Source organism: Miscanthus floridulus, chromosome 7 (genome assembly GCF_019320115.1).
Source record: "Miscanthus floridulus cultivar M001 chromosome 7, ASM1932011v1, whole genome shotgun sequence".
NCBI classification, from domain to species: domain Eukaryota; kingdom Viridiplantae; phylum Streptophyta; class Magnoliopsida; order Poales; family Poaceae; genus Miscanthus; species Miscanthus floridulus.
In genome coordinates, this window is record NC_089586.1 from 74,766,419 (window position 1) to 74,838,507 (window position 72,089).

The 72,089-nt window shown below is 44.2% G+C and overlaps 1 long non-coding RNA gene across 1 annotated transcript; it reads right to left on the reverse strand.

Annotated features, from left to right (window-relative positions):
• Positions 1-17,158: 17,158 nt before the first annotated feature.
• LOC136463463 (uncharacterized) lies at positions 17,159-33,999 on the reverse strand. The gene is made up of 3 exons (XR_010761024.1): positions 33,972-33,999; positions 19,426-19,480; positions 17,159-17,588 (listed from the first exon to the last, which is right to left on the reverse strand). It is a non-coding gene; the product is annotated as an uncharacterized lncRNA (long non-coding RNA).
• Between the last annotated feature and the right edge of the window lie 38,090 nt (positions 34,000-72,089).

Below are 72,089 nucleotides of genomic sequence, written 5' to 3' on the forward strand. Positions count from 1 at the left end.
ATGGAGCTATCCCTGTTGACATGCATAGGATCAGTGGGACCCACATAAAGAAGAAGAAGGACCCGGCAATCCTGAAGGCCTTCTTCTCTCTCTCGTTCTTCTCTTTTCCTCCGCTGTAACACGTGCTTTCTCTTGGCCTATAAAAGGGAAAGCAGGGCGTCCCATGAAGGGAATCGTATGTACACATAGGAGTACTGGAGTGGCCTACACGTAAGGCCCATCCATTTCAACCAACCGGCACGGAAGATGTACGTACTCATATCGTCGTCCACGTATGGGGTACGGCCACGTGTGTGCATATGCGTACGCGTTGAATGGTCTGGGTGTACTAGCGGTAGGCCATGGCTAGAGCTAGGACAGTAGCGACCATAGTGCATGGTGGCCGTACACATACGCACGCGTACTCATAAGTAGGTTTGTACAGTACGGGTGTGTTTGGTTGTGCTTCGCCGACTAGAAAAATAAACCAGGCTATCTTAAGCCCGTCCAAATCAATACAATATGCAATTGTTTGGTTGTCATGTGTTAGCTATACCTGTATTGCTAAGTTCTTGTTTGTAAACCAGGCTATCTTAAGCCTGTCCAAATCAATACAATATGCAATTGTTTGGTTGTCATGTGTTAGCTATACCTGTATTGCTAAGTTCTTGTTTGGTTGGCTGATTTGCCTGAAACTCTTACCTCTTCTTTTGCTATGGTGACCTTATCTCCGTCAGAGCTTCATCTCTGTTCATCATCTTCGTCGTCGCTGGGCGGTGGCACGGTCAGAGGGATCTGAACCCTAACGTCGTGCAGATCTGGGACTCGCACGGGCGAGTTGCTCGGCGCCACGGCGGTATTAGTGCCCGAAAAAGCAAGCGGGGGGAGGAGAAGCGGCAGCGTGGACGAATTCATGCGGTGGTGGCGTGGGCCGCTGTGGCGGTGGCACTAGAGGCCGTGGGATTCGACCCATCCGATTTCGATTCGATTCGTCGCCTTCTGCCGAAGAGGAAAGGGGAAAACTCGCTGTCATCGCATCCCACCCATCCGATTTAGATTCGATTCGATTCGATTCGCCAGTGGTGCCCGCGGCGGAGGGGATGGTGAGCTCGATTTATTTTTATTTTTAACACTTTTTTTAAACTATTTTTAAAACTGACACCGTTTTTTTAAAAAACTATCACTTTTGGACGCATTAATTGGCATGGCATCCCACGGAAGAAAAGCCACGGTGATTTCACACTTAAAGTGCCCTGAATTCATGGCAGCTTCGATAGGAAGTTTCTCCATTTTCAGACTATCGACCAAGAATTCAAGGCAACCTCAGTCGTAATTTTCTCCATCTCGAGACGACCGAAAAATAGGAGATGTACTAAATCAAAAGTACTCACAAGGGTCTGACCGGCGCTGTCTGATCTGTACACAGTACGTCCCGTTCATTACGTGTGATCCGTGTGCCTCTGTACAGGCCAACCGGATTTGTCCGGTAGCCGGTAGCTCATCAGCACGTACGTACTCCCTCCCTCCGTTTGTGGTCACGATTAAAAAAAAATACGTGCAATATTTCTATCTCTAAATAAATTTATTAAAAAGTTAGATTCAAATATCTATCAATAATATTTATTATGTATCATAAATATTAATATTTTTTAATATATATTTAATCAAAGTTGTTTATAGAAGCGAAAGCTATACACATTCAGGGAGGGAGAGAGTACATACGTGCTCCATTTTAGCATAGTGGTGTCCAACTGTCCACTTCTTTCTCCACACAAGTGACACGTAGCTAGTACTAGCTGATTGTGCATGGTTGATATATCGAGCGGCTAGCGCCCCCTGCTGATTTTATATATCCCACAGCGTCCAGATTCTCTCCAGCTTTGTGCATTGTCCACTCAGATCGACTCCTTGTTTAGGTTAGGGTTAGGAATTAGTATCTGATACTGTAGCATTTTTGTTTGTATTTGATAATTATTGTTTAATTATGGTCTAACTAGGCTCAAAAGATTCGTCTCGTAATTTACAATTAAACTGTGTAATTAGTTATTTTTTTATCTACATTTAATACTCCATGCATGTGTTCAAAAATTTAATGTGATGAAGAGAGAGTGAAAAAACTTGCAATCTAAACCAGACTCAGCATGTGGCGTGCACAGGAATGCCTGTAGATGCATGCATCGGTTTGCACGAATCCCATCTTTTAATTCTTCTGTCACCGCAAGGCACTACTGTACCACGCGCGTACAAGTGCTGCGCAACCCGTACAATATGCACCGCATCGGGAATCGTATGTAGGCACGGAAGATGTACGTACTCATATCGTCGATCACGTACGGGGTACGGCCACGTGTGTGCATACAGCGTACGCGTTGAATGGTCCGGGTGTACTAGCGGTAGGCCACGGCTAGGGCTAGGACGGTAGCGACCACAGTGCATGGCGGCCATACACATACGCGCGTACTCATAAGTAGGTTTGTACACAGTGGCGGATGCATGATGAGAACAGGGGCTAAATAATAAAAATTTAGGGTTAGAGTTAGAAATTAATGGTGATTTGAGGCTGAGTAACTCTAGTCTAATGAAGAAATCAGGCTCACTAGGGGCTGTAGCCCCGACAGCCTCCTTTTGGATCCGCCCCTGTTTGTAGAGTACGGGGGTGATTGGTTGTGCTTCTCCGGCTAGCCTGGCTAGAAAATAAACCAGCTATCTCAAGCCCGTCCAAATCAATACAATATGCAATTTTTGGTTTTCATGTGTTAGCTAAGCCTGTATTGCTAAATTCTTGTTTGGTTGGCTGGTCTGCCTGAAACTCTTACCTCTTCTTTTGCTATGGTGACCTTATCTCCGTCAGAGCTTCATCTCTGTTCATCATCTTCGTCGTCGTCGGGCGGTGGCACGGTCAGAGGGATTTGAACCCTAGCATCGTGCGGATCTGGGAAACCGCACGGGCGAGCTGTTCGGTGCCACGACGGTATTAGTGCCCGAAAAAGCAAGCGGGGGGAGGAGAAGCGGCAGCGTGGACGAATTCACGCGGTGGTGGCGCGGGCCGCTATGGCGGTGGCGATGGAGGCTGCGGGATTCGACCCATCCGATTTCGATTCGATTTGCCGCCGCCTGCCGAAGAGGAAAGGGGAAAACCCACCGTTGTCGCATCCCACCCATCCGATTTTGATTCGATTCGCCAGTGGTGCCCGCGGCGGAGGGGATGGCGAGCTCCTTCTCCTTCCTCGCCATGCCCGGCCATGGCTCTCGCTTGAGGACCCCCGGCCGCGCGAGGAGGAGAGGGACAGAAGGAGGAAGGTGGCGCCGAGGCGGAGGTGAGGAGCTCGTCGGGGATGAAAACGGCGCCGGGGAAGTGAGGAGGCTCACCCGGGACGGGAGGTTAGGCAGCGCCGAGACGGAGGTGAGGAACTCGAGGTACGGGTCGCGGGAGGTGAGACGAGCGACGTGAGTGCTAAGCCAGGCCTAGCTCCATGAAAACGAGCGAATCAGGCGTTCTGCCAGTCTAGCCGTACAGATTGGGCTTGTGGAAGGCTGGCTAGTAGGCCTTACAGAACCAAACAGATCCGAGTTGCATTATATAGGCCTGGCTAGAGGCTAAATTAGAAAACCAAACACACCCTATATCTCTTGTACAGCTATATATACACACACACACTATCCCAGATCTGGACATCACTGTCGGTTCAAAAACCCACTTCACTGTCGGATTTTTGAACCGACAGTGGCATACCGATAGTTATGGGGGGTTGACATCACTATCGGTCCCTTAAAAACCGACACTGATCTATAGGAAATAGTGTCGGTTCCTAGCTCTGCCCGGCAGTGTCCAGTTGAACAACACCGTCGGTATGTAGTGCCAACCGACAGTGACGGTTGCTTTAAGAGTGTCAGTTCTTGGCTCAAGCCAGCAGTGTTGAGTAAGCCTACACTGTTGGTTCACAGATCAAACCGGTAGTGTTGTAGTAAATATCAGTGTCGGTTCATGGATCAAACCAGCAGTGTTCTTGTAACTATCAGTGTCGGTTCATGGTTCAAGCCGCCAGTGTTGAGCAATACAACACTTTCGGTTTGCTTCTAACCGGTAGTGATGATTACGACAACACTGCCGGTTTGTTGCTAACCAGCGGTGATGGTCCGTTCGTATTTATTATTTTATAATTTATTTTAATTTATATTTTTTCGTGGAATCGGGTTTCGCTTTATATACGCTACGTAGATGATAGGTCCATCAATATTAAACATTACAAATGTTACGATTATAATTCAAATGTTCTTATCTACATCTTGATCCCTCAAAATAAAAAAGAAATGTTCTTGGACTTCACACATGCTTTCTCGGACTTCTTACAATAATCTAGCGAGCCGCTCTGGACCATACTAGTCCTTCTACTTCACGGATTGTGCAATGAAAAATACTCCATCTTTTTCCAATACCTCGGCTAAGATGAATTTTGGCCAGCTCCGATTGTAGTGCGACGATCTCCATGCCTAGCAGCCATTCGTGCTTATATTTCTTGCGCTGTCGTTAAAAAAAGATGATATCCAAAGAGGAACAGTAAATTATTTTGTTGAATTATTAACAGACATAAATAAAATGGGGATTATACACACCAACTTATCGGCTTCTTCCGATTTCCCGCCGATGTAGCGAAGCATTGCCCACATTACATAAACCCGCAATTATTGTTTCCCACCAGCTGTGATAGGTACTTCCCCTCTATTTCGACAACCTTGAATGGGACCGACGTCCCACTAATTTAGACACTGAGCAACATTAAAAGGAGAAACATTAGAAAGCGGTATGTGTGATAGAAAATAATAGTTATTAGGATCGCTTACTAATTTAGCACTGCCACCAGTGCATCGAGATGATGAAATGGTTTTTTCTTCGAGTCCCACACCTCGAGCAGATTTTTAGCAAGATTAACACAAATGAAGACGAAATGGTTGCTGCAATCATAGAATCCTAATTATCGAATAATCTTAACAAAAAGAAGCATAAATTAAAGAGTTGAGAACACCATACTCCCAGTTGTAGGCTAGAAGTATGTGGGTTTTCTTCTTTATCGTGAATTCGTCGAAAACAACAATCAATCTCTGTTTTAGGTCTTCCATGTCAGATCCATAGAGGCCTAGACATGTCCTCTCATTGACTCACATGGTGTCTAAGAAGCCTATGTAATCCCATTTTCTTTTTAGAATGCAAAATTTTGTTATACACCTACATAAAATTATGGGAAGTGCTCAAAAGTTAACAATTTGTATCTCGAGAGAGTAGTTAATTGTAATATCGTGCGTGTAGGGTACTTACATAGTCCACAGTGTCAACATTTGAACATCGAGAGAGCATTTCTCGTATAGCTGGAACAAGCACTCCCACTCGACATCGAACTTCTCTTCTTTAGGATATTGGAAAACATGTGGCGAACGGATAACAACCTCAAAACCAAAGTCATCCGTCTCTGCTTGAGCCATGTAATATTCATGTAACTGGCGCATATATGTTGTCAGATTTTTATACTCATGATCGGGAACCAAAAGATTGGCCCTTTCATACTTCATTGCTGGTGTTCCCATCCCTTGTACATCATAATAGATGTTCGCGGCCTCTTCCATGGTTAAATCAGGGTTGTCTTCGACTAACTTCATAATGTTCCTTAAATCTTTATTGTGTATTTCTTCGTCTCTTATTGTAGTGTATTTATTCTATGTTTTCCTTTCAAATTCGGACTTCAACAAAAATAAAGGCAGTGAGACACATAGATTGAAGAAACTAACACAATCTTCCTTTGAGATATGTGCTGTAAATTTTTCTTTCATCAATGTGGTAACGCTGCCACTGAATGGCCTTTTTCTTTTCTGTTGGTCCACTTTGGGAGCATTAGTGACAGAATCCAAGGACCTTTTCTGCGACTGCAAGGATGTTCTTGATCTTGTTTTGGGCTGAGGTGGAGGAGGAGGATGACGACGAGAATTCTATTTTCCCGGCGCTGATGAAGATGGAGGAGGAGGAGGAGTCTCTTTTCTCGGGGCTGATGAAGATGGAGTCGGACGAGGAGGAATAGAAGGAGACCTCTGTCTTCTCGGGGGTGATGACTCCGGATGAGGTGGGGAGTGATCTCTGTTGGGAGATGGTGAGTGATCATCGTAGGTGGGCGAAGACTCAGAGTCGTCCTCATCATCAGAGGACAATTGATGGTCAAGCTTAATGAAGCGCTTGCGCCAGGCCACATGAGAGCCCTTATTTTGACCAAGTTTTGGCCTATCTTCTGTTACGAGGTACTCAATAGGTATCTTGTTATACTTCTTATCAAGTATTTTGTCAATGGTGACGTGAGAGTACCCCAGTGGAATTGGGCGGCCATTAATTGTCCCATCTCCCGCAGGCCTAGCCTGGCCGAGCGGCACCTTGTCCTTTGTCCATTCCTGATGGATGTACAACCTGACATTGACGGGTTCAGTGATGTCGTCCACCGGTTGAGGCACATTCGCCTCTTCTTCGTCGAGCAGGGTCGATCTGTAGCTGCTGCAACCCCTAAACTGTGGGCTAAAGGCACTAGAAGTAGGGTTTTGTGGTACTACTGACCCCTTGGACAACAAAATTTGCTCGACGCGCGCTTCAACGGTTGCCTTAATTCGTGCTTCCATTCTGTCTTCCATCTTTTTTAGTCTCCTCAAATACTCTGCCTCATGTTCCGCTCTACCCCTCGAGTGGCTCAGGTAAGTGTTAGATTCTTAGAGGAATGCTAGTTTCCAAGGAACAACACCAGTTCCTCTAGTGCGACCAAGGTGCTCCTTGGTTCCGAGTGCTTGGGTGAGCACGTCTTTCTCCCTATTAGAAGTGTGAGTCCCTTGCCTCACCTCCTCAGTTACCTGGGAGATCCTCTGGATGAGTTCGCTCATGGGTTGATTTGAGGAGCTAAAGCCCTCATCCTCGGCGTGCCGTACATTTCACCCATACAGTATAATACCGATGTGGGCTCCTAATCGGTGGTCTCAACCTGAATGCCTTCCTTAGCATGGTGATCCGTCTTTTAAAGTTCTGCTTCAAATTCTAGCATCTTTTTGGCATAGCCACGAGAGCCGAGATGAAGAGGATTCGTTGCTTTCTGTGAATTCTCCTTATTATTCCTGCTTAGTTCTAAGTACTCCTCGGATAACCTATGTTCCTTGAAAGCCTGCCAGAAGTCCTTCTGCTTGCAAAACTATCCACCATCAAAATCTAGCTCTTTATTTTGGAGGACAAAATTCTTGTACAATGTCCCCTTGAAATTCTTGAAGCATGTCCCCATGATTTTTTTGCTTTTTTCTTGACTAACTCCCTGTCATACTCGGCCGGGAAAGTGAAATACTCTAGGATCTTGACATCCCATATGTAATCCTTCTCGCTTTCAGGAACCCTCCACCGGTCATTATCTTTCCCAATCCACTTCTTGTACTTAATCGGGATGAAGTCCCTAACAAGTAACCCGAGGATAGTCTTGTGTTTGGTCAACGCTATAGGCGGTGAGAGTGGATCCCCAAATTCATCAAACTCAGTAATGTGCCAGTGTGCATTCCTACCAACAGGAATCTTTGACACGTCTTGCTTGGATCTGACCTTCCTGCTACCCGAACCCTCTGGCTCCTCGGCCGGCGGAGGCTCCTGCTAGAGACACCAAGTAAGCTATGACCCTCTCAATTGATTAGCGTGTGTGGCTATATAGTGACATGATACCAAAGTTACCTGGCCATCTCGGTCATTTTGACCTAGATCGAGCAGGCCGGATGGGGTCCATGGTTGCTCATTCTCACCGACCTGATTGACACCGTCACCGTTTGTCGGATCATGCGGCTCTCCCGTCCCAGCGATATTAGCCGCTTCTTGTTGCCGATCAGTTCTTCGGGGACGGGGTAACATGCGACGATGAGTCATGGCTGTGACACGATCATGGTTAGTTTTGGCCGCGGACAACTAATAATAGCATATGTTCATATATATATATATAATATTTAATGCAAAGTCTAATAATAAGTCCACATACAACAAAGTCAAATAATAGCATATGTTCACCTAGAATAAATTCATTGTTTGATTGACCACATACAACAAAGTCCACCTACTGTTCTATGAAACTAAGCCTACATCAACTTCCAAATAAGAAAAGCGATGACCATAGCCATAAATATAAGCATGACATCTTTTCAAGACCAAGGAGCAATTCTCCTAATCTTCACATCTCCGACGGGTGGCTTCTCTTCGATCTCCAGTGCCAGCGGATGGCCATAGTTTACATTCATTGGACCATAGTAGGCCTGTTGCCCATGGTTTGCAAGGTAGGCCGGATGACTATAGTAGGCCCTCAAAGCTTCAGCTTCTGTGTTGTATTTTTTGTGCAAATTACCAGGGTAGCGATTGACTTGAGCATAGCAATCTTCCCAGGTTTGATAAATCCCAGACATGTGACCAACATACACTATATACCATGCCATGGTTGCCTATACATTTAAGTAAATTAGGCATGTGGTAAGTGGTAATGGTAACTCATTGAACAAGAGTTATTATTCAAGTTATATGGCCAAACTAAATCTATTTAATGTTCTTTATCCTTGACATGATAAAAAAATAACCTCAATAATTGGACTGTCTATTATTCGGAGATCAATGTGGTTTAGTAATCATACTTGCTGCTGCTGCCGAGCCAATTTTAAAAGTTGTTTTTAACTTTTTTTTCTGGAACAAACATCTATAGATGCCTTTTTAAAGCATGCTATACATTCCATCAAAATCAATTGACACTCTACCTATAGTGATTATACCTATACACATTTGACAAGAATCCATCAATTGACACTCTACATATAGCTAAACCAAGGAGTAACAGCATGTAACTCAATCGAATAGGAATCGGCTACTATTGGGAAGACAACAACCGTGGGGCATTTCATCAAACACTTAGCGGGCAATGAGCCACGCACTCACCGTGGGGGTGGGAATGTAGCTGTCCGTGCACGCTCCTGAAGGCCTCGACGGTGCTCCAGTGTCTGGTGGTGGACAGCGTGGGGAGTGCTCCGGCGTGGGGCAGTGCACGGGCGTCGGCGTCAAAGAAGAGGAGCATGGGGCTAGGAACGGCGGCGCCGGTGGCGGTGGACGGTTGCTCCGGCGTGGGGTGGTGCACGGGCCTCGGCGTCGAAGAAGAGAAGCGCGGGGCTATGAATGGCGGTGCGGGGGGCGGTGGATGGGTGCTCCGGCTTGGGGTGGTGCACGGACGTCGGCGTCGAAGAAGAGGAGCGCGGGGCTGTGGCAGAACCTCCTAAGTTATAGGGCCCACATGCACCTGTCACTGTCCGACGACCTTTGACATTTATGCATATGTTTCCATTAACTTAAAAAGACTGTCGGGTGTCCTCGGGGAACCCCGAATCATCCACGATTTCCGAGCAGGATCACGTTACAGAGTCATTGCAGTATTACAACATTTATTCAAATATATGCATCAGAGTAAAAACAGCGGAAGTCTTACGATAACATAATTTACAAAACAGTGGTTTCAAACCTCACAACTAGGTTCGATGTTTATTACAAAACGAAATAGTGGAGTGGCATTATAATATAATACAAAACACACAAGGAGATTGCCCTGCCCAAGGGCCACACATTTACTTCTCAACGTCATCACAAGGTACAACTGTCATGCAGCACGATCCAAAACAGATCTGCTCATGAGGCTCACCTGCAACAAGGGTCAATGAACCCTGAGTACAAAAGTACTCAACAAGACTTAACCGAAATAAGAACTGATAACTCAGGAATGCAGGCTCAGGGATTCAAGGTATGGTTTTAGCAATAATCAAAGTTATTTTGCGTAAAAGCTCTTTGACAAAATTCTTTATTTCAACAATTTAAACTTCATAAAATCATATACAAAGATGACACGATCCGTAATGAGATCATGAAACTTCATATCCAACACCTTCATCAACCATTCTCAAGTTCCAGTTATTAATTCTACGATGATGAACAGTGAGTTGAGTCTCCATAACCGAGGAGCAACGATGATTCGAACCGATTATAAACCCAGCTGGGGATTCCAGACCACACGACATATGCAGGTCCCCAACTCACATATATCAACCTACCCTCGGATCCTCTAAAGCAAGAACGGGTCCGCGCCACCCGAGAATACAGCACACCTCAAATCCGGCCACATTCCAGCCACGAGGGTACACGCTATTCCCGCCATCTCTCCACTCCCAGTGCGCGAGTAGCCATTCTCGTAATAGAATCGCCAAGTTCAGGCTTACCGGAGTATGTGGTTAGTACTACAAATTCTCACCTCATGCAATTCAACAACGAACGTGCCTTAATCGACACAGGCGGAAAGAACCCGCTCACAAGACCTCCATGTCTGGTGGCTCACACTCACCGAGTCCGCCCGGTCTAGATTTATTACTCCACATTCCCATATCACATGTTAACATAAGTAACCAAGGTTCCATTTAAAACCTGCAGGTGGCAGGTAATCACCCGACTTTCATCGTTATACGCATAGCTAAGCAAAACTAGGCATATACGAGTTTAAAACTAGTAATATGGTAAATATGGAATAACAAGGGTGGTAATGCATCAATTAGGCTCTTATTTAACTCTTAATCACTTAATGCAGTAACGGAAAGCAAAAGCGAAATTTATTTGTAAAACACAAGGTAGGGTTGTATGCATCCGGGGCTTGCCTTCGTTGACGGAAAAGTCCGATTCCTACGATGTCACACAAGTATTCGATCCGACCTCAACAGACAGATCAACCTCCTCCGCAACTTGATTAACTACCACGTGTTCACCTTCGTTTACTACACGTAGTAACATTGCCATGTTTAACATGATGCGGAATATGAAACATGATGCTCGAAGATGGATGCAAAAATTAATAAATTGGATACAATTTTCCTTCGCAGTACAGTTACAAACCAAACTAACCAAACCATATTCGTAACTGATGTGACCATGCCAGCACCGATCACTTTGGTGAACTCTCCGACCACTACGGTGAACTATCCGACCACTACGGTGAACTATCCGACCACTACGGTGAACTATCCGACCACTACGGTGAACTATCCGACCACTACGATGAACTATCCGACCACTACACTAGCTGATACACCACTCCAATTCCATACTGGACCGAGCACAACGATGACCATGGCGGCACGATGGTACGACCACACTACACTGGTGACACAAGCACGATAGAGGTTAAACACTAAGCACAGAAGGGTTCAGCACCTCACCCCGAACATGACTGAGCAACAAGCAGGGTCGGAGGAGCAACGGAGATGCGTGACGACGACTACGGTGATCACGGCGGAGCAAAGATCGTCGGTGAGGGAGAACCGGCGACTGCAGTGATCAAAATGAGTAGACAACAACAGATTAAGTACTACAACATCGAAACGAAGCCATAAGTACACTGATTATAGACAACAGCTCACCGGAGGGCTCTGACCACAATGACACGCCCACGGCGATGAAGTTGCCGACCGCGAGGAAGAAAGACGTGGACTGCGGATTCTTGGCAATTTCCGGCGACCAATGTTAGCTGGCTGGATTCGCAAGGAAAAGACGGAACTAGGACGGCCTTTACCGAGATGGCAACGGCGGTGGTGAAAACAAAGGAAGAAGAAAAACGACGATGACGGCGTCTTGGTACTTATAGCACAGCGCAGAAGCTCAAGGAAGCCACGACGGAGCCGTTTCCGTGCCAGCGCGACATCAAGGACAGCCACGACGCGCCTGGAACGCCGAAGAAGGTCTGACGGCAATGTAGCTTAGACGGTGAATACTGTTCACAGAAATTACAAGTTTGCCATTCGTAAAAATTCACAAATTACTCAAAATTTTTCTAAACAACTTGAAAAACTCCAAAAACAAACTTTGTATAACTTGCCAAGCTCTACACTTTTGCTTTTGGGATCAACCCCAAAATATGCTTAGATTTTGAAATGGATTTTCAGGGTAGGATTTAAGTGCTGAAAATCGGGGTTTTCTCGAAAAATTCAAAATCCAAACAAACTTTGAACTTGAGCCAAACAATACAATTCAACACATACCACATGAATATAAACTTGTTTTAGTGTATGCATCTCAAAGTTTTTACCAAATGCCAATTGCCTTGCAATGCATATGATGATATGACAGTTTTAGTATTTTAAACACCCGGGGTGTTACAATCCTTCCCCCTAAAAGAAATCTTGCCCCGAGATTCAAAGCCATAGAGTAAGTAATGGAAAAGGAAATGTGTCGTGAGAACACATACCAAATCTGTCCATAAAACAGCTGAGGTCCCTATACAAAACACAACTTGTACAACCGAACTCAACTAACATTACTCTATTCTATATTGACGCTAGAAACTCTGGAAACTTTTCTAACAAGTAATCTTCTGATTCCCAGGTAGCTTCCTCTTCTGAATGTTGATTCCATTGTATTTTATAGAACTTGATTGTCCGTCTTCGAGTAACACGATCTTTCTGATCTAACACTCGGATAGGATATTTGGAATAAGTTAAATCCGGTTCTAGTTCCACTCCTTCAACTTCAACATTCTGTTCAGGCACTCGGAGACACTTCTTTAATTGAGAAACATGGAACACATCATGCACAGCTGTGAGATGTTCAGGTAATTTCAAGCGATATGCCACTTTTCCATACCTTTCCAAAATTTGATATGGTCCAATATATCGGGGTGCCAACTTTCCTTTAACACCAAAACGGTTAACTCCCTTCATTGGTGATACTTTCAGATATACAAAATCTCCTTTGTTGAATACCAATGGTCTCCGTCGTCTATCCGCATAACTCTTTTGGTGGGACTGAGCTATCTTCAGATTACTCTGTATTTGCCTAACCTTGTCTTCTGTTTCTTTCACAAGGTCAACTCCAAAGAACCTTCTCTCTCCTAGCTCAGACCAACTCAACGATGTTCTGCATCTACGACCATAGAGTGCTTCAAATGGAGCCATTCTAATGCTTTCTTGATAACTATTGTTGTATGAGAACTCAGCCAAAGGTAAGCACTCATCCCACTTATTGGAATAGTTAAGGACACAACACCTTAACATGTCTTCAAGTACTTGATTGACTCTTTCAGTCTGCCCATCAGTCTGCGGATGATAAGCTGTACTATACAGAAGTTTGGTACCTAACGAAGCATGTAAGTGTTTCCAAAAGCTGGAGACAAATTGTGTACCCCCATCTGACACTATAGTCTTGGGTACTCCATGGAGACTCATGATTCTTGCCAAATACATCTTAGCATATTGGATCGTAGGATATATGGTCTTGACTGGAAGAAAATGTGCTGACTTAGTGAGTCGATCTACAATAACCCATACTGAGTCAAATCCCTTTGATGTCTTGGGTAGACCAACAATAAAATCCATACTTATGTCCTCCCACTTCCAAGATGGAATAGGTAATGGTTGTAATTCACCAGCAGACCTCAAATGTATAGCTTTCACCTTTTGACATGTATCACACTTCGCTATATATCTAGCAATCTCTATTTTCATTTTAGTCCACCAGAATCTTTGCTTCAAATCATGGTACATCTTGTTGCTTCCCGGATGGATAGATAACCTAGTAGCATGTGCCTCATCTAGAATTGACTGCCGCAACTCAGGAACTTTTGGTACCACCAGGCGATCCTTGAACCATAACACATCTTCATCATCTATACTAAAACATTCTGCTTTTCCATCCCTGACTCTTTCCTTGATATGAGATATACCCTTGTTTTCCTTTTGAGCAGCAATAACTTGATCTCGAATAGTAGCTTCAACAATTATGTTGGTCAAACTTCCTTGTTGAATTACTTCTACATTCAACTTCTCCATTTCTTGGCATAAATTCAAACCCATTGTTCTCACTGTCAGACAATTGCAATAACTTATGCGACTAAGGGCATCTGCAACCACATTTGCTTTACCCGGGTGATAATGTACTTCCAAATCATAATCCTTAATCAGTTCTAACCATCTTCTTTGTCGCATGTTTAATTCTGACTGAGTGAAGATATACTTTAAGCTTTTGTGATCGGTGTAAATATGGCACGTATTACCAAGCAGGTAATGTCGCCAAATCTTTAGAGCATGAACCACAGCTGCTAACTCCAAATCATGAGTAGGATAGTGTTCTTCATGTTGCTTAAGTTGCCTGGACGCATAGGCAATGACTCGGCCTTCTTGCATCAACACACATCCAATACCAATACCTGAAGCATCGCAATAAATATCAAATGGCTTCTCGATGTCAGGTTGGGCTAACACTGGTGCAGTAGTCAACAGCCTTTTTAAAGTCTGGAAAGCCTCTTCACAATCTGATGACCAGACAAACTTGACTTGGTTCTTCAACAATTCAGTTATAGGTTTTGATACTTTAGAGAATTCTGGAATAAACCGACGGTAATACCCCGCCAATCCAAGAAAACTCCGAACTTGATGAACTGTGGTTGGCGGTTTCCAATCAAGCACATCCCTCACTTTGCCGGGATCAACTGCAACTCCTTTGGCTGACAAGACATGTCCAAGAAATTGCACTTCCCTAAGCCAAAAATCACACTTGCTGAACTTGGCATACAATTGATGTTCTCTCAAACGAGTTAGAACAATTCTAAGGTGTTTGGCATGTTCTGTCTTATTCTTGGAATATACTAGTATATCATCAATAAACACCACTACAAACTTGTCTAGCTCAGGCATGAATACTGAGTTCATCAGATACATGAAATGAGCGGGAGCATTTGTCAAACCAAAAGACATCACTAAGTATTCATATAATCCATATCTTGTGGTAAATGCCGTTTTGGGAATATCTTCAGGCTTTATCTTAATTTGGTGATACCCTGATCTCAAATCTATCTTGGAGAAAACTTTGGCTCCGGCCAATTGATCAAAAAGCAAATCTATCCGAGGTAATGGATACTTATTCTTGATGGTCACTTCATTCAACGGACGATAGTCAACACATAACCTTAGGGTCTCATCTTTCTTTTTCACAAAAATTGCCGGACATCCCCAAGGTGAAGAACTAGGTTGGATAAACCCTTTCTGAATCAATTCTTGTAACTGAGTCTTCAACTCGGCCAATTCCTTAGGTGGCATCCTATAAGCTCTCCGAGAAATCGGAGCTGTTCCAGGTTGTAACTCTATATTGAACTGTACATCCCTATCGGGTGGTAGACCGGGTAAATCTTCTGGAAACACATCTGGAAATTCACACACTACTGGAATATCTCTAATCTCTTTGACAGCAGTCGCACAAATCTTGCCCACTGATCTTCTTAGGGTTGGAAGTTGGATGAGAAGTTGAGAATTACTATCAGGCAAACTTACTCTTAAAGTCCTATTCAAAGCATCTATAACAGCCTTATGCTGATACATCCAATTCATTCCCAAGATTACATCTATATCCTGATCCTTAAGGATAATCATGGTAGTGGGAAAAATATGCCCACCCAGGTTTACGGGTACCTGGTATACCATTTCCTTAGTACACAGACGTCCCCCGGGCGACTGTATAAAGAAACTTTCCTTTGTTGCCCCAATTGAAATTTCATACTTCATAACAAATGTTCTATTGATGAATGAATGCGATGCGCCAGAATCAAAAAGTATAACTGCAGGGTGATTGGCGACAGGAAACATACCCATCATCACTGGCTCTCCTTCAGGAATTTCCCCGGCTTTAATATAGAAAACCCTTCCTGTCTTCCTCTCATCTTTGTTCTTCTGAGCATTCTGATTGTGGTTCTTGTTTGGTGCTTGACCCTGTTGTTGATTGGCAGGGGTCTTCTGATAATTTTGATTAGCCTGCCTAGGATATGGACATTCCCTGGAGAAATGACCAGTCCTTCCACAATTGTAACACGGATAGTTGTGACCCTGGGATGTTGGAACATTGCCACCAGAAGCATTGGTTGACTATGAGTTCGGATAGGTTATAGCAGGACGGACATTTGACTGTTGCCCGGCTTGGAACTGCGGCGGACGATAAGGAGGACGATAATGGTTTACGGGATGATAAATCACTCTCTGCCTCTTTTGGTTTCCACCAAAAGGTCCAGACGGCACATTCTTTTTCTTATTGAGCTCCTTATGCTGCCGATACTTTGCCTCTGAAGCAATTGCAATATTTACTGCCTCATGATAAGTGATATTCGTACAGGCTGTCATCATTGTCTGCAGTTTGGTATTCAGACCTCTCATGAACCATTTCTTTTTCTTGGCATCCGTATTGACATGTTCAGATGCATACTGCGACAGATGATTGAATCTTCCCACATACTGCATCACTGTTTGATCCCCTTGCCTCAAAGCAAGGAATTCATCTAGCTTCATAGCCATCACTCCTTCCGGGATATAATGGGCTCTGAAAGCAGTGCGAAATTCTGTCCAAGTTAACGAAATGCCTGCAGGTTGCATGGCCATCAGATTTGCATACCAAGCACCAGCTGCACCTCTAAGTTGCTGGGCAGCAAACACCGGTTTCTGAAACTCTGTGCAGTGAATAAGATCAAATTTCTGCTCCATGGTCCTAAGCCAGTCATCAGCCTCTAGTGGTTCATCTGCCTTGGTGAACACCGGGGGTTTTGTATCCGTGAAATCCACATAGGTAGCCTCATGCCTGTTATGATTGCGGCCACGGTTTCCATGCATCTGATTCTGATTACTTTGAGCCATCTCATGAAGCAAACGAGAATTTTCTACAGTCACATTGACTAATGCAGCGATAGCATCAGCCAGATTGGTCGGCATTGGTGGCGGGTTGGGGATATCATCATCATCTTGTGAAGTACCAGGAATATGCGATCCCCGCGTACGACGCATCTGTTCATAACAAACCAAATTTTATTCACAAGTCTTTATTCAAAGATCAAAGAGCTTACTACCCGCATTACATCGATGCCACTTATTTAAACATAAGAACACATCTAAACAAGACTACTAGCTTAACTAGATCTTCTATTACACAACTCTACTCTTTTCCGTGATTACTTCAAACTTCAGGCTCGGTATCCATTCCGGAATTGTTACCGCCTTCATCATCACTTTCATCTATCATTACTAATTCTTCAGGATCTTCTTCTTCTTCCTCTTCCGATTCGTTATCATCGGCAAGGATGACACCGGGGTCCATGGCATCAGCTTGAGGCTCATGATTCGGGTTTAGTAGATTGCTAAGCCTATGAACTTCCTCATGTAGATAGGTATTATGTTCTTCTAAATCTTCTACATAGAATTCTAGCTCATGAGTTCTAGCTCTAGCTACATCTTCCCTATGCCAAGCCTCATTTCGTCCCTCCACCGTACGAACTAACATGCTTTCGCAGTTCCTATGTGCGGTGGTGAGACGCCTCAATTGATCCTGTAATTCTCCTAACTGTATAGCATCCAAAGCCCTATCTCTAGTAGCTTGTGCTAATTCTGCAGAAATCCTCTGTATCTCTGCTTGGGGATCAGGCCTAGAACTGCTACTGCTAGCACCATCGTTTCTAGAGGCAAGTTGGTGACGAGGAACTCCTTTGGGTCCAGTGGACTTACGGGGCGTCATCTTGGCACGAGCCATACTGTAGGAAACCAATTTAATCCAAGTAAGACCATTTGATCAAAGTCTAAAGAGCAGCTATGATGGATTACATTACTCAAACCAGTCTCACTACTCAACTCTAGACTAATAGGTGAAGGAAGTAACGAGTGAATTAATAATGATGCATGAATCGTTCTTACGAACAAAAACATCAAAGTTTATAATGCACATAAACAACATTTATTTTTATATAGGGCATAGTAAGATTACTACTCCACCACACAAGACCCTTTTAATCAAATAAGGAATGGTGAGAAAGAAACAAGATAAGTCAGAAGCAATTTGGACCAAATTATCAAGTTAAATTTAGTCATCCAAATCCTTTTGAAGTTTTTGTAAAACAATACAACAAAAACCTTGTAACGATCGCTCTGATACCATTCTGTGGCAGAACCTCCTAAGTTATAGGGCCCACATGCACCTATCACTGTCTGACGACCTTTGACATTTATGCATATGTTTCCATTAACTTAAAAAGACTGTCGGGTGTCCTCGGGGAACCCCGAATCATCCACGATTTCCGAGCAGGATCACGTTACAGAGTCATTGCAGTATTACAACATTTATTCAAATATATGCATCAGAGTAAAAACAGCGGAAGTCTTACGATAACATAATTTACAAAACAGTGGTTTCAAACCTCACAACTAGGTTCGATGTTTATTACAAAACGAAATAGTGGAGTGGCATTATAATATAATACAAAACACACAAGGAGATTGCCCTGCCCAAGGGCCACACATTTACTTCTCAACGTCATCACAAGGTACAACTGTCATGCAGCACGATCCAAAACAGATCTGCTCATGAGGCTCACCTGCAACAAGGGTCAATGAACCCTGAGTACAAAAGTACTCAACAAGACTTAACCGAAATAAGAACTGATAACTCAGGAATGCAGGCTCAGGGATTCAAGGTATGGTTTTAGCAATAATCAAAGTTATTTTGCGTAAAAGCTCTTTGACAAAATTCTTTATTTCAACAATTTAAACTTCATAAAATCATATACAAAGATGACACAATCCGTAATGAGATCATGAAACTTCATATCCAACACCTTCATCAACCATTCTCAAGTTCCAGTTATTAATTCTACGATGATGAACAGTGAGTTGAGTCTCCATAACCGAGGAGCAACGACGATTCGAACCAATTATAAACCCAGCTGGGGATTCCAGACCACACGACATATGCAGGTCCCCGACTCACATATATCAACCTACCCTCGGATCCTCTAAAGCAAGAACGGGTCCGCGCCACCCGAGAATACAGCACACCTCAAATCCGGCCACATTCCAGCCACGAGGGTACACGCTATTCCCGCCATCTCTCCACTCCCAGTGCGCGAGTAGCCATTCTCGTAATAGAATCGCCAAGTTCAGGCTTACCGGAGTATGTGGTTAGTACTACAAATTCTCACCTCATGCAATTCAACAACGGACGTGCCTTAATCGACACAGGCGGAAAGAACCCGCTCACAAGACCTCCATGTCTGGTGGCTCACACTCACCGAGTCCGCCCGGTCTAGATTTATTACTCCACATTCCCATATCACATGTTAACATAAGTAACCAAGGTTCCATTTAAAACCTGCAGGTGGCAGGTAATCACCCGACTTTCATCGTTATACGCATAGCTAAGCAAAACTAGGCATATACAAGTTTAAAACTAGTAATATGGTAAATATGGAATAACAAGGGTGGTAATGCATCAATTAGGCTCTTATTTAACTCTTAATCACTTAATGCAGTAACGGAAAGCAAAAGCGAAATTTATTTGTAAAACACAAGGTAGGGTTGTATGCATCCGGGGCTTGCCTTCGTTGACGGAAAAGTCCGATTCCTGCGATGTCACACAAGTATTCGATCCGACCTCAACAGACAGATCAACCTCCTCCGCAACTTGATTAACTACCACGTGTTCACCTTTGTTTACTACACGTAGTAACATTGCCATGTTTAACATGATGCGGAATATGAAACATGATGCTCGAAGATGGATGCAAAAATTAATAAATTGGATACAATTTTCCTTCGCAGTACAGTTACAAACCAAACCAACCAAACCATATTCGTAACTGATGTGACCATGCCAGCACCGATCACTTTGGTGAACTCTCCGACCACTACGGTGAACTATCCGACCACTACGGTGAACTATCCGACCACTACGGTGAACTATCCGACCACTACGGTGAACTATCCGACCACTATGGTGAACTATCCGACCACTACGGTGAACTATCCAACCACTACGGTGAACTATCCGACCACTACGGTGAACTATCCGACCACTACGATGAACTATCTGACCACTACACTAGCTGATACACCACTCCAATTCCATACTAGACCGAGCACAACGATGACCATGGCGGCACGATGGTACGACCACACTACACTGGTGACACAAGCACGATAGAGGTTAAACACTAAGCACAGAAGGGTTCAGCACCTCACCCCGAACATGACTGAGCAACAAGCAGGGTCGGAGGAGCAACGGAGATGCGTGACGACGACTACGGTGATCACGGCGGAGCAAAGATCGTCGGTGAGGGAGAACCGGTGACTGCAGTGATCAAAATGAGTAGACAACAACAGATTAAGTACTACAACATCGAAACGAAGCCATAAGTACACTGATTACAGACAACAGCTCACCGGAGGGCTCTGACCACAATGACACGCCCACGGCGATGAAGTTGCCGACCGCGAGGAAGAAAGACGTGGACAGCGGATTCTTGGCAATTTCCGGTGACCAATGTTAGCTGGCTGGATTCGCAAGGAAAAGACGGAACTAGGACGGCCTTTACCGAGATGGCAACGGCGGTGGTGAAAACAAAGGAAGAAGAAAAACGACGATGACAGCGTCTTGGTACTTATAGCACTGCGCAGAAGCTCAAGGAAGCCACGACGGAGCCGTTTCCGTGCCAGCGCGACATCAAGGACAGCCACGACGCGCCTGGAACGCCGAAGAAGGTCTGACGGCAATGTAGCTTAGACGGTGAATACTGTTCACAGAAATTACAAGTTTGCCATTCGTAAAAATTCACAAATTACTCAAAATTTTTCTAAACAACTTGAAAAACTCCAAAAACAAACTTTGTATAACTTGCCAAGCTCTACACTTTTGCTTTTGGGATCAACCCCAAAATATGCTTAGATTTTGAAATGGATTTTCAGGGTAGGATTTAAATGCTGAAAATCGGGGTTTTCTCGAAAAATTCAAAATCCAAACAAACTTTGAACTTGAGCCAAACAATACAATTCAACACATACCACATGAATATAAACTTGTTTTAGTGTATGCATCTCAAAGTTTTTACCAAATGCCAAATGCCTTGCAATGCATATGATGATATGACAGTTTTAGTATTTTAAACACCCGGGGTGTTACAGGGGCTAGGAACGGTTGGCGTGGGGTTGAAATTTTTCAACCCACGGTGGGTTTTTAAACCAGACCTCATCACTGTTGGTTCTAATTAGAAACCGATAGTGATGGGGGTATATCACTGCCGGTTGTAAGTAGAAACCGACAGTGATGGGGTACATCACTGCCGGGCCATTCTTTAAATCGGCAGTGATTGTCGTGTAGCCGTTACAGCATAAGTAACTTATCTTTTCTATACTTTTCGAATACCTCCTACTGGCTCAACGGTTAAGACCCCACAACTCAGCCCCTAATACCCATGTTCAAATCCCGGACGGCCCATTTTTTTGTTTAATTTTATAATTTATTAAGCATATGTATTCCTATGTCGAAATGGCTTGAAATATTTTTTTGGTTAAGTGTCTGAACTCTGTAGTCCGAGACCCGAGCTCAAACCCGAGGGCTGGGATAAATTTTTTTTAATTTTTTATATATCACTGCTAGTTTTCAAAATAAACCGATAGTGATAACAAGTATCACTATCGGTTTCTTCTCATCACTGTCAGTTTTTTGAAACCGACAGTGATGTTTATATATATTAAAAAAAATTCTTTTATATATTGAATAAATAGAAGCATATGTATTCCTATGTCGAAATGGCTTGAAATTTTTTTGGCAAGCTTGTACATCGAAATAAAGATCCCACACAGGATCTTAGGTTTTTCTAATCATTTTTTTATTAATTATATTTTTCTGTGTGCTGAATGAGACAAAAGAGGGTGGATTTCATCTTGGACCCAATAGATTTTTTCATCTACCTCCACAAAATTCTTATCCCGAGGGCACATTAGAGCCTGTGTAAAAGTTTAGCACCATTCTAGATATTTTCGTGGGTAGACTTAGTTCAACCTATAATTAAACTGTCTCGTCGCGTGGAAATTCAATTAAACCTCAGAAAAGTAGCAAACCATCTCCGGAAAATCCCAAACTTGGTTTTTCGTTCACACGTGGCATGTGCAAGCCTGAGAATAATTTTGAGACCAATACGACACCGGAATGTACATTTCTAATTGCCCAACAAATGTTACACGAATTACATGTATGACAATAATTAAACACACAAAGCCGTACATATTAAAATTAGAACCTAATTAAACTACGACCTTGAAAACCTAGCTAAATAAACATTAATTACTATCAGAATCACTGTCGGGATCGATCGGGCCACGCACACTAACATGCCTCTATAGCCATATATGGTAGTTCATGTCACGGATTATGTATCCGCTTGTATCGATGAAGTCCAATGCCTGTATGAGTGCACTCTCTCGTGCCTCACAATACTAAAAGAATGGTCGACCATAGATGTAACCAACTGAACGACCACTGCCCCTTTAGTAATCCTTATGCAGTACTAGCGTCCTTCTATAGTGAGCTGGCCGAGGTTTCCATTGTAGAAGTCCCAATCGTACCCGACTTGCTCCGTAGCTTGGTCTAGAATGACCCACAAGCCACATGCAGCATAGGTAAGGTCTTGTAGCGCAATCTGCATGCAGAGAAAAAAAATTAGACAATGTTATTACAATAATAAACAACAAATAACCATGACTCAGGTATAAGTGACCATTTTACCATATCTGCATGGTTGTAGCTTACAAACCATTCGCTTCTTGCGGGACGGGGATATCACCAGCATTCAAAGCAAGTGCCTTGATGTGCGAGAAATCAGGCACATCATAGCAAATACGTCGAAGTGGCTCTAAACAGATGCGCACGACACTTAATTGGGCGCTTATCACGTCCGGGCTCTGTATTCTCATCCCGTGGATATGGTTCCGATGATTTGAACCCCTCACAGGGATGAAAAAAACTGAGTTCACATGTCCATAGCCGACCACTTACATTAGATGACGTGTTCTCGACGATGTCCGAGATAAAGAACTAGTTAAGTGCTATTCGCAGCCAATCTGTTGGGGATATAGTCTGCGACATATATGCATGCAACAATGATATTAAAATAATTACACTTATTTGTTAGCATCAAAAAACAAAAGATGTTGGAAAATATTTCATACAATAGTTGGAACAGGGAACCATGGAATGGCTACATGTGGCAGAACCTCCTAAGTTATAGGGCCCACATGCACCTGTCACTGTCCGACGACCTTTGACATTTATGCATATGTTTCCAATAACTTAAAAAGACTGTCGGGTGTCCTCGGGGAACCCCGAATCATCCACGATTTCCTAGCAGGATCACGTTACAGAGTCATTGCAGTATTACAATATTTATTCAAATATCAGCACCAGAGTAAAAACAGCAGAAGTCTTACGATAACATAGTTTACAAACCAGTTGTTTCAAACCTTACAAACTAAGTTCGATAATTATTACAAACCATAGTAGTAGTGGAGTGGCATAATTAACATATACATAACACACAAAATAAACATCATGCCCAAGGATCACACATTTACTTCTCATCGTCAGAACGAACGATAGTCATGCAGCATGATCCAAAATAGATCTGCTCATGAGGCTCACCTGCAACAAGGGGTCAACGAACCTTGAGTACAAAAGTACTCAACAAGACTTAACTGAAATAAAACTGATAGAACTCAGGAATGCTGGCTCATGGGATTCAAGGTATGGCTTTAACAATAATCAAAGTTCTTTTGCATAAAAGCTCTTTAACAAAATTCTTTAATACCAAGGTAAAACTTTTAAGTACCATATATGAATTTGTCATGATCCGTAATGAGAACATGAACTTCATATCAATCTTTTTCGCAAACCTTTCTCAAGTTCCAGTTATTAATATTACGATGATGAACAGTGAGTTGAGTCTCCATAATCGAGGAGCAACGACGATTTGAACCGATTATAAACCTAGCTGGGAATTCTAGACCACACGACATATGCAGGTCCCCGACCTACATATATCAACCTACTCTCGGATCCTCTAAAGCAAGAACGGGTCCGCGCCACCCGAGAATACAGTACTCCACCAATCCAGCCCATTGCCACGTGGGTACACGCTATTCCCGCCATCTCTCCACTCCCAGTGCGCGAGTAGCCATTCTCATAATAGAATTGCCAAGTTCAGGCTTACCAGAGTATGTGGTTAGTACTACAAATTCTCACCTCATGCAATTCAACAACGGACGTGCCTTAATCGACACAGGCGGAAAGAACCCGCTCACAAGACCTCCATGTCTTGTGGCTCACACACACCGAGTCCACCCGGTCTAGATTTATTACTCCACATTCCCATATCACATGCTAACATAATTAACCAATGTTCCATTTAAAACTTGCAGGTGGCAGGTAGTCACCCGACTTTCATCGTTCCACGCATAGCTAAGCAAAACTAGGCATATACGAGTTTAAAACTGGTAATATGGTAAATATGGAATAACAAGGATGGTAATGCACCAATTAGGCTCTTACTTAACTCCTAATCACTTAATGCAGTAACGGAGAGCAAAAGCGAAATTAATTTATAAAACACAAGGTAGGGTTGTATGCATCCGGGGCTTGCCTTCGTTGACAGAAAAGTCCGGTTCCTACGACGTTTCACAAGTATTCGATCCGACCTCAACAGACAGATTAACCTCCTCAACAACTTGATTAACTACCACGTGTTCACCTTCGTTCACTACATGTAATAACAATGCCATGTTTAACATGATGCGGAATACGAAACATGATACTCGATGATGGATGCAAAATTAATAATTTGAATACAACTTTCCTTCGCGGTACAGTTGCAAGTCAAACAGACTAAATCATTTTCGTAACACATACATCAACTGCCAAGGATCATTATCAACTAATGACCCAAGGTCATCACTCAATCCAAAATTTCAAACAAAACCTAAATCATTAAAGGTTACTATTTGCTTTTATGAATTAATTATTTAATTCAAAATTATGAAATAAATCAACTTATTCTAATTGAACTCAAAATTTTAGTACATGTTCATTACATGATAACTAAGTGGCAAAACAAATTTCATAATTTTTGGACAATTAATTAAGCCTAGAAAAATTATGGAAATCCATTTATTAATAAATTGAGCAATTTTTATCACATTCAAAAAGTACTGAAAAACATTATTTCATATTTTTCTCAAATACTATACATCACAGAGAAGTCACACAAAAATTTTCACAATTTTTTGAGCTCTAAATAAACCTACACAAAAATAACAAAAATAGACACTATTCATTCAAATCTGAAAATAGAAAAATCCATTTGAACGTTGAGTCACTGACAACCCGACCCCACCTGTCATCCCTAACCTCCGACGTTGACCACGGCGGCACGCGTGCTGACCGACGAATTCTCGCCGCCGGTGAGACCAACAGCGACGGTGAGGGTACAAACATGATCACTACGTCACAGCGCATCGATTTATGGCACTAACGTGACCAATTACGGACTAAACCGAGCACTACGCCGACCATGGCGGCCACGACGGCGCTGCTGCACTACGCCGGTGATGTGAGACCTGTAAAGCTTAAACGGATGGCTCAGGAAGCACTAGCAGCTCACCCCGAACGAGTTGGAGCCAAGAGCCGAGCTGGATGATCAATGGAGGCGCTGGTCGACGTTCACAGCAACCACGGCGGAGCACGCAACGACGACGGCGATGTTCCGGCTACTGTGGTGGACAAAATGGTCAATCAACCGGGCACAAAGCACCACGGCATCACGGAGAAGCTGAAACAATGCTCCCCGAAGTCAGAAGCTCACCATAGAGTGCTGGCCACGACGGAGCAGCCACGACGGAGATGTTGCCGGCCGCGAGGAAGAAGAGCGTGCACAGCAAGTTCTCGGCGAATACAGGCAACCAAGGTTGGTTGGCTGGGTGCGCAAGGAATAGGCGAAGCTGGGACGGGCATTGCCGAGACGGCAACGGCGCTAGGTCAACGGCGAGAGCTCGACGGAGCTACGGTGGTGGCGACGGGAAAAACAGAGGAGGAAGAAAAATGACGACGACGGCGTCTCGGTTCTTATAACGCGACTTAGAAGCTCAAGGAAGCCACGACGGAGCCGTTTCCGTGCCAGCGCGACGCCCAGACGGCCACGCGCGCGACTGGAACACCGAAGAAGGTCGCCGGCGGTGTAGCACAAGCGGTGAACACTGTTCATCAAAATTACAGAATTGCCATTCACCAAATTTCACAAATTACTCCTAAATTTTCATAACAACTCAAAAATCTCCAAAAACAAAAGTTGTTCAAAATCAAAAGTTCTACAACTTTGCTTTTATAACCATCTCCTAATTCGGTCTAGATTTTGAAATGAACTTTTGAATTTGAATAGGGAAATTTAACGAATTACGCCTTTTTGAATTACTCGAAATTTTCTAAACAACTTGAAAAACTCCAAAAACAAACTTTGTATAACTTGCCAAGCTCTACACTTTTGCTTTTGGGCTCAACCCCAAAATATGCTTAAATTTTGAAATGGATTTTCAGGGTAGGATTTAAATGCTGAAAAGCGGGGTTTTCTCGAAAAATTCAAAATCCAAACAAACTTTGAACTTGAGTCAAACAATACATTGCAACCCATACCACATAAATATAAACTTGTATTAGTGTATGCATCTCAAAGTTTTCACCAAATGCCAAATGCTTTGTAATGCATATGATGACATGTCAGATTTTAATATTTAAACACCCGAGGTGTTACAATCCTTCCCCCTAAAAGAAATCTCGCCCCGAGATTCAAAGCCATAGAGTAAGTAATGGAAAAGGAAATGTGTTAGTCCAAAAACATCCAGAACTTGTCCATAAAACAACTGAGGTTCCTTTACAAAACACAATTTGTAGCAACCGAGCTCAATTAACATTATTCTATTCTATATTGATGCTAGAAACTCTGGAAACTTTTCTAACAAGTAATCTTCTGATTCCCAGGTAGCTTCCTCTTCTAAATGTTGATTCCATTGTATCTTATAGAACTTGATTGTTCGTCTTCGAGTAACATGATCTTTCTGATCTAACACTCGGATAGGATATTCGGAGTAAGTTAAATCCGGTTCTAGTTCCACTCCTTCAACTTCAACATTCTATTCAGGCACTCGGAGACACTTCTTCAATTGAGAAACATGGAACACATCATGCACAGCTACGAGATGTTCAGGTAATTTCAAGCGATATGCCACTTTTCCATACCTCTCCAAAATTTGATACGGTCCAATGTATCGGGGTGCCAACTTTCCTTTAACACCAAAACGGGTAACTCCCTTCATTGGTGATACTTTCAGATATACAAAATCTCCTTTGTTAAATATCAATGGTCTCTGTCTTCTATCCGCATAACTCTTTTGGCGGGACTGAGCTATCTTCAAATTATTCTGTATTTGCCTAACCTTGTCTTCTGTTTCTTTCACAAGGTCAACTCCAAAGAATCTTCTTTCTCCAGGCTCAGACCAACTCAATGATGTTCTGCATCTACGACCATAGAGTGCTTCAAATGGAGCCATTCTAATGCTTTCCTGATAACTATTGTTGTATGAGAACTCGGCCAAAGGTAAGCATTCGTCCCACTTATTGGAATAGTTAAGGACACAACACCTTAACATATCTTCAAGTACTTGATTGACTCTTTTAGTCTATCCATCAGTCTGTGGATGATAAGCTGTACTGTACAGAAGTTTGGTACCCAATGAAGAATGCAATTGTTTCAAAAAATTGGAGACAAACTGTGTACCCCTATCTGACACTATGGTCTTTGGCACTCCATGTAAGCTCATAATTCTTGCTAAATACATCTTGGCATATTGGATCGTAGGATATATTGTCTTGACTGGAAGAAAATGTGCTAACTTAGTGAGTCGATCTATAATAACCCATACTGAGTCAAACCCCTTTGATGTCTTAGGTAGACCAACAATAAAGTCCATACTTATGTCCTCCCACTTCCAAGATGGAATAGGTAATGGTTGTAATTCACCAGCAGACCTCAAATGTATAGCTTTCACCTTTTGACAAGTATCACACTTTGCTATATATCTAGCAATCTCTATTTTCATTTTAGTCCACCAGAATCTTTGCTTCAAGTCATGGTACATCTTGTTGCTTCCCGGATGGATAGATAACCTAGTAGCATGTGCTTCATCTAGAATTGACTGCCGCAACTCAGGAACTTTTGGTACCACCAGGCGATTCTTGAACCATAACACATTTTCATCATCTATGCTAAAGCATTCCGCTTTTCCATTCTTGACTTTTTCCTTGATATGGGCTATACCCTTGTTTTCCTTCTGAGCAGCAATAACTTGATCTTGAATAGTGGCTTCAACAATTATGTTGGTCAAACTTCCTTGTCGAATTACTTCTACATTCAACTTTTCCATTTCTTGACATAAATTCAAACCCATTATTCTCACTGTCAGACAATTGCAATAACTTTTGCGACTGAGGGCATCTGCAACCACATTTGCTTTACTAGGGTGATAATGTACTTCCAAATCATAATCCTTAATCAATTCTAACCATCTTCTTTGTCGCATGTTCAACTCTGACTGAGTAAAGATATACTTTAGGCTCTTGTGGTCTGTATACATATGGCACATATTACCAAGCAGGTAATGTCGCCAAATCTTTAGAGCATGAACCACAGCTGCTAACTCCAAGTCATGATTCGGATAGTGTTCTTCATGTTGCTTAAGTTGTCTAGATGCATAGGCAATGACTCAGCCTTCTTGCATCAACACACATCCAATACCAATACCTGAAGCATCACAATAAACGTCAAACGGCTTTTCGATATCAGGTTGGGCTAATACTGGTGCAGTAGTCAATAGTCTCTTCAAGGTCTGGAAAGCCTTCTCACACTCTGATGACCAGACAAACTTGACTTGATTCTTCAACAACTCCGTTATGGACTTTGATATTTTTGAGAAATCTAGAACAAACCGACGGTAATACCCCGCCAAACCCAGAAAACTCTGAACTTGATGAACTGTGGTTGGTTGTTTCCAATCAAGCACATCACTTACCTTGCCAGGATCAACTGCAACTCCTTCGGCTGACAAGACATGTCCAAGAAATTGCACTTCCTTAAGCCAAAAATCACACTTGCTGAACTTGGCATATAATTGATGTTCTCTCAAACGAGTCAGAACAATCCTAAGATGTTCCGCATGTTCTTCCTTATTCTTGGAATATACTAAAATGTCATCAATAAACACTACTACAAACTTGTCTAGCTCAGGCATGAATACTGAGTTCATCAGATACATGAAATGAGCGGGAGCATTTGTCAAACCAAAAGACATCACCAAGTATTCATATAATCCATATCTTGTGGTAAATACCGTTTTGGGAATATCTTTAGGCTTTATCTTTATTTGGTGATACCCTGATCTCGAATCTATCTTGGAGAAAACTTTGGCTCCGGCCAATTGATCAAAAAGCAAATCTATCCGAGGTAATGGATACTTATTCTTGATGGTCACTTCATTCAACGGACGATAGTCAACACATAACCTCAGGGTCTCATCTTTCTTTTTCACAAAAATTGCCGGACATCCCCAAGGTGAGGAACTAGGTTGGATAAACCCCTTCTCAATTAATTCTTGTAACTAAGCCTTCAACTTGGCCAATTCCTTAGGTGGCATCCTATAAGCTCTCCGAGAAATTGGAGCTGTTCCAAGTTGTAACTCTATGTTAAACTGTACATCCCTATCAGGTGGTAGACCGGGTAAATCTTCAGGAAACACATCTAGAAATTCACACACTACCGGAATATCTCTAATCTCTTTGACAGCAGTTGCACAAATCTTGCCCATTGATCTTCTTAGGGTTGGAAGTTGGATGAGAAGTTGAGAATTACTATTAGGCAAACTTACTCTTAAAGTCCTATTCAAAGCATCTATAACAGCCTTATGCTGATACATCCAATTCATTCCCAAGATTACATCTATATCCTGATCCTTAAGGATAATCATGGTAGTGGGAAAAATATGCCCACCCAGGTTTACAGGTACCTGGCATACCATTTCCTTAGTACACAGACGTCCCCCGAGCGACTGTATAAATAAACTTTCCTTTGTTGCCCCAATTGAAATTTCATACTTCATGACAAATGTTCTATTGATGAATGAATGCGATGCGCCAGAATCAAAAAGTATAACTGCAGGGTGATTGGCAATAGGAAACATACCCATCATCACTGGCTCCCCTTCTGGAATTTCTCCAGCTTGAATATAGAACACCCGTCCTGTCTTCCTCTCATCTTTGCCCTTATGAGCATTCTGATTGTGGTTCTTGTTTGGTGTCTGACCCTATGGCTGATTGGCAGGGGTCTTCTGATAATTTTGATTAGCCTGCCTAGGATATGGACATTCCCTGGAGAAATGACCAGTTCTTCCACAATTGTAACACAGATAGTTGTGACCCTGGGACGTTGGAGCATTGCCACCAGGAGCATTGGTCGACTGTGAGTTCGGATAGGTTATAGCAGGACGAACATTTGACTGTTGCCCGGCTTGAGACTGTGACGGATGGTAAGGAGGATGATTATGATGTACTAGATGATAAATCACCCTCTGCCTCTTCTGATTTCCCCCAAAAGATCCAGACGGCACACTCTTTTTCTTTTTGAGCTCCTTATGCTGCCGATACTTTGACTCTGAAGCAATTGCAATATTTACGGCCTCATGGTAAGTGACATTGGTACAAGTGGTCATCATAGTCTGCAACTTGGTATTCAGGCCTCTCATAAACCACCTCTTCTTCTTGGCATCAGTATTGACATGTTCTGATGCATATTGGGACAGATGATTAAATCTTCCCACATACTGCATCACAGTTTGATCTCCTTGCTTCAAAGCAAGGAATTCATCTAGCTTCATAGCCATCACTCCTTCAGGGATATAATGGGCTCTGAAGGCAGTATGGAACTCAGCCCAAGTTATTGGAATGCCAATTGGTTGCATGGCCACTAAGTTTGCCCACTAAGCACTTGCTGCTCCTCTAAGTTGCTGGGCGGCAAATGCAGGTTTCTGATACTCCGTGCATGGAATAAGGTCAAATTTTTGCTCCATGGTTCGAAGCCGGTCATCAGCCTCCAATGGTTCATCTGCCTTGGTGAACACTGGTGGTCTTGTGTCTGTGAAATCAACATATGTAGCCTCCTGTCTATTATGGTGGCGACCACAGTTTCCTTGCATCTGATTCTGATTACTCTGAGCCATCTCATGAAGCAAACGAGAATTTTCAGCCGTCACATTAACAAAGTGCGATTATAGCATCAGCTAAATTTGTTGGAACTGGTGGCAGATCTAGAATACCGTCCTCATCTTGTGAAGTTCCAGGAATGTACGAACCCCGCGTACGACGCATCTGCTCATAACAAACCAAACTTTATTCACATGTCTTTATTGAATTGTACCAAAGTTTACTCTAGACACATTACATAGAGTTTACTAATGTACAAACAAACCCACGAGTACGAAAACAAAACTACATAACTTAACTAGAGCTACTATTATACAACTCTACTCCTTTCCTCAATTACTTCAAACTTCAGGCTCGGTATCCATTCCGAAATTATTACCGCCTTCATCATCACTTTCATTGATCATTACTAATTCTTCAGGATCTTCTTCTTCTGATTTGTCATCATCGACAAGGATGACACTAGGATCCATGACATTAGCTTGAGGCTCATAGTTCGGATTTAGTAGATTGCTAAGCCTATGAACTTCCTCATGTAGATAGGTATTATGTTCTTCTAAATCTTCTACATAGAATTCTAGCTCATGAGTTCTAGCTCTAGCTACATTTTCCCTCTGCCAAGCTTCATTTCTTCCCTCCACCGTACGAACTAACATGCTTTCGCAGTTCCTGTGCGCGATGGTGAGACGCCTCAATTGATCCTGTAATTCTCCTACCTGTATAGCATCCAAAGCCCTATCTCTAGTAGCTTGTGCTAACTCTACAGAAATCCTCTGTATCTCTGCTTGGGGATCAGGCCTAGAACTGCTACTGCTAGCACCGTCATTTCTAGGGGCAAGTTGGTGATGAGGAACTCCTTTGGGTCCAGTGGACTTACGGGGCGTCATCTTGGCATGAGCCATACTGTAGGAAACCAATTTAATTCAAGTAAGACCATTTGATCAAAGTCTAAAGAGCAGCTATGATGGATTACATTACTCAAACCAGTCTCACTACTCAACTCTAGACTAAGAGGTGAAGGAAGTAACGAGTGAATTAATAATGATGCATGAATCGTTCTTACAAACAAAAACATCAAAGTTTATAATGTACATAAACAACATTTATTTTTATATAGGGCATAGTAAGATTACTACTCCACCACACAAGACCCTTTTAATCAAATAAGGAATGGTGAGAAAGAAATAAGATAAGTCAGAAGCAATTTGGACCAAATTAACAAGTTAAATTTAGTCATCCCAAATCATTTTTTAGTTTTTTTTGTAAAACAATACAACAAAAACCTTGTAACGACCTCTCTGATACCATTCTGTGGCAGAACCTCCTAAGTTATAGGGCCCACATGCACCTGTCACTGTCCGACGACCTTTGACATTTATGCATATGTTTCCAATAACTTAAAAAGACTATCAGGTGTCCTCGGGGAACCCCGAATCATCCACGATTTCCGAGCAGGATCACGTTACAGAGTCATTGCAGTATTACAACATTTATTCAAATATCAGCACCAGAGTAAAAACAGCGGAAGTCTTACGATAACATAGTTTACAAACCAGTTGTTTCAAACCTTACAAACTAAGTTCGATAATTATTACAAACCATAGTAGTAGTGGAGTGGCATAATTAACATATACATAACACACAAAATAAACATCCTGCCCAAGGATCACACATTTACTTCTCATCGTCAGAACGAATGATAGTCATGCAGCACGATCCAAAACAGATCTGCTCATGAGGCTCACCTGCAACAAGGGGTCAACGAACCCTGAGTACAAAAGTACTCAACAAGACTTAACTGAAATAAAACTGATAGAACTCAGGAATGCCGGCTCATGGGATTCAAGGTATGGCTTTAACAATAATCAAAGTTCTTTTGCATAAAAGCTCTTTAACAAAATTCTTTAACACCAAGGTAAAACTTTTAAGTACCATATATGAAGCTGCCATGATCCATAATGAGAACATGAACTTCATATCAATCTTTTTCGCAAACCTTTCTCAAGTTCCAGTTATTAATACTACGATGATGAACAATGAGTTGAATCTCCATAATCGAGGAGCAACGACGATTCGAACCGATTATAAACCCAGCTGGGAATTCCAGACCACATGACATATGCAGGTCCCCGACCTACATATATCAACCTACTCTCGGATCCTCTAAAGCAAGAACGGGTCCGCGCCACCCGAGAATACAGTACTCCACCAATCCAGCCCATTGCCACGTGGGTACACGCTATTCCCGCCATCTCTCCACTCCTAGTGCGCGAGTAGCCATTCTCGTAATAGAATTGCCAAGTTCAGGCTTATCGGAGTATGTGGTTAGTACTACAAATTCTCACCTCATGCAATTCAACAACGGACGTGCCTTAATCGACACAGGCAGAAAGAACCCGCTCACAAGACCTCCATGTCTTGTGGCTCACACACACCGAGTCCGCCCGGTCTAGATTTATTACTCCACATTCCCATATCACATGCTAACATAATTAACCAATGTTCCATTTAAAACTTGTACGTGGTAGGTAGTCACCCGACTTTCATCATTCCACGCATAGCTAAGCAAAACTAGGCATATACGAGTTTAAAACTGGTAATATGGTAAATATGGAATAACAAGGGTGGTAATGCCCCAATTAGGCTCTTACTTAACTCCTAATCACTTAATGCAGTAACGGAGAGCAAAAGCGAAATTAATTTATAAAACACAAGGTAGGGTTGTATGCATCCGGGGCTTGCCTTCGTTGACGGAAAAGTCCGGTTCCTGCGACGTTTCACAAGTATTCGATCCAACCTCAACAGACGGATTAACCTCCTCAACAACTTGATTAACTACCACGTGTTCACCTTCGTTCACTACACGTAATAACAATGCCATGTTTAACATGATGCGGAATACAAAACATGATACTCGATGATGGATGCAAAATTAATAATTTGAATACAATTTTCCTTCGCGGTACAATTGCAAGTCAAACAGACTAAATCGTTTTTGTAACACATACATCAACTGCCAAGAATCATTATCAACTAATGACCCAAGGTCATCACTCAATCCAAAATTTCAAACAAAACCTAAATCATTAAAGGTTACTATTTGCTTTTATGAATTAATTATTTAATTCAAAATTATGAAATAAATCAACTTATTCTAATTGAACTCAAAATTTTAGTACATGTTCATTACATGATAACTAAGTGGCAAAACAAATTTCATAATTTGTGGACAATTAATTAAGCCTAGAAAAATCATGGAAATCCATTTATTAATAAATTGAGCAATTTTTATCACATTCAAAAAGTACTGAAAAACATTATTTCATATTTTTCTCAAATACTATACATCACAGAGAAGTCACACAAAAATTTTCATAATTTTTGGAGCTCTAAATAAACCTACACAAAAATAACAAAAATAGACACTATTTATTCAAATCTGAAAATAGAAAAATCCATTTGAACGTTGAGTCACTGACAACCCGACCCCACCTATCATCCCTAACCTCCGACGTTGACCACGGCGGCACGCGTGTTGACCGGTGAATTCTCGCTGCCAGTGAGACCAACAGCGATGGCGAGGGTACTAACATGATCACTACGTCACAGCGCATCGATTTATGGCACTAACGCGACCAATTACGGACTGAACTGAGCACTACGCCGACCATGGTGGCCACGATGGCGCTGCTGCACTACGCCAGCGATGTGAGACCTGTAAAGCTTAAACGGATGGCTTAGGAAGCACCAGCAGCTCACCCCGAACGAGTTGGAGCCAAGAGCCGAGCTAGATGATCAACGGAGGCGCTGGTCGACGTTCACAGCAACCATAGCGGAGCACGCAACAACGACGGCGATGTTTCGGCTACTGTGGTAGACAAAATGGTCAATCAACCGGGCACAAAGCACCACGGCATCACGGAGAAGCTGAAACAATGCTCCCCGAAGTCAGAAGCTCACCGTAGAGTGCTGGCCACGACGGAGCAGCCACGGCGGAGATGTTGCCGGACGCGAGGAAGAAGAGCGCGCATAGCAAGTTCTCGGCGAATACAGGCGACCAAGGTTGGTTGACTGGGTGCGCAAGGAATAGGCGAAGCTAGGACGGGCTTTGCCGAGACGGCAACGACGCTAGGTCAACGGCGAGAGCTCGACGGAGCTGCGGTGGTGGCGACGGGAAAAACAGAGGAGGAAGAAAAATGACGACGACGGCGTCTCGGTTCTTATAACGCGACTCAGAAGCTCAAGGAAGCCACGACGGAGCCATTTCTGTGCCAGCGCGGCACCCAGACGGCCACGCGCGCGACTGGAACGCCGAAGAAGGTCTCCGGTGGTGTAGCGCAAGCGGCGAACACTGTTCATCGAAATTACAGAATTGCCATTCACCAAATTTCACAAATTACTCCCAAATTTTCATAACAACTCAAAAATCTCCAAAAACAACAGTTCTACAACTTTGCTTTTATAACCATCTCCTAATTCGGTCTAGATTTTGAAATGAACTTTTGAATTTGAATAGGGAAATTTAACGAATTACGCCTTTTTGAATTACTCGAAATTTTTCTAAACAACTTGAAAAACTCCAAAAACAAACTTTGTATAACTTGCCAAGCTCTACACTTTTGCTTTTGGGCTCAACCCCAAAATATGCTTAAATTTTGAAATGGATTTTCAGGGTAGGATTTAAATGCTGAAAAGCGGGGTTTTCTCGAAAAATTCAAAATCCAAACAAACTTTGAACTTGAGTCAAACAATACAATGCAACACATACCACATAAATATAAACTTGTATTAGTGTATGCATCTCAAAGTTTTCACCAAATGCCAAATGCTTTGCAATGCATATGATGACATGTCAGATTTTAATATTTAAACACCCGAGGTGTTACACTACATTAGGAGCGAATGGCTCATCGCCAGAGTGAAAACCTGGTTCTTGTGGTGGGGGAGGTCCGTTGTTCATACCACCTGATTGATAAAATGCAAAAAATATGAACATAAAATATATGCACAAAAAAATTCTTCGAAGTAAAATGTGGCAACATAATTAAATATAGATCGAATGCAAGGAATAAGAATATATATAAATGTAGAATACAAAGAAACATGAATATAAATATAGATCAAATGAAAATAGATACAATATTGGAGAAGACAACATATCAATACCATTGAAAAAATGCAGGAGCCATGACCACATCACGTAGAGAGAGAGAGAGAGAGATTGGATATCTTGAGAAGTGAGAGTGAAACGTGAGAAGTGAGACTAAGAGAGTTCGTGGGTGGGTGGGATCGATGTATGTGGCCAGCAGTTTGTTTTATATAGGGGGGCATGGACATCACTGCTGGTTTTTAAATAGAACCGACAGTGAAGGTGGTAATCACTGTCGGTTTCTAAATAGAACCGACAGTGAAGGTGGCTATCACTGCCGGTTTCTAAATAGAACTGACAGTGAAGGTGCATATATGTAAAGGATATATTTATTTAGATACTACAGTGGGAATGTTTTAACAAAAACGATATATTTATTTAGATAGTAATGAAATACATCAAAAAATTACAAAAAATAGAAATAAGTTACATATACGATAACAAAACCTTACACTAAAATTCCATATACGATAACAAATACATATTTGCGTATAGGTCAATGTTACCATCAATGTGTATCAACACATTATAATTTAACCACCTCACGTGTACCTCAGTAGCATTCTTCTAGTACCTCATGTGTGCACCATTTTGGTGGACTACGATGCATAACGATATCTGTGGTTTGCTGTGAGAGGAAAACATTGTATCATGGTTGATAAGGCCTGGCTGAAACCAACATGCATGGAGAGGCTAGCTCCTGGTCGAGGGTCATTTTATAGGGGCTAGCAGTCATGGTACATTTTTATTTTTGAACTAAAGTTGTCGGAGTAGGTGGGAGCAGTGTTCCAACTGTTGTGGCCATGAGAGCACTGTTGGCATGTGAGGAGCATCTACACATCACTGTCGGTTTTAGTTTAAAAATCGACAATGAATTGAGCCTTCTGTGTTGGTTTGAGCAACTGACTGTGATAGAAGCTATCACTGCCGGTTTTAAAACCAAAACCGACAGTGAAGGGCCCTGCTGCTATCTTTTAGTAAAAAAATATAAAAAAACATTGTCGGTTTGGAGCCTGCCATCGTAGCCTTTTTGTAAAAAATATAAAAAAGTTTGGCCCGCCTGAGATTCGAGTGTGGGTCACGGGGTCAAGAGTGCGCGGCCTTAACCGCTGAGTTAGGATAGGGAGTTCGGTTAGAATGTTTTTATTTTTTTCTTTTATCCCATCGTAATGCACTACTAAATAATAAATGCAAAATCAAAAAAGTTTGGCCCACCTGGGATTCAAGCGTGGGTCTCAGAGTACAGAGTGCGCGGCCTTAACCGCTGAGCTAGGATAGGGAGTTCGGTTTAGTTTGTTTTTCTTTATATATTTATTAATAGAAATAATGCAGCTAGTTTATATTCTAAAATAACACAAAAATTTGTGTCTTGATTATTTAATTCTATGATAATTAATTAATGGTCTATAATTATCAAATAATAGTGTTTGTGAACATCATCTTAATATTTGATTACATAGTCAATAATTAAATTATAGAGATGCGCACAAAATATAAATTAAATATTCAGTGCGAATTACTGATACAACATCTGCATAATGATTACATAGTTAACAATAATCTAACTATCTTTAGGTGTATCAATAATGAGGGCCTCATTGTGATCAATTCATACGTAAGCAGGTTCGTCACTCTCTTAAAGGATAGGTAGGGGTACGTTCGCCCCGAATGGATGCATTTCCTGATAGCTCCTGTAGTCTTCTTCGTCCGTCACTCCATCGACACCTACAATCTTCCTTTTCCCTTCTAGGACTACTTTTAGCCTTCCTTTTGTCTTGTTGTCCCTTGCATAGAAGACTTGCATAACATCTCTTGCAAGGACGAAGGGGTTGCCTCTGTATGCGGTCTTAGTGAGATCAATGGTAGTGAACCCTTTGCTGTCAGTGTTGATTTCCTCGAGCTGGACCCACTGGCAGCAAAAAAGAGCTGTCTTCAATGGACCATAGGCTAGCTCCCATATCTCCTCTATGAAACCATAGTATGTCGCCTGCACATTGTCGTTCTCGTCGTGAGCATCAAAAGAAACACCACAATTTTGGTATGTGCTCTTTCCATCTTGTTTTTTGTGTAAAATGTGAATCCATTGATCTCATACCCTTGGTACTTAAGATATGTACTCAAAGGCCCCTTGGCTAAGGCATCCAGTTGATTATCCAACTTTATTCCTAGCAAGCGACATTGCAACCAGCTGACAAATTCCTCCTTATGTTTTTTATGTAGCTAAGCATGTGACCTGCTCAGATACAGAGTTTGCAGCGATTGCCTGTGCTCGTTAATGTATGGCATCACACCCTCGGTTTGCTAGAGAACAGTGAACTGTGCCTGTCTGAAAGAAACAGGGTCATCTACTATAACAGATTTCTCTCCAATCGTTCCTTTGCCACGTAGTCTTCTCTCATGACAAGATTCTATAACTCCGACCCTTTTGATGTCTAGATAATATGTGCAGAAATCAATGGCCTCCTCCGTTGACCATCTTTCAACCATGCCCCATTCTGGCCTGGATCTATTCCTAACATACCTCATAAAAACTTTCATCAATCTTTCGAAAGGAAACATCCAGATGAATGAGCAGATGCAATGAGATATCAAAGTAAGTCGGCGGGAAATGCATCTCAAGCCTAACGAGAGTTTTGGCTATGTCCCGCTGCAGCTGCTCTAGCGTGGACACATCAATGACCTTTTCTGAGATCACGTTGAAGAACGAGCAAAGCTTTATGATTGGGGCACGGACCTTTAGGGGAGGATACCACGCAGGGCAACAGGGAGCAGCTGAGTCATAATGACATGACAGTCATGGGCCTTCATAGGGCCATAGTTGAACTTGAGTTCTCTCATGTTCACTAGCCTCTTCGGGTTTGCACAGTAGCCCATCGGGACTTTGAGTTCATTGAAGAAAGAAATAAGCGCACACTTTTCTTCCTTCTTCAATGTCCATGACGCAACCGGAAGTTCAAATTGGCCATTCTCTAGCTCCACAGGATGCAGCTCCTTCCTGATTCCCAAGTGTTGTATGTCCAGGCGTGTGGCTAGTGAATCCTTCGATGTCTCCTCGGTGTCCATCACGGTGTTAAGAGTGTTAGCGCACACATTTTTAGTGATGTGCATGGGATCAAGACAGTGCCGTACACTCAGAAATGGCCAGTAAGGTAGTTTCCAGAAAACTGATTTTTTTCTTCCAAACGCTCCCATCAGGCGCTGCTACTGCATTGACCCCCTTCCTAAGGACAACCTCCAATTTATTGAGTTCTATAAGTATCGCAGGCCCATCTCGATATTTTGGAGCTAAGCATTTCTCAATAGCACCATTGAAATCTTTTCTGTTCCTACGGTAAGGGTGATCCTTAGGTAGGAACCTACGGTGTCCCATATAAATTATCTTTGAGTTATTTTTGTAGACTTACCACATCGGTGTCGTCCAAGCACTCGACACATCTAGTATAGCCTTTTGTCTTCTCTCCGGACAACGAACCTTGACCTGGCAGGTCGGTGATTGTAGCGATAAGTACTCCCTTGATCGTGACATGTTCCTTTTTGTACTCATCCCAAACATCCGACACACCCTTTTCAAACATCTTCACTAGTTCATCGATCACTGGTTCTAGAAACACATCGATGTCATTCCTAGGCTGTCTTGGCCCTAGGATTAGTAGTGACATCTGGATGTACGACCGCTTCATACAGACTCAAGGTGGAAGGTTGTATATATAGAGTGCACTGGACCGGTGCTATGATTGCTTCTAACCTAGTCGAAAGGATTCATCCCATCTGTGCTCAAAGCAAACCAAAGGTGCCTTACCTCTCCACCAATGTCCTTATAGAACATAGTATTGACAGTCCTCCAGTCATGCCCATCGGTGGGGTGCCTCATCATTGTATCTTTCTTACACTCTTCGCCATGTCAGCGCAACAGCTTGGCTGACTTTGCACATGCAAACAGCCTATGCACCCGGGGAGCTATAGGGAAATACCAAACGACCTTTACAGGACCTCCTCTGGTCTTGGTGTCCTCATCTGACGGCCCTTCCTTGTACCATAGAGCTTCACACTTGGGGCACTTGTCTAAGTCTTTGTATTTTTCTCCACGGTACAATATGCAATCATTGGAACACGCGTGGATTTTTTCAACCTCGAGGCCGATGGGGCAGATTATTTGCTTGGCCAAGTGTGTCTTTTCTGGCAACTCGTTTTTTTCTGGGAGCATTTTTCTTATTATACCTAACAACTAATCGAAGCCTTTATTGCTCAATCTGTTTATCGATTTGAACTCTAACAGCATGATGTCGGCTTCTAGTTTGCTCATTGGACAATTCCTATATAATGGTGTTTTGCCATCTTGTCTCATTTTCTCTAGCTTTCTTAGCTGTCTTTCACTAAGACATCCGGTCTCTACATTACATAGTAGCTAAGAAATACCATCGTTATCCTCGGTGTTGCCATCTAGCGTGTTCCTAAACACATTATTAATTGTGACCATAGGTTTCGTGTTGACACCGGGTTCCTCATCAGCATCGTGGATGGCTACGTCAGGCATGTCCACATCATCATCGATTTCCTACAGAACATTCACACCAACCTTGCCATGCATAGTCCATATCATATAGTTTGGCATGAACCCCCTGGTAATCAAGTGCGATCATATAGACTCAATTTGACGAAAGTTCCTATAATTCTTGCAATCTTTGCATGGGCAGAAGACAGGGTTCGCATTCCCAGCATGGGCTTTGGCATTGGTGATAAACTGCCTGACGCCATGCATGTATCGCTTGTCCGTTCGGGGCAGATGCATCCACTCTCGATCCATGTCTGCACAAAAAAATACTGAGACTGTAATTACAAAGAATTAATAAGAAATCGAGCTTCATGAACAACAATTGTAGCTCGAAAGTACCATTTTTGGAAAACATTATTGTACACTAATTAATGGAAAATTAAAATTGGTAGCCTGGCCCTGTAAATTGAAAATTGTAGTAAAAAACAATTATTGCACAATATTGAAGAACAACTATTCTACTCTACTTCTAAGAACTAATTATAGTATCACATACTAACAATGATGATCTTGACCACCATGGAATAATTAGCTAGGAATTTAAATGTGTTCATAGACACCAACCTTTTGGATGATGGATTCACCATAATTTGAGCCTGGCGCAAATGTCCAATTGAAAAAGTGCTCTCTCGAATGGAGAAAGAACTAGAATGAGAATCAAGCAATATAGCCATCAAAACAAAGCTAATTAAGCAACAAAATCAAAGAAGTCGATGTTTGTTACTAACCTTAAAGCAAAAAGATCAAGCCATTCTTCAAAATCCAAGCACTAGCTTCATGGTGAAGAGCAGCCGCAACAATGGAGGGAAGGGTCCAAACGCGCACCTCTGTTCTCAGGATGGAAGAGAGGAGGAAGGAGAGAACAGCTGCAGCCTTTTGTGTTGTAGGTTTATCACCGTCGGTTCTTGGCTAGAACCGACAGTGATAGAGCCCAATCACTGTCGGCTCTTGGCTTAAACCGGCAGTGATGAGTGCCCACAAAAACACTACCGGTTCAAGCCACAAACCGGTAGTGATGTGGTCCTTCACTGCCGGTTTTAGCCCAGCCCCAATCATTTTTTTCATTTTCAAGCTCATAACCGGCAGTGAAGGTACATCACTGCCGGTTCTCATAAATCCGATAGTGATGATGCCGGCAGTGATGTGCAAATCTAGCGTAGTGATATATATACACACGCTTAGTCTTGTCGTTCCATATTTCTTCATATACCGGGCATGGGCACCACCCATCCACCAAACAAAAGACGAAACGACGATGGCGACGGTACACTGGCACTAGTAGCACTACAGTGCGCACGTCTCTTCAACGCGTACGCTCCATGCACACACATGGTCGTACCCGGTAGGTAACCGACGCCGAGCGAGCGAGGCCCGTGGAAATAAGCACTCAAGTACAAACAAAAGTTTTATTTACTAAAGGAAATAAGCACTCGAGTACAAACAAAAGTTTCAGCCTTTCCCGAGAGAAGGAATAATCGAAGAGATAAGTTAGAAAAACTAAAAGTCTAAATAACTGAATGAAATGGAAACTAAGCTTCAATTTTATTCTAGAATTTCCATCCGAACTTAGTGAGGATACCATGCTATTAATAACCAAGACAAACATTCTTTCTTGAAAATAGCTTTGGACCTGCCAAGGTCTTTTTTTTAAGATAATGAAACAAAGTTCAAGCCTCTATCGTCTGGGGATGTTACACAACTGATCCTGCCAAGGTCATTTGACCTCCACTGACAAAAGAAATAATAATATACTACAACCATTGTGAACTGAGCAAATGCAGAAATGCTCCAACAACATAGCCTAAAGGGCACATTAAGCTCAACTAATAGTAAGTGTAAAACTCTGCGGCATGGTGAACTGCCCTGTGTGGGAGCGTTTTTACATGGCTAAATTTAAAATGGTCGGGTCGTGGTGGTGAGCAGGCCCGGCCTTGGAGGGTTCGAGCTGTGCCACCGCACTAGGCCCTCGACCCCAAGGGGCCCAACCCCATATGTGAAGGTATAGGTATAGTATTCCCTGGCCCACAGAAAAATTCAGGAGCCCAAGACTCCTTGCGTGTTGCGTCGACCTGGCCTCCACAGTTCCGCGTCCGCGTCGTTTCGTTCTTCGCCTTCCGCCACGCGGCTTCTTTGGTTCTTCCCCGCTTCAACCTCCGAGCCTACGCCGATGCGCATCGTGGCATCACCGTCGCCAATCGGCTGTGCACCCGCTAGTCGCGGCAATGACCAGCGTCCACCGGGCGGGTGGCCATCGGCGTCGCCCAGGCCCACTCGGTCTCTCTGTTCGAGCGTTCTGGGAGGTACCAATTGCCCCTAAGCCCTTGATTGATGTATGTCAAGAATATATATGTTAAATCAATATTTATTTTTCTTTGTCTCCGATCTTTAATCTTTAGAATACAAGACTTGGCGTCTTGGCCACTTGGGACTCCTCTGAAATTGTGATTTGGGATTTACTGTGCAGCTAGGGCAGTGAATAATCATTTTCTCTAGTCCTCCACCTGGTAATTTACTAGCACTCATTTTTATTATGATGTTGGATTCAATCTAGTATGACATATTTTTTATATATAAATTTACTATTTACAGTGAGCTCATGTTGCCCAAAAAGCACGCATCTGGAAGTGAGAAAAGAAAAAAGAAGAGAAGGATAGATGACTTGATACAATCACAAAGAGGAGCTATTGATAAAGTTTTTAAGAGTAATACAAGCACTTCAAGAAATCCAGATGAGTGGGCAATAATTGTTGTGGAGGAAATGACTTCGCATCAGCAAATGTTACATGAAAATTTTAAGGTAAGAAATATAATTTGTTTGATAAACATGTTTTTTGTATGTATTACACTTATTATAAACATCATTATATCATTAGATTTGTATTAAGGGTCTATTTTAATGGCTTCGCTCCAGGCCTATAAATTGGTAGGACCGGGCCTGGTGGTGAGTGGTGGCTGTTAGTTGATCTCCACCAATAGGCCCAACGGCCTATTGGGCCCTTGGATCTGCACCCTGATCGGGGGCGCCCAACCCTAATATGGTTGGTGGGCCCCTGTCGTACAACACTATAAAGATATGTGAGGTTCATGGCGCTAACTACGAGGTTGACCGGAGCCGCCGTTACCACCTACAGAAAACCTAATCCGATCTAAAGTGAGTGCTGCCAGCGACGGGAAGCCCCACCGACTCCACTGTCGTCACTGCATCGCCACCACAACGCCTACAACGCCACGGTAATGACGTCCACGCTATTGTGGCGCAACTGTGCCAGGGCAAAGACTAGGGCTACCAAGGTACACCAACAGATGCCCTTTACCCGCTAGATCTACACCTAAAGTTTAGAGCTTAATCTAACAATGGTACCAGAGCCAAGGCTACCAGTGTGTAGATCTAGTATGGGGTAAAGGATTGAAAAGAAATAAAAGAAATCACAAGGGTTTGATCCATTTCGGAATGAAACCCTAACCCGAACCGAGTAAAAGAAAATTGAAAAGAGACGAGGGGGTGGTGGACGTCACTGAACTCCCGGTCATCACCACCACCACGCGGGGAAAGGTGCTGCACCGCCGTCTTCGTCGACGCTTGGCAAGAAAAGAACAGACCTCCTTTTGGATCTGAGCAGACAGAAGGGGTTCCCTAACCCTAACCCCAACTGGGTGAAGGAAAGAACAAAAGAAGAGGGATTCGGCCTTGAAGAGAATCAAAGCCGAACCCTAACCCTACAAAGCACTCACTGGGGAAGAAGAACAGTGACTCCAGTGAGTCAAACCCTAACCCTAACCCTAACCCCAAATCGGTTCAACTTCAAAAGGAAAAGAAAGAAGATCTAAAAGAGAAGAAAGGGAAGAGGGGAAGGGGCTTATCTCGTAGATCTCGAATCAAAATTGAATTGGGTTCAATCGAACCCTAACCCTAACTCGCGACGAGGAAGGGGAAGAGAGCAATTCGGTACAAATAGAAAAGAAAAGAAATCAAATGAAAGAGATGAACCAAATCAAATGAAACAAATCGGGGAAAAGAAACCCTAACCCTAGATCCCCAAATCGGTTGAATCTGAGAAGAACAAACAAGATCCAAATCAGAGAAGAAAGGGGAAAAAGGGAAGGGATCTACCTCACCATACACCATGCTGCCACCTTGTCGGCGCACGAGAAGAAGCCGCTGCTGCCGCTAGGGCACGACACCCACCGGTGCAGCTACTACGAAGCCTCTAGCGTATGGTGCCACGGCCAGGCCGCTCAACGGCGGCGCGCTCACCCGTTGGGGAGCGCACACGCTAGCGAGGGGGCTGGTGAGGGGGCCATGGCTCTGTCGTCCTCGCTCGCTCTCGCTCGGTGTCATGGCTGCGCTGAGAGAGGAGAGGAGAGCGGCGAAGAGAGAGCGAAGAGAGAGAAGCAGAGAATGTGAAATGAGATAAGGTTTCGGGTGAGATGGTCGTGGCGGCGGTTTTTGTTCACCCGAGAACCATGCACAGCCGTCGGATCTGATCCAATGGCGACCAGAGAACAGGCCAGAATCGGCCTAGGCAGGCGAGGACTTTCCCGGCCTAGGCCCTGGTTGCGGCCTGGCTGTGGGTGAGGCACCGTGAGCGGACGCGCGCGCGAAATGGGCCTAGGCTGCGCTGGCGCGTTGCTGGGCCACGCGCAATGCTGCGCGCTGCTGCTGCGCTGCTAGGCCAGGCACTGCTCTGGCTTGCTGGGCTGTTTTACTGCTGTAGCTGGCCAGGCCAGAAGAATAGCATGAATAGATTTGAAGTTTATTTAATTTTCAGAAGCAGATTTCGATGAATTGTCTAGTTTAATATCTCTGTTAAAATTTGAACCAACGGGATAATTTTTCAGAGAATATTTGAGAAAAGATTAATGCTTCTGAAACATAGATAATGAATTTTCATGTTTCCGCTGCTAAAGAAATTGTTTATTCTCCAGTTATTTTGAACCAACGTGATATGTAATTGGAGAAAAAGAGATTTTCACATGATTATGATGTTGTTATTTTTTGACCAACGTTGTTAATAACAATATCGTAATTTTAATGATTTATGCATTAATTCTATTTCTGCCCAATGGTGATGTAGAATTAATGTATAAGAACAGTTGTATGTTTTGATTTTGACCAACATTGGAATCAAGGCATGCAATTGTTGTTATTTTTTATGTTAAGAAAAGTTTGACCTAGCTTTCATCTTGACTAAGGTGGACTGGGTAGTCACCTCACCGTGTTACACATAGCTTGTGGCACCGGTGAGGGAGATAAACGAGGATGATTCCGCTTGGGCAACTAAAGAGAGGATTTTGAATCCCAAAAGATGTCCTATGACCTTGAGCATAGGAAGTGGGTCACTGTCAACAAGAAATATTTGGTTGTGATAAAGAACATGATTGAGCCTGCAATTGTGGGCTCAATCCCAGAGTGTGACACGATCACCGAGTACCTCGATAGAATAAAGAGTCAGTTCATTGGCTCTTCAAAGACATATGCTACCCAGCTGATAAAAGCAGCTGGTGACAGAGAGTTACTCTGAAAATAGTGGATAAGAGAGCTCATAATGCGTTGTCGAAATTATGGCACTATCGATGAGGCCATATTTCGAGGGGGAGAATAGAAAGACTAGTTAAGAATAATATTCTTCCTCCATTAGAGCTCTTAGATTTAGAACAATGCAGAGAATGCATAAAAGGAAAGTATGAAGAAAATTAAGAAAGATGCCAAATGAAGCGCAGGAATTTTACAGATTACTCACATAGACATCTGTGGTCTGTTTCCTGTAAAGAGTGTGGATGATTATGATTCGTTCATAACATTCACAGATGATTACTCCCATTATGGCTACATTTATCCAATCAAAGAAAGAATAGAAGTATTGGATAAATTTAAGATATTTAACGCAAAAGTTGAAAACCAAAACAATTTAAAGATTAAAATAGTCAGGTCTGAACGTGGGTGGAGTACTACGGTCGGCATACCGCATATGGCCAAGTTTCTGGACCTTTTGCAAGGTTCTTATAGGAGAATGATAGAGTAGCCCAGTATTCTATACCGGGCGAACCTTAGCAGAATGGAGTAGCTGAAAGTCGCAATCGTACCCCGATGGATATGGTGCGCAGTATGATAAGTTACTCCACCTTACCGTTGAGCCTGTTGATAGAGGCGTTAAAAACTGCCATTCATATTCTCAATAGAGTACCAAGTAAGTCAGTGCCCAAAACACCATATGAGTTCTGGACAGGAAGAGTACCTCACTAAACCACTTACATGTATGGGGGAGTCCTGCTGAGGCTAAAGTATTTAACCTAAACATTGGAAAGATAGATCCCAAAACAGTGTGATGCCATTTCATTGGTTACCCAGAAAAGTCAAAAGGTTTTCATTTCTACTGTGCAGACATACATATAAAGTTTGTGGAAACGAGACACATTGTCTTCCTAGAGGATGAAATGATGAGGGGGAGTATGGTAACTCAAGAAATTGACCTTGAAGAGAAGCGAGTGTATGCGCCCACTCTAATGATTGTTGAGCCAATTTTCTCACTACCTGCTATCGCTGCACTGACAGTGCAAGATACTGTGGTGCCAGCACCTGTTGTTATTCTATCAGTGGCAACAATGAATGACGATAAAGATTCTGTTCTTCAGGATCCTATAGAACCTATTGCCACACATGAGGGGGAGCAACAACAGCCTCAAACAGAAGATGTGCCAAATGTGGAGGCCCCTAGAAGGTCTCAAAGAGTTAGAAAATCAGCTATTTCTGCTGACTATGAAGTATACAATACTAAGGAATTTTAAATAGAGGATGATCCCACCTCATTTGAAGAAGCCATAAGAAGTGATCATTCATCAAAGTGGCTTGAGGCCATGGAAGATGAAATGAAATCAATGAATGCCAATAAAGTTTGGGACTTGAAAATAATTCCTAAAGGAGCCAAAACAGTAGGGTGTAAATGGGTCTATAAAACAAGACTTGACTCTCAAGGGAATATAGAGAGCTATAAAGTGAGACTTGTGGCAAAAGGCTTTACGCAAAAAGAATGGATTGATTACAATGAGACCTTTTCTCTAGTCTCATGTAAGGATTCCTTCAGAATCATAATGGCATTAGTGGCATATTACGATTTAGAATTACATCAGATGGATGTAAAGACGACATTTCTCAACGGGGACTTGGAGAAAAATGTTTACATGGCACAACCGAAAGGTTTTGTCATGGAAGGAAAAGAACGAATGGGATGCTGCCTAAAGAAATCCATTTATGGATTAAAACAAGCTTCAAGACAGTGGTACTTGAAGTTTGATAAGACAATAAGGAATTTTGGGTATAAAGAGAATGTTGAGGACAATTATGTCTATGGAAAGTTTAAGAATGAGAAGTTTATCTTCCTTGTCCTGTATGTGGATGATATCTTACGTGCTAGTAGTGATGTCAGTCTACTACTGGAGACAAAGAAGTTTTATCAAAATTTGATATAAAAGATCTTGGTGAACCTTCGTTTGTTCTAGGGGTCGAGATTCACCGCGATAGAAGTAAAGGGGTATTAAGACTGTCACAAAAGGCATACATAGAAAGAATCTTAAAGAAATTCAGTATGCATAAATATAGTCTTTCACCTGCTCCTATAGTCAAGGGCGATAGATATGGGGATTTTCAATGCCCTAGGAACCAATATGAGATCGATCAAATGAAAGTGGTTCCATATGCTTCAGCTGTCGGAAGCTTGCAATATGCTCAAGTATGTACGCTCCCTGACTTGGCATTTGTTACCGGGTTACTTGGCAGATTCCAGAGCAATCCTAGAATAGAACACTGGAAATTAGTAAAGAAAGTCTTACGTTATTTGCAAGGAACGAAAGGCCTCATAATGACGTATAGAAGATCTGATTCACTCTATATAGTGGGATATTCAGATTCTGATTATGCGGGAGATGATAGAAAATCCACGTCTAGATATGTATTCACTCTCGCAGGGGGAGCTATTTTATGGAAAAGCTCAAAGCAAACCATCACTACATCGTCCACAATGTATGCCGAGTTTGTAGCATGTTATGAGGCAACGGGGCATGTGAACTGGCTAAAGAAGTTCATACCCGGTTGAAGGGTCGAGATGGCGACTAGAGGGGGGTGAATAGTCCTTTTTAAAACTTAATCACGTTGGCTAACCGAAACAAGTGCGGAATTAAAACTATCGGTCTAGCCAAGACTACACCCCTCTATCTATGTTCACTAGCACCTTGCAAAGATACTAATCAAGCAACAAAGGTGTCGGGCTAGCTAGAGCTCTCCTAACCAATTCTAGAAGCAAGGTCACACAAACCTATGCCACTAGTACTTTAAGCAACAAGGAAGCTCCTACACATGCTAGTAAGTAAAAGCACAAAGCCAACTAAGCTCACTAGCAATGCTCAATAACAAGGCAACCAATGCCAAATTAGAGAGCGCAATTACTTAGCTACACAAACTAAGTAATGTGACTAACAAGGTTACACAAACCAAATTAGCCACGCAAGGGAGCTACTTCTATGCTACAAAAGCATGAAGGTAACTAGCAAGCTACACAAGCTAACTAATTACAAAAGCAACAACACAAGCTTAATGTATATGAAAGTAAACGCAAGCTTGTGTAACGGGGATGCAAACCAACGGGAAGAACAAGGGTTGACATGATGATTTTTCTCCCGAGGTTCACGTGTTTGCCAACATGCTAGTCCCCGTTGTGTCGACCGCTCACTTGGTGGTTCGGCGGCTAATTAGCATCACCCGCTAAGCCCGCACGTCGGGCGCCGCAAGAACCTACCCCTTGAGGGTAGCTCAATGACACGCTTTACTAAAGTTGCTCTTCGCGACTCCCGCGGGGCGAGCACAATGCCCCTCACAAGCACTTCTCCGGAGCGCCGCACAAGCTTCTTGCGGGCTTCCATGGAGACCACCACCAAGCCGTCTAGGAGGTGGCAACCTCCAAGAGTAACAAGCACCACTGGCTTGCAACTCGATCACCTAGTGCCACTCGATGCAACCTCACGATGTAATTGCACTAGAATCGCTCACTCACACAATCGGATGATCACTATCAAGTATGTGTGAGATGGAGGGCTCCTAAGCACTCTCAAGCATGGACACAAAGTCCCCCAAGGTGCTCCACACCAGCCATGGCCAAAGGCCACTTCTATTTATAGCCCCAAGGGCTAAACTAGCCATTACCCCTTCACTGGGCAAAAATCGGGCTGACCGGACGCTCCGATCGTGTTGACCGGACGCTGGACCTCAGCGTCCGGTCGCCCACAGACGGCCACGTGTCCCGGTTCCAACGGTCACTTGACTTGACCGGACGCAGTAGCTTTCAACTGACCGGACGCTGAACCCCCAGCGTCCGGTCATTTCCAGTAAGGTACCGACCTCGACCGGACGCGTCCGGTCACACTTGATCGGATGCAGCCAGCGTCTGGTCACACTCCAGCTTCTGCGTCACTGTACGTCAGCCTGACCGGACGCAGCCTGCCAGCGTCCAGTGCTTTCAGACCCAACGTCCGGTCAGTTGACCGACACCAGCGTCTTCGCGACCAACTCGTTTTCACTTCTAACTTCATGACCCTTGCTCCAATGTGCTAACCACCAAGAATTTGCATCCGGCGCAATAGAAAATAGGCATTCCATTTTCCCGAAAGCGCCGAATGTACACCACCTCTTTTGTAAATGTGCCAACATCACCAAGTGTACACCACCATGTGTATGTATGTTAGCTTTTCACAATCATTTCCCAAAGGATGTTAGCCACTCAACTTGCCACGCCACTCGATCCTAGCGACGATGCAAAGTTAGATCACTCGAGTGGCACTAGATGACCGATATGCAAACAAGTTTGCCCCTCTTGATAGTACGGCCATCTATCCTAAACCCGGTCATAAACTTCTCTATACACCAATGACCGGTGAAATGAAATGCCTTAGGTTATACCTTTGCCTTGCGCATTCCATTCCATCTCCTTTAATGTCGATGCAACACATGCACCAACACGATCAACAATGATATGATCCACTTCATATCATCACATGATCATATTGGTTCATCGATCTTGACTTCACTTGCTCTTCACCATTGCCATCGTCCATCGGCGCCAAGTCTTGCTCAAGCTTCACCGCCACGCGGTCCATCACTCCAAAGCCTTCGACTTGCCCTTCACGCCTGCAACCGGTCCATCAAGCCAAGTCTTGTCTTGATCTTCTCCACCTTGATCACATGACTCAATGTCATGTCTCATGTGCATTTACGCTCCTTCATCATCACATGTGTGAGCTTTGCAACATCTCCAAGCCATTTTCACCTTCATAGCATATGTTGCTCACACACATGTACCTGTGGACTAATCACCTGTGTATCTCACATAAACACAATTAGTCCACCTAAGTTGTCACTCAATTACCAAAACCAAACAAGGATCTTTCACCGGTTTGAAGGTGGTTGACGACATCTATAGACCACTTAAGTTATACTTCGATAATAATCCGACAGTACAGTATTCTCACAACAATAAGTCAAGTGGTACTGCCAAACACATTGACATAAAGTATTATGTTGTGAAAGATAAAGTCCGGGATAATGTCATAAGTTTTGAGCATATAAGTACCGAAAAGATGCTCGTGGATCCGCTTACAAAAGGCTTATCACCCAACGTGTTCAGAGAACATGTAGCTAGCATGGGTTTAAGGGAAAGCCTAAAATTCCTGGACAAAAGAAGGCCTAAAGTTAAGTATCTATTTCAGAACAGAGTAGTGTATTGTAGCTGTTAAATCTATCGGCAATTGATCGTGACGATGAAACATGCTCTATGCGCTAATCTATAATGGATTGAATAAAAGTAAATGAAATTAAAAGACGGTAGTGAGATTAAGGGGGGAATGTCAGTTGATCTCCACCAATAGGCTCCCTTGGATCTGCGCCCTGATTAGGGGCGCCCAACCCTAATACGGTTGGTGGGTCCCTGTCGCACGACACTATAAAGATAGGTGGAGTTCACGACTTTAACTACGAGGTTAACCAGAGCCGCCGTTACCACCTACAGAAAACCTAATCCGATCTAAAGTGAGTGCTACCAGCGATAGGAAGCCCCACCAACTCCGCCGTTGCCACTGCATCGCCACCACGACGCCTACAACGCCACGGTACCGGCGTCCACGCTGCTGTGGCGCAACTGCGCCAGGGCGTAGACTAGGGCTACCAAGATACACCAACAGATACCATTTACCCGCTAGATCTACACCTAAAGTTTAAAGCTTAATCTAACAGTGGCCGGTAATCATCATGATCGATCGATCGATTCACCGAACCTTTCCCTCTACCACTACTTACGGTAGGGTTATTAGACATCCCTGGTACTTACAGCCGCTGCCGCTGCCGCTGCACGCTGTGGATGTTCTCCCGTCAGCCCTGTGTTCGCCTCGTCGCTTTGACGACCAATATAACCGCGCTTAAAAAAATATATAATCGCTGGCTGCTTGACAATTGCCTATTTGCCACAATGATTTCTTTGCTTAGGGTCCCGCGGGGTTTTGTGTGTGACGAACTGGCAATCGATCGGGGACGCCGCCGCCGATAGACGGATCATCCTTGGCTACTAGTGTTTTCCCATCCTTTGGTACGTTGCCTTGTGTATTTCTGCGTGCAATAGTGCTCATGCATATACAGGAGATCCCTGCCTACTTTTTTCCTCTCCTCTCATAAATTCAATTACTGTAGCAACAGCGATGTGGCTGCATGGATGAATTGAGAACGGGTTCGTGTTATCTATTCCGTGCGCAATATACTGCCTCCGTCTCAAAGGGAATAATTCAATTATACGTTGCTGCGTGTCAAATAAAATGGTTTTATCATATTGATAACTCTAAATTAATTTATTATGAAAATACGTTTCGTAATTATAGAAGGTGACCAGGGCTGCGGGCGAACAGACCATGACCATGTCCTGATGTCCATACTAGTACCGCTGCTCGCTGCTCAGGTCACTACTGGGTGGCAGCAACATCAAGAGCAGCTTGGGTTGTAGTACTAGTAATATCAGGCGATGATCGGGCTCCTCGATCAATCAAAAGCCAAAGAAGATGACGGTGCGTACGGTAGGTAGACAAAAGAAAGAGGGCATAAACTAAAGCTGATACTACTGGGCATACAGCAACTGTGCGATGGCGCTAGCAGCTGCTCTGCAATGGGAATTGGGAAGGAACAAAGCTGTGGGTAGGGTACTCAAAATACAACTAGAGCGACCAGTCGTGGTGCTCTACGCTCTACTAGTGGCTAGCTAGTGCAGTGGGCGCGGCTAGATTGGGATCTCCTGCTTCTTGTGCGAACACAGCAACAGGCACGGGCGCATGCCCTCCAGCACGAGCGCACGCGTAGGTACCCTCGTCGGGGCGAGGGATGCCTGTCTGTGTCTGGCTAGTGGCTACCCTAAGAGACTTAAATTCATCTTTGGATCGTGGAGTCGGTGCCACGAGTCTTGACGTCATGGATCCGTTTCCCTACAACACTCGGTCCACTAGGCGGCACAGCGACAGTACGTGTCTGGATCGGTCCAGATACACGATGACAGGTCAAGACCACGATTCGATCCCCGACCGGCACCTCCAGCCAGGAGATCTGGTTGGAACCCCAATCGGAAGGCCTGGCCGTGGTGGGACCGTAGTCTGACTCCAACCCCCTTTTTCCGACCGAGAATACGTCGGACCTCTGCTTGCTACTCTTTCCCGACCGACACGATCGGGGCCGACTCGGAACGACCGATCGGGGACGTCCGCTCGGTGCGGGCCCGAGGAGCAGGCGGAGCAGATAAGGTAAGGCACTCAAGTCAACCGCAATACCGAGGACCGTACCCTACCATGCCCTACGCACCTGCAGGACGGTGTCGTCGGGCCATGTCAGACGGACAATGTACAGCCTGTCAGACACGTCAGAGCATAAACAGTATTATGGACGCCGTCGTTTTCCGTACCAGGCGAACATTGTACAGCCTACCAGATGCGTCAAAGCATAAACAATATTGTGGGCGCCGTCGTTTGCTGTACTAGGCGAACACTATGCAGCCTGCCAGATACAACAGAGCATGAACAATAAGGTGGGCGATGGCGGCGTAAACAGTATGACGGGCGACGGTGGCCATCCTGTACCCGATGGCGTGGGCAACAAGACTAGACAGCGCTCGTATACACACACTCTCTCTCTCTTTCTTAGTTGTAAGGACATCCCCTTCAACTATAAAAGAGGATGCACTCTCTCCTAAAATACGAGGACTCGACGACTCGACGGCTACACAGGCTACCGAACATGATCTCAACAGTCTCAACAGCTCGCAAGCTCGGGCACATAGAGACGCACACAGAGCACATGCTCTAACACTTAGCATACGTTTGAGCCCCGGTCACTCTCTTCCACTCGGACTATAGTCCAACCGGGCCTTTTACACCCTCACTTCATTCCTCACTAGTTTGTAACCCCACAGCAAACTTCGAGCACCTGGACTCAGGGCTAAAGTCACCAACCGACCTCAACTGGACGTAGGGCCCGTTGCCTGAACTAGTATTAATCATGTGTTATTGAATGCTAGGCCACATCCAATTACAACGCACGGTAAAACTACAAACATTTATTTGTTGGTCACATTTCGCACCGATAGTTGGCGCCGTCCGTGGGGAGGGCGCCGTGTGTTTTTTGGTCATCGGATGGCCCACGTTTCCACCATCTTCGGCATGGCGGGCTCGAGTGATACGATTCACTTTGGCTCGCTGGAGTTTCCCATGCTCCCATTTGTTGGGATGTGGGTTTCTCCCATCTTCGAGCCGCTCTAGACCTTCCTCTTTGGAAGTCTGGACTTCATCGCCGACTAGCTCGGCGTACTCCGCCTCCGCGAGGTGGCGCTCGTCCCGGCATCCACTGGAGGAGGAACGCCCTCTATCGGCCCCAGGTCTCTCGACGACCTCGACGTCGAGACACTCGCGCTCCACCTTGAGCCCATGCTAGGCTCAAACCCCACGATGAGTAATGTAGATGATATTCTTTACTCACTGTTTAACACCTTCCGCCAGCTCTCCGGAGGGACCCCGTTGTCCCCACCGCGACCGCCATATGACCGGTTCCCCTATGGCTTTGTGTCCCCCGTGGACGCATGCGCATGGGGGCTCTGGAGAATGCTGATGCTGCCCCCTCAAACGTCTGAGTTCATGGGGATGGCGGGCTACGCCCCTGCCTTCTTCCATGACCTCGTTGATGATGAGGCCAAAAGCGACGGCTCCAGCATCGACGACGTCATGGCACCTGGCCACTCTCTGTCTTGGGAGTGCGCTATGGCGGACGCCCTAGGACCACTTCGACAAGCTCATAGAGAGTCCATGCACCAACCATGCCTATCCCGTCAAACACCTCTACAAGGTTTGCGAGCTCCTCAAGCGCTTCCTGCAGCAAGCCGCCAAGCCAAAGGAAGGGAAAGGCAAGGAGGAGGTGGCCAAGAAACAAAGCGCGGCGGGCAAGGATGAAGATGGCTTCCCCGACTCTGAGGAATGCCTCATGATCTTTGGAGGATCCGACGCCATCCACTCCAAGCGCCAGCACAAGTACACTACAGAGTGGCATGTGCCGCCGAGTCGGCCATCCCCTCTTTCCTTAGCTGGTCAGACTCCCCGATCACTTTTGATCAGAGAGACCATCCTTCCAACGTCGCCCAACCATGTCGCTACTCGCACATCGTCGACCCCATCATTCATAAGAAGTGCCTCACCAAGGTGTTGATGGACGGAGGCAGCGGCCTCAACATTCTCTATGTCAACACCCTCGATGCCATGCGCATCCCCCGGTCGGAGCTCTACCCAGTGAGCTCTCCCTTCCACGGTGTGATCCCGGGGATGCAGGCATACTGCAAGTGCATCTAGCCCTTTAGTGGGTTTTGGATGATTGAATGACAACGTGATTAAAGGACTAGCCCGTTTGCTAAGTGTGGACAGGTAATAGGTTATCTCACAGGTACTTAATGAAAGCCAAAATGATGTGTTGTTGTATAAACAATCTAGTTCAAGCACAAGACAACAATGCAAATGGAATTCATACAAAGGCTTAATTATTGTGAGATTTCCATGTTCTATGTGAAAGCAAGCTTGTAAGAATTAATTAATGAGACATAAGGGATTGCATATGGATTGGTCTCATATTTGAAGCTTGCTAAATTGAAATGAAAAAAGATAACAATACATGAATGGATGATTCAACACAAGATGTGACTTGATGGCTTGAAATGGTGAAGATACCAAGGAAAGGCTTCGAGGTACTAAGCAAGGGTGAAGGGCAAGCGATGGCTTGGTGGCCGAAGAACCTAGCTAGGGTGAAGAAGAAAGTACTTGCATTTAGTTGAGGTACTAATCAAGCTATGATGGCCACGTTTATGTGGAGGATCAAATCACTATTGGAGTGTTTGATGGAAGTGACTTGATACATTTGGGATTATTCAAATTTGATGAATGGAATCAAGTCACATGCTCAAGATGGCTATGCTCAAGTGAAAAGATCAACATCAACATGTTAGCACCCTTACTTGATGAAGATTGGAAGGGATGACATCAATTCAAAAGAGAACAACTCAAGTGGTATAAATTCATTTTTCCTTTGATCTTGAGTTTAATAGGTATGCCGTACTATTAAGAGGGATGCATCATGTTGATAGATAATGTTTCATAAGTGCTCAAGCTAACCCATGTGAGTTTTGAGTATTTGAGCGACAAAAGAGCTAACTTTATCTTTGCTGGTCCGGCAATACCGGACGTGTCCGGTATTTACCCAGCAGTGCTAAAACTGTTGTTCTCGGGTTGGTTCGTCGGGAGTTCCGATGGTCGGGAGTCCCGGCAAGGGTCGGGAGTTCCGACATTTTGCACTTTAACTGACTTGGAGGGTTTGCTGTTCTGGTCATATCGGACGTGTCCGATATGCATGACCAGAGGCCAACGGCTAGTTTTCAAAAACCTTGAGGGTCGGGAGTTCCGACGTGAGTCGGGAGTTCCGACGGTCGAAAGTTTCGGCATGAGTCGGGAGTCCCAACACCTCACATACGTTAACTGAGTTACATGTTTTTCAAATTTGCTGAGGGTCGGGAGTTCCGACGGTCGGGAGTTCCAGCATTCATCAGGAGTTCCAACGCCTCACAACTTCACTGTAACTTAGTTACCATTGGCGCAGTATAAGTCATACCAGACGTGTCCGGTATTGCAACGGCTATAAAACGGCTAGTTTTCCCAAGGGAGCTACAAATACCCCCAAGCCTCCACCTTTGGAGGCTGCTGATTCTGCTGATACACACACACGTTTTTGAGCCTTGCCAACTCTCCCAACCCTCTCTTAGTGAGTGATTGATCAAATTTGCCAAATCAAATTGTGGGTTGAGTGAAATTCAAAAAGAGAGCAATCCAACCACTTGAGCACTTGTGCATATTGTCAATCTCGTGACTCGCATTTGTTACTCTTGGACTCTTCAGTCCTAGATGGTTAGGCATTGCCGGAGAGCACCCGAGAGATTGTGGTGTGCTTCGGAAAGTTTGTAACGGTCGATTCCGCCGCCTCGGAATCATCTAGTGGAAGGAGGAAAAGGACATGGAAAAGACTCCGGCTAGAGTGACCTTCGTGGTACCCTCTAGGGCTGACCTTCACTGGGTCGCCCGTAGCCCCCTCAATGGAGAGTAGGACTCGAACGAGTCCGAACTTCGGTAAAACAAATATCGTATTTCAATTTGCATTTCATTCGATATTTGTGTTACTCTAGCTCTTGTGCAGGTTCTCTGAGTATATTGTCATCTCTTGTAGGTACCTGCTGTTTGGCTTGAAGATAGAAATCAAAAGGAGCAAGTTTGGGGCTGCTTTATAGAAATTGTGTATTGATCACTGTGCCAGGCTGTTCTGCAGAACACGTGCATACCGGACACGTTCGGTATTTGAGCTCAGTGTTGAATTTATTTGATCCTTGCACTAATCGTTGTGATGCAGGATTGTGGCTCCTAGATTTATTTAGTATCTTTTACATTCTCCGTGGCTAACTTGTGAGGGGTGGTATTACTCTTATTTGGAGTTTCCATTTTGGAAACTCCCTTTACTAATCATTTCCACATTTAAAGGTGTTAATTTTCAGAAACGCCTATTCACCCCCCCTCTCTAGGCGGCATCCTAGGTCCTTTTAATTGGTATTAGAGCGAGGTTCTCACCTAAAGCTTCACCGCTGTGAGAAAAGGATGTCGACGCCTATCGAGTTGGAGCCGGTGCTTCTCCAAAATGATGGTTCAAACTTTCTACTTTGGTCAATACATGTACTCAATGCTTTTAGAGACATTAGTCCTCTTGTTGAGCATATTGTGGATGCAAGCATACCTCTTTCTATAGTTGATTGGAGCAACTACAAAAATTTGTCAAAAGAGGAAGAGATATGCGTGCAACTCAATGCTCAAACTATTAATATTATTTTGAGTACATTGAGTGTAGAGGTTCAAGATGAGGCAATCTTCAATGGACAACCACCTCCGAAGAGCTCTCATCTCATTTGGACTAGACTTTTTGATTTATATGGAAAATCCAAATGTGATGATGCACTTGAGATCGAGTCAATGGAAAGTATGTCCATTGTGTCATCATACAGTAAGAAGCCTCACAAGACCTCAAGAGCGCCGAGCTGGAGCAAGAAGTGCAAGCAACACATGACCAGCTATCTACCTGCAAATACTGGACGTGTCCGGTATGGCCGAGGCAGCAGACCGCAAGCAGCTGTTTGCAACGATGCTCAAGCCCGATGGCGACCAAGTGATGAGTCAACCTCAGTATCTCATGATACTTATCACTTGTGTCTTATGGCCAAGAAAAGCAAGAAAAAGAGTAACAAGAAAGATCAAGAAAAGGAGAAAGCACAAGTAGATCAAGATGAGAGTGATGTTGAAGTTAAAGACAACTACAACCTTGATCATCTCAACCGCAAAGACAAGTTCATCATCATGAAGATAGTTGAAAAGAATGATGAGCTTGAAGAAGAGATTGAGAAGCAAGAGCAATCACTTCAAAAGCAAGAATTGTTTCTCATCTCCAAGATGGAAGAACTAAAGGCTCTAAGTGAAAGGTATGAAAAATTGTCAATTGAGCATGGTTTAGTTACTAACTCCTCTTCTAGTGTTTCACAACTAGAGAAGGAAAACTTGGAGCTCAAGGCAAGGCTAGATGAACTATCAAGCAAGTATAATGTGCTACAAGCAAATTATGTTCATCTAAAGTGCTCTTATGAGGAAGTAGTAGAATCAAGCATCATGCTTGAGGTGGCTCATGAGGTTGTGATTACATCGGTAAAATTTTCTCAACCTCTCACACATCCACTCACTATTACACCATCTCAATTAAATGTTTCTTGTACTAATGAGTGCATCTCAAGCAAGCCAATCTTCGATTGAGCTAAATCTCATAGAAAACATAGAGCTCAAAGAAGAAGTGAAAAGATTAAAGAAAGATGTGATTCGATTGAAGGGTAAGGAGAAAGCACAACCTTCTCAAGATAACCATGATAACATGGTGAAGAAGCTTGAGAAGGGTTCAAACTTTGCTTCCTCCAAAACCCAACAAAGGAATCACATCTCAAGCAAGGCCAACCTAACCAAGAGCAAGAAACATGGAAAAAGGATGTGCTATGGTTGTGGATTGTATGGACATGAGTGGGCTATGTGTCCACACAAGAGTTGGGCCGACAAGGTTGAAGCCGCCAATCAAAAGGCTTCTACCAAGGAGGCCAAGCAAATTAAGAGTGATGGACAAAGTGCTTATCTCATGAGCAAGAAATTGGGACATCCTACCAAGAAATGCCCAATGTACAAAGAGGCAAGAAAGGAAGCCCAAGTTGCAACAATAAGATGCTATGGATGCAATGAGATGGGCCATAAGGTTGATAGATGTCCATACAAGCAAAACAAGCATAGAGCAAACAAAGGCCGTATATGCTATGCTTGTAGAAGAAAGGGGCATCTAAGCTATGAATGACCAAATGGTAACTCACCTAAGCCGAACACATTTGTTTATAATGATATGCTTAGGAAGACCACAAATGGAGTTAGCATTAGCAAGGTGATGTGTTCACCACAAACTAGTGCTAAAGCCATTTGGGTGCCTAAGCACTTGTTGACTAACTCAAAAGGACCCACCAAGAGTTGGGTACCAAAGTGTGCTTAGGTTAATGATGTAGGTACTTGGTGATGAGATGAAGGCTTCGGGGTGGTTGAGCAAGCAATTTGACAATATTCACTCAATCTATCAACCAATTCTTATCATAATCCCTTATATGGTTGACCCAACGATAATTCAATGAACATATCATATATTTCATCCTCACCATTGGTAACAAGTACCTAAACCTTTTAGGATAGTCACTTTGTTCGTTTCGTGTTCTATAGCTCACAAATAGGTACATTTGTGAAATAATGAAAGTGGCTAATTAGATTCAATTAAAAAGAATTTTACTTTGCCATATGATGCTTTTAACGGCTCTCTAGTAAACCAATTCATTTGTTGAGGTGCAAGTTTACAATAAATACTAGAGCTAAATGAAGAATTATAAGCAGTGAATTAATTGGTTATGTCCTGAACCTATCGGATGTGTCCGGTATTACTATCGGACGTGTCCAGTATGGCCAGGGACAGAAGGTAAGTGTTTCTATTCTTTGTATTCCGGACATGTCCGGTATATCTACCGGACGTGTCCGGTATTGTAGGAACCAGAACACTAATTGGATAAGCAACTGAGTTTTTGACCCATATATTTTGATATATCCTCAATTTACTCAGAAGCTTGTGGTTTACCAAATCTAAGTGGATTGTGAGCATCTCTTATACTCAAATTTACTTATGGCAAATTATTTGGTTGTGGTTCAAAATAAAAAATTGACTCCCATATTCTTAATAAAATAAAGTGCTTGTTGAAAGTCATTCAAATTACATGAAGCACTTATTTAGGGGGAGCTAAGTTTCTATTTTTCACTATTGTGGACTAACAAATTTATCTAGCATTCTTTGTAGTTCTTTGGATGAAAATATATCTAGCATGATTATTTGGCAATTGAGGTCAACATAAAGATCATCATGCTATTTATCTTCTTAGTAGTATTCTTGTGGGCTCAAGGCAAAGGTATGTGTTTACATACATACATTGCAAGTGCATCTAAGGCCCTTTATATGTTAGAATGTGCATTTGTGTGACATAGGAGAAATATTTTTCAAAACCCATAACTAGCATGTGCAGGTGGTGTGAAGTTGAAAAACTATTTGAATCTTGGTCTTTGTGACCTAGCCTTGTCATGTGATGATTATAGCTCTCCTTGATTGTTTGATTGGCTAATCACACATGGCATGGCTTTCTTAAGTCCACAATCTACTTTGTCTCACTCTATCTCTCTCAAGTAAGCGAAATCTTGTTTATGCCAAATATTTGGATAAGAGAAAATCATTTTATGGCATTGGATATGAAAAGTGATGATACTCAGTTTGGATCAAGATTATATACCTTTCTGGACTAAGAAATAACAGAAAAGAGGATTGGAAGGGAGAAAACACATTTTGGAATAACTTGGGCCAGCCCGCGTATACCGGACGTATCCGGTATGAGCGGGGCTATAAAATCGAGCGTACCCCTTCGGCCGAGACAGGCTTGTCTCCTTCCAACCAACCCAGCCGCCGACTTGTTCCTCACCTAGGGTGACCGAGGACTTCACCCAAGAAAAAGGAGAGAGGGAGATTGCATTGGAGAAGGCTGGCATCAAGGTTGAAAGCGCGGGGATTTGGATTTCACATCGCCTTCTCATCTCTCCTCTCAAGGTACCCTAATCACGGACCTCGTCTGATCTACATGGTCAATGCATGATTTTGAAATTCCTTCGGTCAATATGCTGCATTGGTGATATAGAAGCAATGTCCAAAATTTGGAATTGATCCATGATGGTTTGAATCGAGGAACCCTAGTTAGGGTTGCTGGGCGCCCATATCGGACATGTCCGGTATGCTACCGGACATGTCCGGTATGGTCCAGCAGAGCAGCTTCTCTGCTTCATTTTGATTCAATCCAATATTAGAATTGTATGTTAGGCTTAGCTTCTTTTGTATCTTCGTTTTGCAAACCTATTGACAGTTGTGTGTCAAAGATGGATGTAAAACCATGGATCAAAGATTCTACGTCTAAATTGCAATTCGAGATTAAATTTTGGCCATGTATCTGAAATTCTTGAAAATCTTTGGATACAGGACATTAGCCATGAGTGGACGACAGGAGCCGAGGTCCATGCACAGGCATGATCCAGCACTTGAAAAGTACAAGAAGGCGAGACAGGAAATGCATCCTGGATTCAACCCGACTAGCAGGAGGTCTACCAGGGCTGCCTCTAGTGTAGCAGCTCAGTATGTAGATAGGTTAGGGAGCTCTTCTTCTGACACTAACACTGATGAGTTCAGAGTAGAGTCTAGAGAAGAAAGAAAGAGGAAGAGCACTGACAGAGGATCAAATGGTGATAGCTCAGATGAGGAGCAGGAGATTTAGGAGGAGGAGCCAGTTCTTCCAGTTCAGCACCAGCCTAGTCAAGGGATGCATTATGGTCTCCTTGAGACACATTTGCCCAATGTGCCCTCTTATGTTCCCAGAGTTGACTACAGGGGAAAGGGTATGACCAGGAAAGCTAGAGATGAGCGAAGGGTTGATCCGAGAGGCTTACCTAAGGTTCAGTATGATCACCACTTCCAGACAGCGTATCACCTTGACTTCTACTCTAGTGTGATTTTCACGAGGAACCTAGTTATTGCTAGGTCTCAGTGGATTGACTGGCAGTACATTAGAGAGTTATAGAAGGCCTCAGTTGATCATGCCATTGCTATTTGCCAGCGCACTAGGGTTTATGAGATCATGGAGTTCCAGCATGACTGGAACATAGAGGTAGTAGCTCAGTTCTATGCTACTCTGTTCATTGAGGAGGATGAGAGGCGGATGCACTGGATGCTTGAGGGCCAGTGGTACAGTGTTGATTATGATGTTTTTGCCGCTCACCTTGGCTTTTCAGAGGATGACCTCCAGAGAGACTAGATCCACACCGAGCAGGTTTTACCCCCTAAGCAGCTTGCCTATATGTATCCACCAGGAGGTGAGAGAGGAGCAGTGGGGAAGGTTCTAGGTCTTCACCCTACCTACAGATACCTGGACAGGATGTTTAGGAAGACTATTGACTGCAAGGGTGGCGACAAGGGCAACATTGCTGATTATTCCAGGAACCTACTCCACAGGATAGCACCTGATGCTCGGCCCTTCAACGTATTTGACTTTATTTGGTCTGAGACCAGGAGTGTGGGAGAGAGGCCCCTCAAGAGCTATGGTTTTGCTCCTTAGATCATGTATATGATTAAGCAGGTGACAGGGCACACATTCGAGTATGATAAGATTCACAAGGCCCTGAAGATTATTGCAGATCTGCCTAAGACAGGGTTACCTCCAGCAGGACCAGGAGGAGCAGCAGCAGCACTAGAGGCAGATGCACCTGAGAGTGGTGCACCAGCAGGAGCTTCACCTCCACCACGTGCTCCTTCACATTCTACTTCACGCCTTGGCAGTCCTCCCTCGCCTATCCATAGACTTTTCAGCTCCATATTTGGGATGTGCCAGGACATCTAGACTAGGCCACAGAAGGAGAGGGAGGCTAGGAGGAAGGACACTCGAACCCTGAAGAAAATTGCTTCTAGGCTTGAGCTTGATCCTCCTAGGTCTCCACTATCAGATGAGGCAGCTAGTGAGCCTAAGACTGAGGAGCAGCAGCAGGCTAGATATGATAGAGAGTATGTTGAGTTCATTCAGCGACAGCAGCAACAGGCACCTGAGCACCCTAACACTCTACCACTTTAGGCTCATATGCCTACTCACTCTCAGCCACGTCCCAGCACTACAGACGACTATGCTTCAGATTGGTGGAGTGACCTCACAGGTGGTGGTGGCTACTACGGGTCTAGTGCCTATGACCCATCTGGTGCGGGTGGTTCTCGTCTAGTCGGTATTACACGCTCAGATGATGAGGAGGCTGGTAGAGATGATGATGATGATGAGTGATCTCAGCTTTCAGTGACAGCTTGTAGCCCCTTTGTTCTTAGTATATCATTGTTGGACCTTTGTGGTGATAGATGACAAAGGGGGAGAGAGACTGATTAAAGCTTCAGGATAGTTTCATTTGCTTATCTTTGTACCTGAAGATATGTACTGCAGGCTGTAGTTTCTTGTTTTAGAGCTTCATTGATGTATCTTGGATTTGAGATAGATTGTATCATGTGAGAGATGAGACTTACTTATACTTTATCTATGTATCTCTTGAGACATGATCTTTATTTATATATTAGTGGCTTGTGGACTTGAGAAAATGAGTAATGAGTGCTATGTGTGAATTACATGTGTTATATTTATTTTCATAAGGACTATGCATGCTAGAATGAAAATATTTGATGTGATGCCTTTATATTTATTCTTGTGTGATACATCTTGTCATATGCATCACGTTTTCACTTTGTCACACACACATGCACCCCACGGATACAATGATTTAGGGGGAGTCTCCTATATGTTTTAGTATGTGCAATTGACATTTGAGGTCATTTTGTGAATTCTAATCATAAGCACATGTTAAGGGGGAGCCTCTCATAAATCATTGAACCCAAAAGTTTCAATGTTTATATTCTTTTGTAAGCTTTAATCAAGTTGTCATCAATCACCAAAAAGGGGGAGATTGAAAGTGCATCTAGCCCTTTAGTGGGTTCTGGATGATTGAATGACAACGTGATTAAAGGACTAACCCGTTTGCTAAGTGTGGACAGGTAATAGGTTATCTCACAGGTACTTAATGAAAGCCAAAATGATGTGTTGTTGTATAAACAATCTAGTTCAAGCACAAGACAACAATGCAAATGGAATTCATGCAAAGGCTTAATTATTGTGGGATTTCCATGTTCTATGTGAAAGCAAACTTGTAAGAATTAATTAATGAGACATAAGAGATTGCATATGGATTGGTCTCATATTTGAAGCTTGCTAAATTGAAATAAAAAAAGATAACAATACATGAATGGATGATTCAACACAAGATGTGACTTGATGGCTTGAGATGGTGAAGATAGCAAGGAAAGGCTTCGAGGTACTAAGCAAGGGTGAAGGGCAAGCGACGGCTTGGTGGCCGAAGAACCTAGCTAGGGTGAAGAAGGAAGTACTTGCATTTAGTTGAGGTACTAATCAAGCTATGATGGCCACGTTAATGTGGAGGATCAAATCACTATTGGAGTGTTTGATGAAAGTGACTTGATACATTTGGGATTATTCAAATTTGATGAATGGAATCAAGTCACATGCTCAAGATGGCTATGCTCAAGTGAAAAGATCAACATCAACATGTTAGCACCCTTACTTGATGAAGATTGGAAGGCACGGTATCAATTTAAAAGAGATCAACTCAAGTGGTATAAATTCATTTTTCCTTTGATCTTGAGTTTAATAGGTATGCCGTACTGTTAAGAGGGATGCATCATGTTGATAGATAATGTTTCATAAGTGCTCAAACCAACCCATGTGAGTTTTGAGTATTTGAGCGACAAAAGAGCTAACTTTATCTTTGCTGGTCTGGCAATACCAGACGTGTCCGGTATTGATACCGAACGTGTCCGGTATTTACCCAGCAGTGCTAAAACTGTTGTTCTTGGGTTGGTTCGTCGGGAGTTCTGACGTAAGTTGGGAGTTCCGACGGTCGGGAGTCCTGGCAAGGGTCGGGAGTTCCGACGTCTCGCACTTTAACTGACTTGGAGGGTTCACTGTCCTGGTTGTACCAGACGTGTCCGGTATTCATAACGGACGTGTCCGATATGCATGACCAGATGCCAACGGCTAGTTTTCAAAAACCTTAAGGGTTGGGAGTTCCAACGGTCGAAAGTTCCGGCATGAGTCGGGAGTCTTGACACCTCACATACTTTAACTGAGTTACATGTTTTTCAAATTTGCTGAGGGTCGGGAGTTTCGACGTGAGTCGGGAGTTCCGATGGTCGGAAGTTTTGGCATTCATCGGGAGTTTCGACGCCTCACAACTTCACTGTAACTTAGTTACCATTAGCGCAGTGTAAGTCATACCGGACGTGTCCGGTATGCATACCGGATGTGTTCGGTATTGCAACGGCTATAAAATGGCTAGTTTTTCCAAGGGGGCTATAAATACCTCCAAGCCTCCACCTTTGGAGGCTGCTGATTCTGCTGATACACACACACGTTTTTGAGCCTTGCCAACTCTCCCAACCCTCTCTTAGTGAGTGATTGATCAAATTTGCCAAATCAAATTGTGGGTTGAGTGAAATTCAAAAAGAGAGCAATCCAACCACTTGAGCACTTGTGCATATTGTCAATCTTGTGACTCACATTTGTTACTCTTGGACTCTTCGGTCCTAGATGGTTAGGCGTCGCCGGAGAGCACCCGAAAGATTGTGGTGTGCTTCGGAAAGTTTGTAACGGTCGATTCCGCCGCCTCGAAATCATCTAGTGGAAGGAGGAAAAGGAGTTGGAAAAGACTCTGGCTAGAGTGACCTTCGTGGTACCCTCTAGGGCTGACCTTCACTAGGTCACCCGCAGCCCCCTCAACGGAGAGTAGGACTCGAACAAGTCCGAACTTCGGTAAAACAAATATCGTGTTTCAATTTGCATTTCATTCGATATTTGTGTTGCTCTAGCTCTTGTGTAGGTTCTCTGTGTATATTGTCATCTCTTGTAGGTACCTGCAGTTTGGCTTGAAGATAGAAATCAAAAGGATCAAGTTTGGGGCTGCTTTATAGAAATCGTATATACCGGACACATCCAGTATTGATCACTGTGCTAGGCTATTCTGCAGAACACGTGCATACCAGACACGTCCGGTATACCTACCGAACATGTCCGGTATTTGAGCTTAGTGCTAAATTTATTTGATCCTTGCACCAATCGTTGTGATGCAGGATTGTGGCTCCTAGATTTATTTAGTATCTTTTACATTCTCTGTGGCTAACTTGTGAGGGGTGATATTACTCTTATTTGGAGTTTCCATTTTGGAAACTCCCTTTACTAATCATTTCTACATTTAAAGGTGTTAATTTTCATAAAGTCCTATTCACCCCCCCTCTAGGCGGCATCCTAGGTCCTTTCACATACCCACTTGGGCAGATTGACCTACCCGTCATGTTTGGCGACCGCGCCAACTTCCGCTTGGAAGTCCTAACCTTCAAGGTAGTGGACTTTCTGGGGTCCTACCATGCCATCTTGGGGCGGCCATGCTACCCCAAGTTCATGGTGATCCCCAACTACACCTACCTTAAGCTGAAGATGCTAAGGCCGAATGACGTCATCACCATAGGTAGCACCTTCTTGCATGCCTACACATGCGACCACGAGCATTATGAGCTCGCAACTACCATCATCAACTCCACCGAGCTCCTAGAGCTCGAGAATTTGGTGACTCCAGCAGTCCCCGACCGCAATAGGCAGACCTCCTCAAGCACCTTCCATCTGATCGAGGAAACCAAGGCGGTGGAGATCGACCCCAGCAACCCAACCAAGAAGGTGCGGATCAGAACCAAGCTCCCAGCCAAATAGGAAAGCGAGCTCGTCACCTTCCTACGCACAAATCATGATGTCTTCACATGGAAGCCATCTAACATGTTGGGCATACAGAGGGAGGTGGCCAAGCATGCACAACGCGTCGTCCTAGGCTCAAAGCCCACCAAGCAACGCCTGCGTCGCTTTGATGACAAGAGGCGCAGGGCCATAGGCGAGGAGATCACCAAACTTCTGGCAGCTGGATTCATCAAAGAGGTATACCACTCTGACTAGCTAGCAATCCTGTTCTCGTGAAAAAAGAAGAATGAGAAATGGAGAATGTGTGTTGACTATACTGGCCTCAACAAGGCATGCCCAAAGGACCACTTCCCTTTACCTCGCATAGATCAGATAGTTGACTCTACCTTAGGGTGCGAAATCCTCTCCTTCCTGGATGCCTACTCAGGCTACCACCAGATCGCGATGAAAGAGTTTGACCAGGTCATGACTTCATTCATCACCCCGTATGGTTCGTACTGTTACATAACCATGCCTTTTGGTCTGAAGAATGCTGGTGCCATCTATCAATGGTACATGCAACGATGCTTCGCCGACCAAATCGACCCGCCTAACCAACCTAGCCAAGTCGAGTGGCTAGAATCAACAATTGCCGTCTATGTAGATGACATAGTGGTGAAAATGGCTCAAGCTAGCGACCTGATTACAAACTTGGCCGCCACATTCGCGAACCTCTGAAGGTTCAGCGTCAAATTGAATCCTAAAAAATGTGTTACGCATAGGGGAAGCTGCTCGGATACATCGTGTCCGAGCACGACATCGAAGCCAACCCCAAAAAAATCACGGCCATCTCCAACATGGGCCCTATATGCAATGTCAAGGGCATATAGAGGCTCACCGGCTGTTTGGCCACCATGAGCTGGTTCATCTCCTGACTAGGTGAATGGGGGATGCCTCTCTACAAACTTCTCAAGAAGACAGCGCATTCATCTGGACAAAGGAGGCATAGCAGGCTTTGGAAAGCCACAAAGCATCACTGACGTTGGTCCTAATCCTCGTCGCTCCCAGACGGGGAGAATCCCTCCTCCTCTACATCGCAGCAAGCAACCATGTTGTGAGTGCCACCCTCGTCATCGAGAGGGAGGAGCCAGGACACCCCCTGAAGGTCCAACGACCGGTGTACTTCGTCGGTGAGGTACTCACCGATGCCAAAATTTGCTACCCCCAGGTTCAGAAGCTTCTGTACGCCGTGCTGATCGTGACCCGAAAGCTTCTACACTACTTCATCGACCACGAGGACATGGTTGTCACCTCGTACCCACTCAAGGAGGTCGTCCATAACCATGACGTCGTCGGCCAAATCTCCAAGTGGGCTCTCGAGCTCATGCGCCACGACATCAAGTATGTCCCCCGTATCACTATTAAGTCTCAGGCTCTTGCCGACTTCAACGTTGAATGAACGGAAGTCCAGCTCCTGACCTCGGACACCACCCATGAGTACTGGACGATGTACTTCGATGGGTCGATCATGGCACCTGGCTCGGGGGTTGGAGTGGTTCTGATCTCCTCGGATGGGAGTAGGCTCCGCTACGCGATCCATCTCCATTTTTTAGCCTCGAACAAGGACCCAGTCAACCAAGGACAAACATAAGCTCTCTCCAACATGGGAAGGACCGTATGTGGTGGCCGAGGTGATCCGATCGGGTGCCTACCGACTGAAGGACGACAACGACAACGTTCTCACCAACACAGGGAACATCGAACAGTTATGTCGTTTCTTTTTCTAAATTTCGGTCTTACCGTTTATTTCCATTCAACATTTGCTCCTACAATGCCCTAGCCCGAGCACTCTTGGCCGGGGTCGCTCAGGGGCTCCACAGGGGTGCGATAACACCCCCCCCCCCCTTTTTTACTATCATGTAGTAATACTTTTCGCTCAAACAAAAGGGCGTCGCCCAAACAAAAGGGCATGTCGTTCCTTTGATTACCCTACGTAACTTGCGCTTTAAACCTCCTGACTGATCACACCCTGCCACGACCTATGGTTACGAGCAGCTAGCCTCATGGGCCATGCCCAGGTTCTTAAGGTTGCAGCCTACGGTTCAACGGATAGGTGCGAAAAAGAAAGGACAAAAAACAAAGCTACGTAAGGGTAAAAACAAGGGCGGACGGGACAAGCTTTCCTTCACGAGTGATTTCATCACAAATAGAACTTAAAATATTCATGAATATAAAACTATTCATATGGGGGGCTCCCCCATGAATTCATCTTTTACAAAAACTGATTATTTCTAATCTTATTCCATTATGGCTCCCTGGCTGTGTTGGCTAACGGTGCAATTGACAAGGACGAAGGCACCTCGGGTGCGGTCGGAATGACATTCAGCTCAATTGGGGGCGGGACGACGCTCGCCTCCGACCTAGCCTCCGCTGCCTCCATAGGCTGGATGACGTCTTCCCGGTGCACATCTACAGCCATGGTCGAACGGCAAGCCTCCATCACCCACTACGTGGTGACCTGCTCCGTCTCGCCCAACCCCTTGGGTTTGTGCTCTGTCTCACCTGACCCCTTGGGTTTGTGGCCCTAGCTGACGGCACACGGCCTGCCCAATGAAACGTCGCATGGCTAACAGAACATGGCCTAGGCAGGGCCCACCACTACCACAACCTAGGCATAGGGAACGAGGCACAACCACATGCAAACGACCCTCGTCCTTTCCAGGCAGGGCTTGGAGGGGCTCACCAACGGAATCTCCATCGAGGAGAGGCCAACTGGTCACCCGATATGATCAGACGGCTCAGGCGGCTACCGAGAGATAGGTAAGGAGCAGTGGGATGCCCCATGTAGGTTATGTCGACTCTGTCATGAACGATGGACCCGGATTCCACTCGGACATATCTGATAGGAGCTGCCTGAACCCGTAACTTGACCCATCGAGGTAACTTTACCAACCCCCATTCTACTTTTTCAGTGCATGATCATTCATCCATCCATTCTCATGCATGCATTCATACATACATTCATCCCATACATCCAGGCATAGCATATGCAATTGTTGCATCACAATGCTTCGTGTCGCGTCATAAAGCGGTAGTCATCTCATTCGATATGAGTGGCGACCGACCGGGGTTCGAAGGTCGGCCCACGAAGGGCTCGAGGTCGCCTCACGTCAAATGGAGCAAGGGGAGAAAACACAGATGAGCCCTAGAGGCCTTCGCCCGATCCGCTTAGAAGCGGACAGGGTCATCTCGAACTTCTCGTTCGATCCCGATCTCGAGCCATGCCCATAGAATCTCCATCGAGGAGAGGCCAGCGGTCCACCTGAGTCGATCTCTGGAATGGCTTGGGCATCTATCGGGAGACGGGTTAAGGTGTAGTGGAATGCCTCATGAGGGCTATGTTGACCCCGTTACGAACGACATACTCGGATTCTACTCGGACATGCTCGTTAGTAAGCTCACTGATCACGTCACTCGCACCATCGAGGCAAGCGACGTTAGATCAACCCCTTTGGTTGCAAAAACCACGAACGAGGTGATGCACAAAACTCGACCGACCCCTACTGAGTCCAACGGGGTCCGGGGGCTTGGGCCACCCGACCCCGACTCAAGAGTCCAGCCGACCACATAGGTTGTGGTAAAAACGGACATGGGCGAACACCCCAACCGGAAGAGACACAAGAGTCCACCGCCCCAAAAATGAGTACCAAGGACCCAGCCTTCGACCGACTCCCCAGTCGGCCGTAGGCTCAAGGGCTACACCCGGTGGAAAATGGATTACTAGTGAGTCTCCTCCTTAGGGGCTAGACGCCTATATCTGCACGGCGTGCCTCCGCGGCCTTCGCCAGTCCCTTCCTCAGGGGCTGGGTTCCAACACCCCTCCGTTGCGCCTCTGCGGCCTTCGCCAGTCCTCCCCACGAAGGCTGGGCACCCATATCCACTTTGTGCGCCTCCACGTCCTTTGGCAGTCCTCCACATGGAGGCTGGGTGCCTAAATCCTACTCGGTTACCCTACGTGGTATAAGAAACCAAGGGGAAAACACCGAAGTTCCAATAGCAGCCCCTTCATGACTTCACAAACGTCCCAAAGGGGCTCGGGGGCTCCTGTCGGGTTCATAAACCCGAGGTCCCCAATGGACATGCTTCCCTACAAAACTCGGCCCAGCAGGCGGTGCAACGATAGCACATGTCTAGGCTGGCTAAGATACATAATAACAGGCCAAGACCATGATCCGGTCCCCGCTGCCTTCGCAGGCTGGACGACGTCTTCCCGGAGCACATCTGTAGCTATGGTCGAACGACGAGCCTCCATCACCCACTGTGCGGTGACCTGCTCCGTCTCGCCCGACCCCTTATGTTCGAGCTCCGCCTCGCCCAACCTCTGGGTCGCGGGCTCTACCATGCCCGGCCTCCTTTCTTCGACTGAGGATACGCCGTACCTTAGCTCGCCTCTCTTTCCTAACCAACACGGTCGGGGCCGACTGGGAACGATCGACCGGGGACGCCCGTTCGGTGTGGGCCCGGGGAGCAGGCGGAGTAGATAAGGTAAGGCGCTCAAGTCAACCACGATACCGAGGACCGTACCCTGCGCACCTGCTGGACGGTGCC